General features: G+C 41.7%; 2 protein-coding genes and 1 long non-coding RNA gene across 3 annotated transcripts in view; all 3 read left to right on the top strand.

The window, feature by feature from the left end:
* The window catches only part of LOC308308067 (histamine N-methyltransferase-like), a gene marked incomplete at both ends in the record, with an annotated part of 5,186 nt that extends 1,413 nt beyond the window's left edge, over nt 1-3,773 (top strand). The window contains 6 exons of the mRNA XM_080753437.1: nt 272-324; nt 1,093-1,200; nt 2,002-2,132; nt 2,738-2,831; nt 3,156-3,370; nt 3,627-3,773. Of these exons, the coding sequence (XP_080609563.1) occupies nt 272-324; nt 1,093-1,200; nt 2,002-2,132; nt 2,738-2,831; nt 3,156-3,370; nt 3,627-3,773 (748 nt within the window). The remainder of the gene's footprint in view (nt 1-271; nt 325-1,092; nt 1,201-2,001; nt 2,133-2,737; nt 2,832-3,155; nt 3,371-3,626) is intronic.
* Nucleotides 3,774-14,943: 11,170 nt separating this feature from the next.
* On the top strand, nt 14,944-19,365 carry LOC308308066 (histamine N-methyltransferase-like; the record flags this gene model as incomplete). The annotated part of the gene is made up of 7 exons (XM_080753436.1): nt 14,944-15,080; nt 15,831-15,883; nt 16,658-16,765; nt 17,562-17,692; nt 18,326-18,419; nt 18,745-18,962; nt 19,219-19,365. 7 exons carry the CDS (start codon nt 14,944-14,946, stop codon nt 19,363-19,365), a joined length of 888 nt encoding a protein of 295 aa, XP_080609562.1.
* Nucleotides 19,366-50,582: 31,217 nt separating this feature from the next.
* On the top strand, nt 50,583-53,263 carry LOC308308027. Its single transcript, XR_013963257.1, has 4 exons — nt 50,583-50,640; nt 51,740-51,844; nt 52,271-52,777; nt 53,200-53,263. It is a non-coding gene; the product is annotated as an uncharacterized lncRNA (long non-coding RNA).
* The last annotated feature ends 18,826 nt before the right edge of the window (nt 53,264-72,089 follow it).

Here is a 72,089-nt window from a genome sequence, read left to right as displayed (position 1 = left end):
CGGATCGGAACGAAAGGTAATAGAACACCATTCCCGGCCGAGCCGCACATTTTGATGTATATATTGCGCGAGTGGCGTAAATGGTGCGGCACTAGTTACGCGCCGAAGTCAGGCTACATACACACAGACAGACAGACAGACACACACACACACACACACACACAGACCCACACAGCCACGTATAGGGAGCCTGTGTTTCACACAGCTCCAAAAATGGCTTCCATCAGTGGATGGTTGCTAGGAAGGTAATCATGTCGTGTTTCTCCTTCAGCATTGGAGAAGGAAAGACCCATCTTAAGGTCATTGGAGTTGGAAGTGGTGCAGGTACAGTAACATATATCTGGACACAAGCATGGTTCTCAAAGTGGCAGAGGCATCAATTGGGAATGGCAAGGTATGGCAGCTGCCAATACCTTAAAAAATGGACTTCTTAAAATAAATTCATGCCGGTTGCTAAGGTATGGCAACATGACTGGTGTCTTGGTACACAGTCATGTTGCCATACCTTAACTTTTGCTGAACTGATGCCACTGCAAAGTGGGGTCCTAGGATGGATCCTCAGTGTTTTAGTCATAGTCTTAGTTGTATTTTAGTCATCTGAAAGAGTTTTAGTTGACCAAATATCATATGCTTTTAGTGTGTGTTTGTTAATGATTTTAAATATGAAACGAGGTTTGGGAAACACTGCCCTAGGCTGTAGCTACAGAGAGCACGCATTCCTTCATCACAACTCACGTTGCTCCTCCATTGGTTGTTTTCACCATAATTTAAAAGAGTGTTTCCGTACTCTTCCAGTTAGCATCGCAATATTATTCCCATTGCTCATTCTTGGTCAACCGACAAGTCAGAGGCTATTAGTTAATTACAACTACCGGAATAGCTAAAACTAGAATTGGAAAAGTGCAAGGCTTACACAAAAGATAACTAACTCAAACTGTATTTTCTGTTTACAAAACTAACTAAAAACATTATGAAAATGTCTTTGACAATATCTATATATTTTCACACTAACACTTAGCAGATTTACACGCTCTGCATGTCATGGTGTGATCAATCAATCAATCAATCAATCAAATCTTCTGGTTCCTGCAGGTGAGATGGATTTGCAGATGTTGTCTCAGCTCCATCTGAAGTACCCTGCCATGACAGTGGATAACCAGGTGGTGGAGCCAAACAACCAGCAGATACAGAAATACAGAGGTACCACCATGCAGGATGCTTATCCCACCACAGAATGACAGGTGACATCACCTGCTTTAACCCAAACAACAGAGAGACCACCCTATTTCTGTCTATTGTGATAGGGATGGGGATGGATAATTTGTATCCATTTTGATCTTCTTATCTACCAAACTATTGGTCCTTTTATTTTACTAGATTGTCAGGTCGCTATATGCAGCCCTCAAATCCAGCCCTATATTGAGTTTGGTGCAGATCGGAGAAACGGTGTGTCTATGGCACCCAGGGGCTAAGTACATTTTCAGATGGGTGGAACATTTTCAGCCAATCAGGAGAGACGAGAGAGAGTACCCAATTATCAGCTTAAAGTGTTACAGTTACATTACACCAAAATTGTGTCTGCTCATTTCTTTGTGTTTACTTATTTTACTTGTTTACCAAAGAGATAGAGAGGCGATGAAGATTCCTGTTACTAAATAAACACTGTTAGCAATCAGTACTATCAGCATATAGTGTTATTTAAGAATTATATATATTTAAAAAAAAAAAAGGTGCAACTTTTAAGCGATATGCATATAGCCTACAAGCATTTGAAAATTGCTGAAACAAAATTGAAAAGTCAAAAGCTTTATTAAAAAGACATGTTTGAACCAGTGATTTGAATTCAGCAGCATATCTCTCTTCTCTCGAGACATGACGTCACGTTAGAATCGATAAGCGACCAACCGCATTGATTTCCGATTCTCAACAACTTTGGAATGATCAATTCTCAATCCCCATCCCCATTACCTAGCTGTCTTCTTTGTGTCTATCGTGGTATAGATACAGTGTCCCAGAAACTAGACTTGGATTACATCAAGTTCAGCTGGAATAAGATGACAGCCTGTGAATTCCAGGAACACTGGAAAGCCAACCACATGAGCGAGCAGGCCGACTTCATTCACATGATTCAGGTTGATGCTGCATCTGTATTGATCATTATGAAGCTCTTGTTTTTATTTATTTAGTTAGTTAGTTTGTTCCTTCCTTTTTCTCCTCAAATTAGTCATTAGGGCAATTATTCCCTGCCCACACACATTTCTGTCACTGCTGCTGTATCCTACTGACACTTGCCAGTGAGGAGCCCCCAGGAGAGGATACAAATAGCCTCCGTCCTACTCCACCCACCCTACACTTCCTGCTTAAAGGTCCAGCTCCCAGCCCGTAGGAGTACGCGCAGTAGTCGTGTCAGAACACAAAAGGTTGATTCCAACCCCCAGGTGGTGGGCAGCTACTTTATCAATGCACTACCGGAGTGCCCATTTATGAAGCTCTAACAACACTGGGGTGATTTTAACATCTACTCTGGCTTTTGTCTGCAGTCTGTGCACCCCAGACAGATTACAAACTTACTTGATTTAATATTTACAGTAGCCTACATATTTCATTCAATTCAACATACACATACAAAAACAATGTCATGCTATGTTTTTTTCTTGCAAATGAAAAACAAAAACAGTACTCAAGTAAATGTACTTAGCTAATGTCCGCCATTGATTATCTGTGGTGGGATCAACAGATGCTGTATTACGTCAAGGATCCTGGAGCTACCATCAGCTTCTTCAGAGGTTTGCTCAGCAACAGAGGGAAACTTCTAATCATCCATGTTTCTGGTAAGTGGGTTGAACCTGGAACCTCAGAAGTGAGGCTTCTGAAACAGCAATATGTAAGGTGCAAAGTGTCAATTATTAATTGGATTATTAGTCGGATCACTGCGACTGTAATACCACTCCTGTGATTAACCAAATAATCGATAAGCACTTACTTTATTTGTTTACATTGTGTATACTTATACTTCAACTAATACATCAACCAATTAAATGTTATTTTATACTTAATTGTGTGCAACATATCAAACCTGTTAACCGAAAATACCCAATTTACAAGCTCACAACGTGATGTGTTACATTGATGAATGAGGCCCGCTGTGTTTTCAGGAGAGAGTGGGTGGGGAAAGCTGTGGAAGACCTACGGACCCCAACTGAACATCTCAGAGATGAGTCAGAGTGTGACCATGGTTGACATCAAAGGCTTACTGGATTCCCAGGCTGTGAGCTACCAGAGCTGCGAACTGCCATGTCACATGGACATCACTGAGTGTTTCACCGAGGGTGACGAACAAGGAGAGCTGCTCCTGGACTTTCTAACTGAGGTATATTCAGATGATACATTTACAGATTGTTGTTTTGATAATATTATTGTTTAGAGGCTAGGCTCAATGTGTACCTGGGTTCATAGTTTGTCTGGTATCCTAGTTTCCAATGTAAAGATTGTAATTTAGATAGCATATCAGTTTTAGAGACACTGTCTCTCTGCATTCTATGTAGGTGATTCGTTTACCTACATACAGTAGAGGTAATTCGCTCTGGATAATATCGACTGCTAAATGCCTAATTTGTAAATTGTAGGTGCTGCACTTCAGCCAGATGGCCTCGGCGGAGTTGAAAGCTGGTGTGTTGGAGCTGCTGCGACACCCAGACTGCAGCTCAGAGACCAGTGGCAGGATCATGTTTAAATACAACATAGCAGCACTGGTTGTTGACCCCTTGCATTAAAGTCATACTGCTCTGGTACCTCTGGTAGCTCTGTCATTACATTACAGTTTTTGTCTATACAAAAGTACAGCTCAAAAAGGAACGCTGCAGGGTCCTGGCGCCCAAGTATATTTTGGACCACAAAAACAAGTTGTCAGAAACTGTATGTATTAAAGGGATATTACACTTTCAAAAAACTTTTTGTCATTGTATGGTCTAATCAGGCTTGTATGAACACCCTGAACAGTTTTTAATTTTCTTCATTCAGTATTTAGATATTTGATGTAAAAGTTATCTGGCCCTCCAGGCCCAGGGCCTCTCCCCACACACACACTATTGTAACTTCAAACTCCATTTTAACCATGATAGATTCATTAAAAATACCCATTATTTTTTCTGGTGACTCAAACTACCCTCCTAATACGTGAGCAGGCCGTGTTTTTTCCATAACGTTTTTCATGTATTTTTAATAATTCTTTGTGAAAATGAAAAAAATTAAATACAATAAAAATATAGAAAAAAGACATGAAAAACGTTATGGAAAAAACACGGCCTGCTCACGTCCTAGGAGGGTATTATGAGTCACCAGAAAAAATAATGGGTATTTTTAATGAATCTATCATGGTTAAAATGGAGTTTGAAGTTACAATGAGTGTGTGTGGGGAGAGGCATGGGCGTGTCGGGCCTGGTAACTTTTACATCAAATATCTAAATACTGAATCAAGCTAATTGAAAACTGTTCAGGGTGTTCATACAAGCCTGATTAGACCATACAATGACAAAAAGTGTTTTTGAAAGTGGAATATCCCTTTAAGGCCTGTCCATACTGTCTCCGACCACCGAACTTTTCGTCGGAAACGTCTGGTTCAACTACAAAATTACGTCACTCGAAACTTCTGAAAAGCCCTGAATTAGAGTTGGGAAAGCTGCACGTCGGAAAGTCGGAACTCTCTGATGAACAGTTCGGTGGTCAGAGACCATATGGTCCTTTACCCTTAATTAAAAAAACATACATTCATTTCTGGTACCTTTCAGGTGCCTAGTGCCTTCTTTTCCTTTTTTGAGAACTAGTAAAAAACATACAGTACTGATGCTCATATTGTTCAACCAGTAACCTATGAGCTGTAGGTAACAATGACAGGAAAAACAATACATATAGGCCATCATAGTTAATGTATGACACATGTAAACACACAATTAACTTACAGGTAAAAAGTCATTATTTAATTTGGCCGTGCTGTCAAAACGACAAAGAGTACTCCGCGGAGGACCTCCGCCATTGTTCTTCCTTAAAATGGAAGCGAAAAGAATGCAGTTGCTTGTGATGCTTGTGACTCGCATGTGGGACCCTGCCCTAATTCCCGCTCTGAAATGTAAAAGTGTCCTTTTAAAAAAAGAGCAGATTTACAAGCTACCGACACGTTGCAGCCCGTATAGATCTGTTCTTTTTGGTAAGCGACACCCTTTCGCTTTAGGACAAAGTTGAGGTCTCCGCTCGCTGCCTAGCAGACCAGTAAAAGGCTGGAATTTCTGCTGGTCTGGTCTCAAAAACCAGTTGAGACTACTGGAATCCTAACCTGGGTCCATTGAATCTACTTGAATCGTCCATTTCTCTTGGAATAGATCGTCTCTGTCAGGTGTAAACATGTCCAAAACTGTTAATGTTAAAGGACTAAGATTCAGAAAAGGTCTCTGTAAATAATTGTTTACTCATGTATGTTGTTTATGTTGTGATTCTTTGTGTTTTTCTTTGAATATGACTATTTTCATTTTAATAGACAGTAAAAGTGTTACATGAGCCAAGTTTGATATGACTTTGCTTTCGATCTGCGAAGGTTCAAAAAGGTGAGAGAAAATATCCTAAAAGTGACCAGAAGGTGTCGACAGTTTCCATGCAAGTTTTAATAAAGGTTGTTGTGTACAGGATCTGAACCCCCATTGCTCAACGTCTATGAACTGAAGACAACCAGTTCATCAACAAACTACTGGTGGACGGTAACAAATACATTTTTTACAATATGTTTATTTTCGTTTTTTCCCTTTTTTTATACATACAAAGCAATCGGTAACAAATCCATTTACTTGAGTCTGCTGTTCTTATGGATGCCTTAATACATGAGATTTACCCTCTCTATAACTACAAATAAAAAAACAAAAACCACATTAAATATTACATTTATTTTACAAATAGTTCATATGTTGAAGGGGGACAATGCCCGTCCCAAGTTCATGTAATTTGTCTATGTGTGGTTCAGCCCTAACAATACTTTAAATACAGCGCTATGCATACATAGCCTACGATACATTCCATAGGGCTGGAACCACACATGGACAAATGACATAGTCAACTTGTGATTGGCGTTGTCCCCTTTGAGTAAAAGATGGAACTATTTCTAAAATAAAATACTTAAGGTGTTTTTTGTTTTAGTTCTAGAGTGCAGTTGTAATGTATTAAGGCATATGGCTTATTATGCCTTTTAAGTAAATGTATTGAGCATCTGTAGCCTACTTGAGTATGGGTCCCTAGCTAAGCTAAATTATTTACCCCCATTGATTCCGGAATCAGTGAGGGTCAATTTACAATAATAATTATTGTGTCTTAGGAATGTGATAAATAGAGAAAAAATATTATTGTACAGCATGGCACAGCATGTTTTAAGATGGGGATCTGCAGGCAAATGCATGTTCATTTGGGGGTCCTTGACATGAAACCGTTTGAGAACCAGGATCTAGTCTAGTCTGTTCTGGATTCTGGTTGCCTGGCTCCAGCCCATAGACCCGCCCACTCTGAGCGGACTGGTTCTGAAATCAGGCTAGGATTCTGGGGAACAGAGCAGAGACAAGAGTGGTTATGTAACTGCTCTTTGCACTAATCTTCAATCATGTATGCCCCCCCACACACACGTTTATTATTATATTTACGGATTTTAAGTTGGGACACGTTGCACTTAAGAAAATGCTGTTTGCTGACTAATCTGGAAGGTCACCAGCACTTTCGCCTATAACATATTCGCCTACACGCATTTGGTCCTTTCGCCTGGCATTTTCGCCTTGGAGGAGAGTCTTTTCACCTACCTGTCTGAGCCATTTCGCCTACCCTCAATTCTGCTGTCAGACTGTCCATGTTTGCAAATTATGTCTTTGTCATTTAAATATTATAGTGACTGTGACAGTGGTGTCAAGTGAATCTAACAGTTTATTTGATATTTATTATTTACATCACATTTTATTCCTAAAAAATGGCAAAATAGTTTTTTATGCCTGTTGACAGGCAAGGTTGATTCTATAGGCTATTTAGGTGTAGCATATATCTTATATTGACCTATATAGGCTAATAGCGGGTCATTCTCTCCACTCCGACATGTCTCCTTTCCGACATGTCTCCATTCCGACACTAACCCTATCTCTACCCCTAACCCTAAACCTTAGGCCCATGGGAGTGTCGCCACTCCGACAATAAGAAGTCCATTTCGGAGTGGCGACATGTCGGAATGGAGAGAGCCTCCCGCTAATAGCCTACATATATATTTTGTATAGCCTAATGTTAAAACAATATAGGCCTACAATACTGTTCATTTTACAATACTGTTCAATACTGCACCAAAGAATGTATAGTATCGGGACATGGATTAATTAATTATTTGGGCGCACCTGATTCCAATAGCTCTGTATTTATGTGATTACTATGGAGTGCATAGGATAGCCGTGTGTAGGTTTGACATGTAACACCACTGTCAGTCACTATAATATTTAAATGACAAAGAGATAATATGAAAACATGGACAGTCTGACAGCAGAATTGAGGGTAGGCGAAATGGCTCAGACAGGTAGGTGAAAAGACTCTCCTCCAAGGCGAAAATGCCAGGCGAAAGGACCAAATGCGTGTAGGCGAATATGTTATAGGCGAATATGCCTGACACCATCTGGAAAATGTCCACTTACAGGATTTTGAATTTCCGATCCTGACTCACCGCAACTATACAGAGCTGGGTGGGGTGATTACACACATGGAAGATATTACAACTGCCAACACTGCAAAACTATTTGAATAATGTGAACAACACCAAGCATGCAAACATCTCACACTAAAGTCTTCAGTAACTGGGTTCTCAATCATCATGCTTTTATTTTATTTTTTATGCATTTTGGAATTTTCACATGAAACCATGAATGAAGTGCCCTAATGGGGGGATGGAAACAATGACATTTATAACATTATAAAATAGAAACAAATGAAAATGCCAACTTAATAACCTTGAAAGACAGTTTGCATAGAGCTGGTTGCAGTAAACCTCACCTTACACAACCTTCTAATCAAACACTGGAGGACCTAAAAAAAAGTCAGTTGATCCACAACCTGTTAGTGTTAAAACATAGGTGTGTGTGTGTGTGTGTGTGTGTGTGTGTGTGTGTGTGTGTGTGTGTGTGTGTGTGTGTGTGTGTGTGTGTGTGTTGGCAGGAGTTGTACTGTCCTCCAGGTGTTTAATTAGAACTTCATGTAAGGTGACGGTAGCATCCTGTTCACCCCACCCAGCTCTGTTGTTATACAAACTGTCTTCCTTCATCTCTGAAAGGACTTAATGAGCAGTGAGGACAGAACAACTATAGTCTTGAGCCATTCACCATCTTTAGGTGGTGTGTGTGTGTGTGTGTGTGTGTGTGTGTGTGTGTGTGTGTGTGTGTGTGTGCGTGTGCATGTGTGTGTGTGTGTGTGTGTGTGTGCGTGCGTGCGTGCGTGCATGGGCACATTCAGGGCTGCATGCGTGCATCAGTGCGATGCTCAAATGCTCTAAAATCGAACTGTACTACATAAGCTATACTAAACATAATGTCTCCAAGATTGTATCATGTAGGGTGGACTCAGGTAATGTGGGCCATCAGGTAATGTGAGCCAGCCATAGTTTCAGGCTCCTAGCAACTGTGCCTTTAAATCTTTGCAGCCAATGGCTGCACATGTTCTTGCCACAGCTGTGCTTGACACCAACAAGTGATTTGATTGGTCCATAGTCGTTTTGATGGGAGGAGCTAAGCCACACAACAAGACCTGCTGGAAGAATTTGCAAGGTGGGTGCAGAGACACAAAGTTTTAACTTGAGATTGCTAAGGATACTACATCAATGAAAACAAATGCACATTTATAAAAACTGGTGCAAAATGTGTGTTAAGATGTCCTTTACCAGGCATGATGTTGATATTTTGCTTAATGAAATCATTTTTCATAAATAATGACGTTTTTGTAAGTGGCTCACATTACCATAGTCAATTGTGGTGAAAGCTTAGCTGGGCCAGCTTAGGTGGGCCACCTTCATTAGCATTATGTTTTGTGTTAGCTTAGGTGGGCCACCTTCAGAAATGAGCCCTGGGGGTCCCTGGAGGTGGTCCCCGGGCGGCAGTGCTCGGAGGCCCGCCAGGGACCTCCGGTGGTGGTCCCTGGTGGTGCCTGGTGGTGCCTGGTGGTCCCTGGCCGTCCCCAGGCCCTGTTTTGGGGGCCTGGAGCCGGCCCTGGGGGTCCCTGGGGGTCCCCGGAGGTGGTCCCCGGGCGGCAGTGCTCGGAGGCCGGGCAGGGACCTCCGGGGACCCCCGCTGGTGGTCCCTGGTGGTCCCTGGCCGGCCAGAGTGGTGCAAAGGCCCGCTTTTGGGGGCCTGGCGCCGGCCCTGGGGGTCCCTGGGGGTCCCCGGAGCTCCCCAGGCCCGGTTTTTGGGGCCTGGCGCCGGCCCTGGGGGTCCGCGGGGGTCCGCGATGGCACCATCGTGTGCGGGGCGGCGAGCCGGTTCCAACGGTACCATTATTGAAATTAAATTCAATGAATGAAATTAAATTGACCTCCAAATCTTGTTTGACTGTTTTGCTTTGATTTGCTTTGGCTCATTATAGCAGATGAGTGGCTCACATTACCTTATTAGGGTTAGGGTAAGATGGGCCAATGACAAAAATATGATTTAATATAAAAATACACTAGATATGCAAAATATAAGCATTGTTTCTGGTTAAGGCCGTCTACATATATATTATATATATTTTTTATCGATGTGCATTTGTTTTTTATTCACTTGTCAAACTTATAACTGACAAATTAGATATGTTTGGACAATGCAATTCTCCTCTGCAGGCTAGTTTTGAGACATTGCTCTTCCCACCAAAACAACCAAAGACCACTCAAATTTTGATTGTTTTGTGTCAAGTACAGTTGTGGCAAGAAACATGTGCAGTCATTGGCTGTTAAATTTTAAAGAGCTAGGAATTAATGGGGGTCAACCCTAAAGTGGCCCATTTTAGCTGATCAGGTGGCTCAAAAAACCTGAAAAGTGTTAATCTTGAAAATGTGTGACATTTTAAGCTTAAACATTTAAAAAAAAATAACCATCTAATTTTCCTACATACATTTAACACAAATATATTAAGGACAGTCTATATTAACTATAAAAAATACATTCAGCGTTCTGCACTGCTTTTTCTTAGTTTCCCAGGCGATTTACCAAAAAGCGGCCCACATTACCTGAGTCCACCCTATTGAATGCAGAGTAACAACATGAAAACATGGTTTTGAAGGCCTGCATCCATTATTTATCAAACATATTAGGACTGCTGGTTCTACAATCTTAAAACAAAGTCAAGGACAACACAGCTCTATGCTGACATTTACAGAATATGGACACTGTGTGAGGTGGAAAACCTTTCATGTCCAGAACTTTTCAGGAAATGGAAACCAGATGCTGTGTTCTAATCTATCTATAAATGCGAGAAGTCTCTGCGTGTGTGTGTGTGTGTTTGTAATCCGCGTATCTCGAGAACCGTTCGTCCCACCGGCTTCAGATTCGGCACGCGCGTTCCCCGCCGCGGCACGGAGTGCAGTGCCGGGTCTCGACCCGACCCGACGCGCGGTTTTCCCAAACCGGCGCGAAACGTTCGGAATCTCCTTATGCGGGGTTGATTGTTGACATCAGGCTGTTTCTGAGGAAATCGGCGAAAGCTCTGACTCATTGTGACATCACTTCATAAAAGGCTCTGACATCACGTACGCCACATGAGTCAACAAAAAATCTCTGTGAGTGTGTATGTATGTAGGTAATCCACGTATCTCGAGAACCGTTCGTCCCACGGGCACGCGCGTTCTCCATATGGGCATAAAATGAATGCCCCCATATGAGAACCGTTCGTCCCACGGGCACGCGCGTTCCGTCCCACGGGCACGCGCGTTCTCCATATATGGGCATAAAATGAATGCCCCCATATATGGGCATAAAATGGATAAAGGGACACAGACAGACAGATTCAGAGATCTCCGAGAACCGTTCGTCCCACGGGCACGCGCGTTCCGTCCCACGGGCACGCGCGTTCTCCATATATGGGCATAAAATGAATGCCCCCATATATGGCCACGGCACGGAGTGCAGTGCCGGGTCTCGACCCGACCCGACGCGCGGTTTTCCCAAACCGGCGCGAAACGTTCGGAATCTCCTTATGCGGGGTTGATTGTTGACATCAGGCTGTTTCTGAGGAAATCGGCGAAAGCTCTGACTCATTGTGACATCACTTCATAAAAGGCTCTGACATCACGTACGCCACATGAGTCAACAAAAAATCTCTGTGAGTGTGTATGTATGTAGGTAATCCACGTATCTCGAGAACCGTTCGTCCCACGGGCACGCGCGTTCTCCATATGGGCATAAAATGAATGCCCCCATATGAGAACCGTTCGTCCCACGGGCACGCGCGTTCCGTCCCACGGGCACGCGCGTTCTCCATATATGGGCATAAAATGAATGCCCCCATATATGGGCATAAAATGGATAAAGGGACACAGACAGACAGATTCAGAGATCTCCGAGAACCGTTCGTCCCACGGGCACGCGCGTTCCGTCCCACGGGCACGCGCGTTCTCCATATATGGGCATAAAATGAATGCCCCCATATATGGGCATAAAATGGATAAAGGGACACAGACAGACAGATTCAGAGATCTCCATATATGGGCGTGAAATGGACGCAAATAGACAGATATCTCCATATATGGGCATATATGGGCAGACGTACGCCACATGAGTCAACAAAAAATCTCTGTGAGTGTGTATGTATGTAGGTAATCCGCGTATCTCGAGAACCGTTCGTCCCACGGGCACGCGCGTTCTCCATATATGGGCATAAAATGAATGCCCCCATATGAGAACCGTTCGTCCCACGGGCACGCGCGTTCCGTCCCACGGGCACGTGCGTTCTCCATATATGGGCATAAAATGAATGCCCCCATATATGGCCACGGCACGGAGTGCAGTGCCGGGTCTCGACCCGACCCGACGCGCGGTTTTCCCAAACCGGCGCGAAACGTTCGGAATCTCCTTATGCGGGGTTGATTGTTGACATCAGGCTGTTTCTGAGGAAATCGGCGAAAGCTCTGACTCATTGTGACATCACTTCATAAAAGGCTCTGACATCACGTACGCCACATGAGTCAACAAAAAATCTCTGTGAGTGTGTATGTATGTAGGTAATCCACGTATCTCGAGAACCGTTCGTCCCACGGGCACGCGCGTTCTCCATATGGGCATAAAATGAATGCCCCCATATGAGAACCGTTCGTCCCACGGGCACGCGCGTTCCGTCCCACGGGCACGCGCGTTCTCCATATATGGGCATAAAATGAATGCCCCCATATATGGGCATAAAATGGATAAAGGGACACAGACAGACAGATTCAGAGATCTCCGAGAACCGTTCGTCCCACGGGCACGCGCGTTCCGTCCCACGGGCACGCGCGTTCTCCATATATGGGCATAAAATGAATGCCCCCATATATGGGCATAAAATGGATAAAGGGACACAGACAGACAGATTCAGAGATCTCCATATATGGGCGTGAAATGGACGCAAATAGACAGATATCTCCATATATGGGCATATATGGGCAGACGTACGCCACATGAGTCAACAAAAAATCTCTGTGAGTGTGTATGTATGTAGGTAATCCGCGTATCTCGAGAACCGTTCGTCCCACGGGCACGCGCGTTCTCCATATATGGGCATAAAATGAATGCCCCCATATGAGAACCGTTCGTCCCACGGGCACGCGCGTTCTCCATATATGGGCATAAAATGAATGCCCCCATATATGGGCATAAAATGGATAAAGGGACACAGACAGACAGATTCAGAGATCTCATACGGCATAAAGGGACACAGACAGACACACAGACAGACGGATACTTGAGACCCTGACGAAGACCTAGAAGGTCGAAACGCGTTGGTCCTTTCTGTTGCCTTGCTCAAATAAACTATATATTTTTTCACTAACGACGGAGTGCCTTGGAAATTCCTTCTCTGTAAGTCTGCAGTCTATACCTTGGAACTTAGCAGTACTTCTTTGAAACCTTTTTTGTTCATATATTCCTACCTGTATCACCAAAGAGCACCTGTCTCTGAGAGCCTATACTGATCCCTGCAGCGCTTCTTTTTTCTCTTTTTAGACGGATACAGAGATCTCCATAAATGGGCATAAAATGGACGCAAATGGCATATATGGGCATAAAATTTACGCAGAATCACAAAGATCTCCATATACGGGCATAAAGGGACACAGACAGACAGATTCAGAGATCTCCATATATGGGCGTGAAATGGACGCAAATAGACAGATATCTCCATATATGGGCATAAAATGGACCCAGAACTATATCTGCAGTGATCTCCATATATGGACATAAAATGGACGCTGACAGACAGACAGATAACAGATATCTCCATATATGGGCATAAATGGACACAGGCAAACAGATGGTCAAAACGGGTCCTATGACAACAGGTATAATGGGGTTTGCATTAAAGGGCGGGGCATTCATTCCCTATTTACGTTGTTCCGAGTTGGCCAGGTCGCCGACTAGACGCTGGGCCGCCCGAAGGGCGGCCCAGCTTCTAGTCTATCTAAAGACTAATGGATCCAATGTATTATTTAGTCACAGGCTCGTATTAATGCATTGGTTCAATATGTATAAAAATCACACCCGTGTGAAGTGGAGCTGTGTGTGTGTGTGTGTGTGTGTGTGTGTGTGTGTGTACCGATTTGTGTGACATTTGAAGAAAATATGTAGGAAAAGGAGCAAAAAGTGTGTTTTGGAGAAAATTCAAGATGGCGGAAAATCTATCATGGCGCAAATGGTCGTGGCCTATATGGGGAGATGCGTCATGACCCAAGGAATCCAGGGAAAAAATATTTTTAATTTTCCGACCTACGGTTCAAGAGTTACAGGCCAAAACGTAAAGTGGGGTGTTATGGCGCCACCATTCGGCCAAATGACACAATTATTTTTTATTTAATCCTTGAAACCATTATGAACCTCCTCTCCAAGTCTTGAAACTCTAGCCCCTATGGTTTGCGAGAGACAAATAATTGAATGTGAGTTTTTGCGATTGCCATTATAAGTCAATGGGGAAAATTAATTCACTAATAAATTAATATCAATTAAACTATTGAACCTTTCTCTTAGCAAGTTACTAGCCCACTATTCCCGAGTAAGCCGGTCGATTTGACATATGGCGCGAGTGTGTGGTGGCAAAACTGTGGGACTAGTAGCGTGCCGAAGTCAGGCTACATACAGACACACACACACACAGACAGACAGACCCACAAAGCTACGTATAGGGAGCCTGTGTTTCACACAGCTCCAAAAACACAGACACACTAAATCACTTTCACCTAAAAACAAAACTTAAACCAGTTTTCAAAAGAATCAGATCTACAAGCTCACAATGTGTCACACGAGGCATTACTTTCAACATATCAAATAATGTGTGCTAACTGCTTATCTGTCTGTCTGTCCTTGGTGTGGGTGGAGCTACAGTAGCTGTATAGCAGTATTTAAGTACTTCTCTACTGTACCTGGACCATTCCACTTGCTGTGACCACAACTCAACGCTCTACTCTGCAAAACGTAAGTCAAACTATCACTTCATATTAGGGAAGCACGCCACACCTTAGAAATGCAGATCTGTGCTATAGTTACAGTAGAAGGAATCAAAACATGTACATAGTCGAGTAAAGTAAAAAAGTGTGTGTGTGTGTGTGTGTGTGTGTGTGTGTGTGTGTGTGTGTGTGTGTGTGTGTGTGTGTGTGTGTGTGTGTGTGTGTGTGTGTGTGTGTGTGTGTGTGATTAATTCTTCCACCAATGTCTATTAGTGTGTCTTGTAGCTGCCATGGCAATGGCGTCTCCATTGAGGAGTCTGGTTGAAGATGAGAGTAGGTACCGGAAGTGCTTCCAGACGTTCCTGGACTGTTCCTCTGAGCATCAGTGTTTACAGGATCTCATCCACAAGATTCTGCCCTCTATTTTAACAAGGTAAACTGTGTCCTATATGGACACACAGCCTGCTGTTTTAACAACGTCAACTTTGTTCTATACAGACACCGTCACCGACACACATGAATAGGAGGTATTTTATTCATTGATTTGTTACATGAAGATGCCCCAGTTTGTCTTATGTGAGCATTGTTGCCCGATACAGTATGTTACTAATACAACCACTGTCAACGAACACATACATTATTTTCAAATGGTATTAAACTTTGCATTGTGTATATATCCTGCACAAGTAGACGATGCACAGTGCTTCTTTTTTATCAGCTGTTAAAATGTATTTTCAATACCAATAATATCGTGGCTTTGTTCACTCCACACTTCCATATTATAGGATGGTTGCAGTGGTGGAAAGTAACTAAGTACATGTACTCAAGTACTGGTTTGAGTTATAAATTGTTTTACTTTGATGGAGTACTTGCAATTTGCTATAATTTTGCTTCTACTCACATCTCAAAGGCCAATGTTTTACTTCTACTCCACTATAATTGAAAATGTTGGTTACTTTAATAGATTTTGATTATTACAAAACCACTTCAGACCTAGAAGACCATAGATCTGATATTTTTTAATACATTTTATACATTTGAAAACACTTGTGAAATGTTACCTTCTGCATAATTAACCTTTACTTTTGCTACTTTATGTATTGACACTTTGACCTTACTTAAAAAATGTCTTCCATCAGTGGATGGTTGCTATGAAGGTAATCATGTTGTGTTTCTCCTTCAGCATTGGAGAAGGAAAGGCCCATCTTAAGGTCATTGGAGTTGGAAGTGGTGCAGGTACAGTAACATATATCTGGACACAAGCATGGTTCTCAAAGTGGCAGAGGCGTCAATTGGGCATGGCAAGGTATGGCAGCTGCCAATACCTTAAAAATTTACTTCTTAAAATAAATTCATAATGCCTGTTGCTAAGGTATGGCAACATGACTGGTGTATTGGTGTCAAGACACCAGTCATGTTGCCATACCTTAACTTTTGCTGAACTGATGCCACTGCAAAGTGGGGTCCTAGGATGGATCCTCAGTGTTTTTAGTCATAGTCTTAGTTGTATTTTAGTCATCTGAAAGAGTTTTAGTTGACCAAATATCATATGCTTTTAGTGTGTGTTTGTTAATGATTTTAAATGTAGTACGAAACGAGTTTTGGGAAACACTGCCCTAGGCTGTAGCTACAGAGAGCACGCATTCCTTCATCACAACTCACGTTGCTCCTCCATTGGTTGTTTTCACCATAATTTAAAAGAGTGTTTCCGTACTCTTCTAGTTAGCATCGCAAGATTATTCCCATTGCTCATTCTTGGTCAACCGACAAGTCAGAGGCTATTAGTTAATTACAACTACCGGAATAGCTAAAACTAGAATTGGAAAAGTGCAAGGCTTACACAAAAGATAACTAACTCAAACTGTATTTTCTGTTTACAAAACTAACTAAAATCATTATGAAAATGTCTTTGACAATATCTATATATTTTCACACTAACACTTACACGCTCTGCATGTCATGGTGTGATCAATCACTCAATCAATCAATCAAATCTTTTGGTTCCTGCAGGTGAGATGGATTTGCAGATGTTGTCTCAGCTCCATCTGAAGTACCCTGCCATGACAGTGGATAACCAGGTGGTGGAGCCAAACAACCAGCAGATACAGAAATACAGAGGTACCACCATGCAGGATGCTTATCCCACCACAGAATGACAGGTGACATCACCTGCTTTAACCCAAACAACAGAGAGACCACCCTATTTTTGTCTATTGTGATAGGGATGGGGATGGATAATTTGTATCCATTTTGATCTTCTTATCTACCAAACTATTGGTCCTTTTATTTTACTAGATTGTCAGGTCGCTATATGCAGCCCTCAAATCCAGCCCTATATTGAGTTTGGTGCAGATCGGAGAAACGGTGTGTCTATGCCACCCAGGGGCTAAGTACATTTTCAGATGGGTGGAACATTTTCAGCCAATCAGGAGAGACGAGAGAGAGTACCCAATTATCAGCTTAAAGTGTTACAGTTACATTACACCAAAATTGTGTCTGCTCATTTCTTTGTGTTCACTTATTTTACTTGTTTACCAAAGAGATAGAGAGGCGATGAAGATTCCTGTTACTAAATAAACACTGTTAGCAATCAGTACTATCAGCATATAGTGTTATTTAAGAAGTATATATATTTAAAAAAAGGTGCAACTTTTAAGCGATATGCATATAGCCTACAAGCATTTGAAAATTGCTGAAACAAAATTGAAAAGTCAAAAGCTTTATTAAAAAGACATGTTTGAACCAGCGATTTGAATTCAGCGGCATATCTCTCATCTCTCGAGACATGACGTCACGTTAGAATCGATAAGCGACCAACTGCATTGATTTCCGATTCTCAACAACTTTGGAATGATCAATTCTCAATCCCCATCTCCATTACCTAGCTGTCTTCTTTGTGTCTATTGTGGTATAGATACAGTGTCCCAGAAACTAGACTTGGATTACATCAAGTTCAGCTGGAATAAGATGAAAGCCTGTGAATTCCAGGAACACTGGAAAGCCAACCACATGAGCGAGCAGGCCGACTTCATTCACATGATTCAGGTTGATGCTGCATCTGTATTGATCATTATGAAGCTCTTGTTTTTATTTATTTAGTTAGTTAGTTTGTTCCTTCCTTTTTCTCCTCAAATTAGTCATTAGGGCAATTATTCCCTGCCCACACACATTTCTGTCACTGCTGCTGTATCCTACTGACACTTGCCAGTGAGGAGCCCCCAGGAGAGGATACATAATATATAATATATATGTATTATACATATAGCCTCCGTCATACTCCACCCACCCTACACTTCCTGCTGAAAGGTCCAGCTCCCAGCCCGTAGGATTACGCGCAGTAGTCGTGTCAGAACACAAAAGGTTGATTCCAACCCCCAGGTGGTGGGCAGCTACTTTATCAATGCACTACCGGAGTGCCCATTTATGAAGCTCTAACAACACTGGGGTGATTTTAACATCTACTCTGGCTTTTGTGTGCAGTCTGTGCACCCCAGACAGATTACAAACTTACTTGATTTAATATTTACAGTAGCCTACATATTTCATATTCAATTCATCATACACATACAAAAACAATGTCATGCCATGTTTTTTCTTGCAAATGAAAAACAAAAACAGTACTCAAGTAAATTTACTTAGCTAATGTCCGCCATTGATTATCTGTGGTGGGATCAACAGATGCTGTATTACGTCAAGGATCCTGGAGCTACCATCAGCTTCTTCAGAGGTTTGCTCAGCAACAGAGGGAAACTTCTAATCATCCATGTTTCTGGTAAGTGGGTTGAACCTGGAACCTCGGGAAGTGAGGCTTCTGAAACAGCAATATGTAAGGTGCAAAGTGTCAATTATTAATTGGATTATTAGTCGGATCACTGCGACTGTAATACCACTCCTGTGATTAACCAAATAATCGATAAGCACTTACTTTATTTGTTTACATTGTGTATACTTATACTTCAACTAATACATCAACCAATTAAATGTTATTTTATACTTAATTGTATGCAACATATCAAACCTGTTGACCGAAAATACCCAATTTACAAGCTCACAACGTGATGTGTTACATTGATGAATGAGGCCCGCTGTGTTTTCAGGAGAGAGTGGGTGCATGCGAAAGCTGTGGAAGACCTACGGACCCCAACTGAACATCTCAGAGATGAGTCAGAGTGTGACCATGGTTGACATCAAAGGCTTACTGGATTCCCAGGCTGTGAGCTACCAGAGCTGCGAACTGCCATGTCACATGGACATCACTGAGTGTTTCACCGAGGGTGACGAACAAGGAGAGCTGCTCCTGGACTTTCTAACTGAGGTATATTCAGATGATACATTTACAGATTGTTGTGTTGGTAATATTATTGTTTAGAGGCTAGGCTCAATGTGTACATGGGTTAATCTTTTGTCTGGTATACTAGTTTCCAATGTAAAGATTGTAATTTAGATAGCATATCAGTTTTAGAGACACTGTCTCTCTGCATTCTATGTAGGTGATTTGTTTACCTACATACAGTAGAGGTAATTCACTCTGGATAATATCGACTGCTAAATGCCTAATTTGTAAATTGTAGGTGCTGCACTTCAGCCAGATGGCCTCGGCGGAGTTCAAAGCTGGTGTGTTGGAGCTGCTGCGACACTCAGACTGCAGCTCAGAGACCAGTGGCAGGATCATGTTTAAATACAACATAGCAGCACTGGTTGTTGACCCCTTGCATTAAAGTCATACTGCTCTGGTACCTCTGGTAGCTCTGTCATTACATTACAGTTTTTGTCTATACAAAAGTACAGCTCAAAAAGGAACGCTGCAGGGTCCTGGCGCCCAAGTATATTTTGGACCACAAAAACAAGTTGTCAGAAACTGTATGTATTAAGGCTTGTCCATACTGTCTCCGACCACCGAACTTTTCGTCGGAAACGTCTGGTTCAACTACAAAATTACGTCACTCGAAACCTCTGAAAAGCCCTGAATTAGAGTTGGGAAAGCTGCACGTCGGAAAGTCGGAACTCTCTGATCAACAGTTCGGTGGTCAGAGACCATATGGTCCTTTACCCTTAATTAAAAAAACATACATTAATTTCTGGTACCTTTCAGGTGCCTAGTGCCTTCTTTTCCTTTTTTGAGAACTAGTAAAAAACATACAGTACTGATGCTCATATTGTTCAACCAGTAACCTATGAGCTGCAGGTAACAATGACAGGAAAAACAATACATATAGGCCATCATAGTTAATGTATGACACATGTAAACACACAATTAACTTACAGGTAAAAAGTCATTATTTAATTTGGCCGTGTTGATATTGTCACTCCTCTGCTTGCCTATATTTGCCATGCCATTGTCATCCTAGATTAGAATAATCATATACTGTATTTGTGATATAACAACAGCCTTGTACCAGTGAACTGTACTGCTGTACCTTTTCCTATGCAAACATCTAATAAAGTCTTCAATCAATCAGATTGTTCAACAACTTGAATTTTAATCCCTTTCATTTCATATGAATGTTCAAAATCGTAGTTATACAAATAGGTATAATTTTTTTAAGAGTTAAGATTCGAGTTAAGATTCACCCAGTATTTTGGTTTTACTTTTGGAATTATACCTTGTAGAATGCATTAAAATATGGTACTGGAGAAAACAACACTACTAAAATTCACTGCTAAAGGGAGAATTCTTCCTCTGCATCAGTTGAGCTCTAGAAAGCTGAGTTAACAGTTAAAATAATGTTCATTATTTGGCAACGGTATTTCTGCTCCGCTCTAAACTGAGCATGCACGTGATAGTGTTTATTATAACAGGTTAATTACATCTGTTCTGTGGGTGATATCATTTTACAAATGATGTGGAAACTAAATTGTACTGTTCAATACAGTTTTTCTACCCTGTATGAATCTTCATGTGTGTCTTCAATATACTTGTTTGACTAAAGCCTTTGCCACAAAATGTACACATAAAGGGTTTTTCCCCTGTATGAGTCCTCATGTGTTTAGTCAGACATGAAGATGTTTTAAACCCTTTACCACAAACTGTACAGGTAAAGGGCTTTTCCCCTGTATGAATTCTCATATGTAGTTTTAAATCACCACTTTGACCACAGCTTTTGCCACAAATTGTACAAGAAAAAGGTTTTTCCCCTGTATGAGTCCTCATGTGAAGCTTCACATGATAATTGCGACTGAATCTTTGGTCACAAAGTGTACAACTAAAAGGTTTTTCCCCTGTATGAGTCATTTTGTGAGTCTTCAGTTGACTCTTTTGACTACATCCTTTGCCACACACTGTACAGGTAAAGGGTTTTTCCCCTGTATGAGTCCTCATGTGTTGTTTAAGATCATCCATTTGACCACAGCTTTTGCCGCAAACTGTACAACTGTAGGGCATTTCACCTGTATGAATCCTTAGGTGCCTATTCAGATTTCCCTTCAGCTTAAATAATTTGTCACAAACTGGACAAGTAAAGCTTGTCTTCCCTGCGTGACTCTTTGTGGAGTGAGTTTGCTTTGATGATTGCAGGTCCTGGGACAGCATACTGTTCAAAGACAATCTTTGTCCTTCCGTATTTTGTATCTGGTGTGATTTCCATGCGTTTAAAGCTGACTGATGTTCCCTGGTCTGCTCCCACTCATCACTGTCTTCAGTGTCAGATTCAGAACAGTGTGAAGAGAGGAGCTGGTCATCAGTAGATGGTTGTGATGGTACCCAGTACTCAACATAAGCTTGTGTTTTCAGGTGTTCAGTTGAGGTGCTGGCTAGAGGCTCTGGCTCTCTGTTTTCATGACCATCATCATATTTCACTGCTAGTAATGTCAACATTGACCCTTCAGCCTCCTCTGGTCTTTCAAGTAGATCCTCCTGTTCCTCTTTAATCTGTGGAGACTCTGGTTCCTCCTGGATCAGACTGCAGCTTCTCTCCTCTTCAGGGGAATCATCCACTTTACACACAGGGAGATGCAGGAAGTCTAGGAATAAATATAAAAGAAGACAAATGTTATGCTGTTTTACAAACATTGGGCCTCATTCACCAACCATTTTAAGAAGACATTCTTGAGCGGCAGTTTTCAAGAAGATTCTGACATTGACCAAATGTTTTGAACAAAATGTAAGCATCTGTTAAGTACTTTTGCTTCCATTTTTGCCAATTCTTCAAAAATTTTATCCTACAATTTTGTAACCCATTTTTTCACCCTGTGCCAATTGCCTAAGCTGAAATCCTGGGCTCCCCTCTCTACTCACCAACCTGGGGAGAGCCCCGAACAAAGCCGGCCACTTATTATCACCTGACAGGGGGAGCTTCCCCAGTTGGACATAACACGTTATTCCAACCAGTTCCTTTACCCTCCATCAGGCACCCCTATTTATCTGTTCTGTTAGGGAAGGCAGCCTGCTCCTATTTACCAGTGTGCAAGAAGACCTTTTTTCACATAATGTATTATTTGTCATTATTTTTCTTTAAAACAGTGGTTCTCAAAGTGGGGTCTGGGGACCCCCAGGGGTCATTGAGGGATTCATTTCCCAGCAAAACAAGGAACAGTTTATAGTAACCACTTTAACCCTGCTTTATACTTTCAGCTATTTTAAAATAGCAAATCTACAAGCTCACAACACATAGCTACAGGTGTGATCTGTGTATTGCTTTATGATCGCATAGAGATTGTTTTAATTTCAATTAATGTAATTGTGCAGCCTTAGCTAAAAAGTCATGAGAGTCATGTTGTGTTTGACTATTAATAATAATTAAGCAAGACACAAAACAGAACAGAAAAAGGAAGAAAAGACAAAGAGCATGAAACTTACTGAGATCCAGGCGGTCTTCAGGTTCCTGTTTAATAGAAACTGTCCAGGTGTCCAGGTGGTCTTCATTTTCTAGTTTAAGGTAATCTTCATTTTCTAGTTTAAGGTCTTCTTCATTTTCTAGTTTAAGGTGGTCTTCATTTTCTAGTTTAAGGTGGACTTCATGTTCTTGTTTAAAGTAGTCTTCAGGTTCTTGTTTAAAGTGGTCTTCAGGTTCCTGTTTAATAGAAACTCTCCTGGCTGGAGAACTAATCTTCACCTGCAGGCTGGACTCCACAGTCTGGTCTGGAATGAAAGGGTAGAATAAGGACAGGGTATTTTATTTGACACGAATAAGGACTTTAATAAATAACTAGAAATACTGTTCCTACAAAACAGTGTGGGCTCGCATGGAACACCATGTATGGGCATTGGGCATACAGATCTACCCAACAGGCACTCCAACATGGAACACCATGTATGGGCATAAAGATCTGCCCAACAGCCACTCCAACATTACTTCTGAGACTCCTACATTCAATCCCTCAGATTCCTCTCTCTCCAGACTCATTTCCCTTTGGAAATGCTTTGGGTGCTTAAAGTTAAATATTTCAAAAACTACAAAAGATTTCATGTGGGTGTTGTCAGGGGTGTCGCACCAAATTCCCCCCATGAATGTTCTTCATAGGGGGAGGGGGTTTAACCCATTTGGACTGGGAACGCATAATGTTGCGCTTTAACTATTGAAAAGTAGCAGATATACAAGCTCACAGCGCGGCACCGAGTGCTTGTAGATCTGCTATTTTTGAGGGGGAAAAAAGTGAAAGTCTTTAATTTCTTTTGAAAACCCTATGTTTCTATGTCAGTGGTGCTCAAAATTGGTGTGAAGGACCCCCAAAATTATATGTATTTGACCACGGACACCCATCTCAAAATATTTAGCTCCAGGGACCCCCCAGAAGCAAAATTTTGAGTTACAAATGTTTGCTTAAAAAATACATATATTCAAAGATTTGCATACATTTTGACGACTTTTCAAAAATAGCAGATCTACAAGCTCGCAGCGCGGCACCTCATACTGATTGATTGATTGAAGAGCATGATTGACAGACAGAACATGACATTTAAATATCTGAGTGGTTGTTTAGGCTAAAACCTGTATAAAACCGTATTATGGACCAATATTTATATTAAACATAATATATTTTGAAAAGCATAGTGGGTCCCCTTTAAAGAAGAATCACCCCCTTGCCCAAGGGTTTTTTTTTCTGCTAGGAGATTTGTCCTGAGGTGAAAAGAAGAGGCCAGCTCACTCCTCATGCACTGAAGGAAGCATGACCTCAGTTCGGGGCTCTCCCCAGGTTGGCAGAGGGAGAGCAGACCCCAGGATTACAGCTTAGGCAATTCTCTCATTTGCAAATCCCGCCCCATTCTGCCCTGTTACTATGGTGGTACAAATGACCCTGGGCAGATTGTTTTTATAGTGGCAGTGAATGGGGGGAGAGGGTATTTTCATTGCCTCATTATTGCAATTTAAAGTACCAAAGGAAAAACATCTAGGTGATATTAATAAAAAGGGAAGACAAAGGTACAGTAGTTACATTGCAAAACAGGGGGTTTCCCCCGAAAATATATGTTTTAATTTGTTTAATCCCAGTGGGACAGAATCACCATTGCAGATTCTTTTATAGTGGAAGTGGATGGGGGAAAAAATATTTTTCATAGCCTCATTACAGCTATATAAAGTACCAAAAAAAACACATCTACGTGATATTAATAAAAAGGGAAGACAAAAGTACAGTAGTTACATAGCAAAACAGTAGTTTTCCCCCGAAGATATATGTTTTAATTAGTTTAATCCTCTGGATCAGGCAGAGGAGATAAATAGAAAGAGAAAGCGCAGTGCATCTTGGGTAGGAAGATGACAGACAGATTATAGTTCTACTCACATAATAGGCTGGCTTTCGTAATTCTGCCCATTTAAAATATATGTACCCAATCGTAACTCTTAGTTACATTGATAAGGTCCATGTGAACTAGTCTGTTGAAGCTTATTCATTATAATGAGCGAAATCGCTATCACCTCGCAGGGCCGTACTGCACGCTCGCCGTGTCGCGCAGTGCCCACGGTGATGAAAGCCTAAAGCAACATTCTCCACTGCACAAACTCCACCCCCGATAGCAAAAAGTGAATGATTTTTTCTGGTTGGCCAGTCAGGGAGTCTCAGGGACCAATCAGAAGGCTGACAAACGATGGATTTGGCACTGGGTGAAATCGTGGGATAAAAAGAAATAGGAAGCAAGTCAGTGTGTGATTTATAATCACTTACTGTCAGTCTGCTCCTCAGCTGGTGTCACACATTGTAGGACATCTGGACACACCTTCTTCTTCCTCTTCCTCTTACTTTGACTTTCCGGCCGACTAGATGCCTGTCGGCCGACTCGGCCTACGATCATCTTGTATAATCTGTGCAAAAGACTGCTATTTAGAATGTGTTTTAAAAAAGTCACACGTGCACACATACACACACAGTGTGCAGCACTTATTTTACCACAGCGAGTTACAACCTTGGTGATTGGTTAAGAGGCATTCTGGGAGTACCACAACTGCCAATAACAGTTTGGCAGATACTTCAAATCAGCCACCTGCAAGCTTGCAGATTGTCGCTACTATGATCATTTGGAAGTACATTGTGATTATGGAAGCTATATAGCAGATCTACAAGCTAGCAAAGCAATGTTTTTTTCACCCCTGAGGAATAGGGACGATAGCTAGAGTTCATTTTCAAAAATAGAACGCACCTTTGGCAGAAATTCAAATCAGCGCAGATGGCTCGGTCAGCAGCAGCAAATATGTACTTGTCACCGTATTCTGCTTTCAGCTCTTTCTGAAGCGCTGCCAGGGCAGAGCTTGGAGTGTGTCCAGTTTGAAAGAGTCTGGTCAGACTCTGGATGGCTTTGGGTCCGACGTCTCGATGCCTCAGAGCATCTGCCTCGTATACGTTGTGGTTGTGGGTGTTCGTCAGAATGATCTCTGCTGGATACTGTGGCAAATGGGAGTCCTTAATGCTGAGGAAAAACAGCACAAACACACGTTAGTCTTGAATTTGTGGACTAGTTTCATTCAAAAGAAAACACTAATTGTGAGGGCTGTTCAACCGGGAACGATTACTGTAACAATAGCAACATATATTTTGCTTTAACCTATTAAGACCTGAGGCCGATTCTACGAATGTCTTCTAAATCCTAAGCGTTTTCTGAAATACGTATGTAGCTATGTCAGTGGTGCTCGAACCTTTTCATGTCAAGGACCCCCAAAATTATATGTATTTGGCCGACTCCCATCTCAAACCTTTTTGTTCCAGGGACCCCCAGAAGCAAAGATTTGGAGTTATTAGTGTTCAGTTTAAAAACATTCATGTAAGTTGTGAGCTTACATGAATCAGCTATTTTCACAACTTTTTAAACATTTGTTTTCTAATTTTGTGGAATTTCTTAGATTTTTCATTTATTTACCTGTCTAAAGTCCACCAGCAGCTCCTTGGTCTTGCTGGTGTTTAGCCTACTTAAGACAATGTGGGGCGGCATAGCTCAGGGGTAGAGAAACCGTTATTAGAGCACGAAGGGTTCCCGAAGGGTTCCCAGTTCGAATCCGGGCTCCCCCTGAGTTAATGTCGAAGGGTCCTTGGGCAAGACTCTGAACCCCACATTGCTCCCGGTGAGCAGGTGGGTGCCTTGCATGGTTTCCTCCGCCACCGGTGTATGAATGTGTGCGTGAATGGGTGAATGTAATGCACAATCTCTGTAAAGCGCTTTGGATAAAAGCGCTATATAAATGCACCATTTACCATTTACAATCAAAATAGGGCCCTAAGACTAAATCAGAATTTGCTGTCAAAATGAACACTGGTATAGTTGTCTGACTGAAAGGCCCTTTATTTAAAACAAAAACTCACCTCCTTATACCACCAGTGTGACACTTTAGTAACACACTAAGTTTTGCTGGACAGCCGGTGTTTTTGCACGTCTTTCTGCTGCTTGCGGTGTTCGACCTTAGATCTACATGGTGCTGACATTTGTAATCCATCTGAAAGACATGGGGTTTTCAAATACCCAGCTGTCAAGGCCAAAAGATTTATAAAATTATGTCTCAAAATAAGAATATATTGTGGTGTGGTTTCTATTCTTTTTCATTGCTTATTGTGTATAGACGATTTCTCAGAGCGGCAATTATAACTGCGGCATCGATTCGCACAGCGACACCGCAGATAAACGGCAGTGCTCTGGAAAAAGGTCTATAGGTAGGCAAAGCTGCGTTACCCTATAGAGAACCCTATGGCCTGCTGGCACTCTGGAGCTCTTGACCCTCCACGTCACAGGGGTGCAGCGCGTCTTCAGGACCCACTCGCTAAGTTCTTCTGCCGTGTTCAACGGGAGCCGCAAGGTAGCACAAACCGCACTGTGGTCAAATTCTGTAGGCTTCTCCTCAATGGAGCACACATGGTAATCATAGCCAGGTGGCAGCCAGGTCTATGAAATAGAAATAGAAGAGAAATCAGATCTCAATCAAATCAAGCAAAAGAGTACAAAAATGTTTTCCCTTACCACAGTCTTTTGATTTCAACCCCAGTCTTACAGTCTTAACAAACGACTTTACCACTTTTCAACCCATCTTCATATAATTGGTCCTCACTAATCTTCATGATAAAATAGTATATATTTTTTCCTATTCTTTCTGTGTCTCATAGGAGGGCTGTGGGCAGTTCAGAAATCTGTCTACCAGTGACATCATCAATGGGGAATCTAAGCTAATAGAAACTGTAGGCTTTCTATTACTGTAAAGTTACAATGTTTTAATGGAAGCAATTGTTCTTGAGATACATACATATATATATATATATATATATATATATACAGTATATTTTTTGTAATCTTCCAAACGAGGATGTCACAGGCAGACAATTTTCTGAACTCCCCAGAGCCCTCCTATGAGACACAGACCGAGTAGAATTATTTTTTGCTATTTTATCGTGAACATTAGTGAGGACCAATTATATGAAGATACTGTAGGTTGAAAAGTGGTGAAGTCGTCCTTTAAAAATAATTCAGATTTTCGTTACCTGTAAGGCAGGATTCTGAGAAACATCTACACCACCACATGGTTTTGACCAACACCCTGAAGAGGAGCTGTAAAGAGACAAGACTCGTTTAATCATTTGTAGTGAAGCAACTTCATCAGGCTAGACGGACACTACTAAATAACTCCATTTGATCAAATGGTATGTCTTTACAGGAGGTATAGACAGCAAAATGATATTCAACATACCAGTAAGACTCCCTAATCGGGAGATAAGCGACCGTTGGTCGCTTATCTCCACAAATAGGCCAAAAGTTTGTTTTACCAATTATCAAGACATACGGGCAGTTGACAGTTTGCCATGGTTACTCATTGAAGTTGAATCTCCATATATGGAGATAACCTACGCATCACACTAAGTCTGACCTCACCAGCCCATATTTAGGCATGAGCAACTTATGTCTCCATATATGGAGATATGATGACATCACACAGTCCTCAGCCGATGATGTGGCGTGATGTCATACAATACACAAACGAGCCCTACAGTATAAAGGGGCAATTCTTGCCAGGAAAGAAGCATTTCTTCGACTCAGACCTTATCGCCAGGGTTGGCTTATAGCAGCTGTCGGTCCATATATGGATTCTGTTAGTGTGGATCTCCTAACAGGGCATCATCTGGGATACAATCCCTTTTATGCCCATATATGGAGATCCCTAACAGAATCCCTTTCATGCCCATATATGGAGATCCCTAACAGAATCCCTTTTATGCCCATATATGGAGATCCCTAACAGCATACCTTTTATGCCCATATATGGAGATCACTAACAGAATCCCTTTTATGCCCATATATGGAGATCCCTAACAGAATCCCTTTTATGCCCATATATGGAGATCCCTAACAGAATCCCTTTTATGCCCATATATGGAGATCCCTAACAGAATCCCTTTTATGCCCATATATGGAGATCCCTAACAGAATCCCTTTTATGCCCATATATGGAGATCCCTAACAGAATCCCTTGTATGCCCATATATGGAGATCCCTAACAGAATCCCTTTTATGCCCATATATAGAGATCCCTAACAGAATCCCTTTTATGCCCATATATTATGGAGAAATCCCTGCTCTGAGTATCTGACATCAGTGTGATGTCACCTGTTTATGCCCATATATGGAGATCCCTGCTCTGCATATCTGGTTGCTATGGTAAACAGTTGGTTGCTAGGGTAAAAAAACATGGTTGCTATGGTAAACAGTTGGTTGCTAGGGTAAACAGTTGGTTGCTAGGGTAAAACCATGGTTGCTAAGGTGGTTGCTAACGTACACTAACAGACCAGCAACAACAGACTGTTGCCACAGCAACGTACACAAAGGTTTGTGTACACATGTGGTGTGATGTCATACTGATGCGGAAATATGAGCAGGGCAAAGGTGTGACATGACATGTGACGTGTGACGGACAGACGGACGGCCAGTGGAGGTTTTCATAGTAAACTGCTCCCTGACGGTCGCAATTAACCAGGTTGTTGACAGATGCAGGTGTAGTAAAGTGACTGAAAAAGAACCTTGGGCAAGGGGGTGATTCCCCTTTAAATGCTTCTCAACCCCTTTAAATGCTTTTCAATTATATATTTTATATAAATATTGGTCCATAATACGGTTTTATACAGGTTAGACCAAAAAACAAGAAAAAAATTTAAAATGTGAAATTCATGGTGATTCCCCTTTAAGCTAATGTTTGACGTTTGGCTTTAGTGTCCATTACCATGTGGGTGACACGGGTTTGAATCCCAGGCTTTACACATGGTTCGACACAGTTCAATTATTTCGCAAAATGTAAACATGGAATATATAAAGCCCGGTCATACTCATACGACACTATACTTTACATTTACTAAACATAAGCCGGAGAATATCGCCTTCACTTTCACTTACTAACAGATAGAGGAAGTGACATCACATGAATACTGAACTCTTCATGGGCACAGAATGACAGTCATGAACCCGTGAAATGTCTTTCAAATGACGGCCCCAAAACCAGATAGGGATAGGGAATATAATCGATATGGGCAATATATATCAGTATTTTAGTATCACAATACTTTTGGAGCTAAGAAAATCTGTTCCCGTGCAAAGAAACCAGTCCTGACACTCTGCTGCTGTTAAATGAATGAAAATGGAAAGTTTTAATGAAATCTAAATGGTTTTGACTAAATTTGTCCTTTGAGTTATCAATATAATGTGATGTAGATGCATATTATTAGGTGGTACTGTACATGGCAAGTTGTATTTTCAGCTATACCAAAAAAAAAAAAAGGAAATTCTGTTGAATATATATCACAATATGCATCGCATCACCCATACAAATCGTATCGTGAGGTTCTTGCCCAATACCCATCCCTACCCCCAGACGGACTCTGGGTGTAGGTTGAGAGATCAGAGTGGACCCGATATAATAGTGGCACCATCTGGTATTACATTTACCAACAGACTGTTACGCTTCTTACCTCCTCTTTGTCTCAGTTAATTTTGGTGTACTGTTGTCTATTTTGGAGACTTCGGTGTGGTCCAGTCCTTGTGTACTGTTTTGAAAGAGACATTTTAATAATAATATAGAGACATAATAATAATAATAATAATAAATAAATAAATAAATACTTTAGTGTTGTTCTGTGGCATAGTAAGAGAAAAGACAAATCCCTATCATAGTAGCAATTATCATTAAGAAATAACAATAAAATACAAAAGATATGTTTAGAAATGTTGGCAACAGTCTTTCTGGACTGTGACAATGATTTCACTGGTATTTTGCTGACTAGTGCTCTGAAGGCAACAGACTCAACCGTTGTCCTCAACAACGTACCTGGCAATCGATGGTGTAGCTCCATCAGGGCCACTGCCGGTGCTATCAGAGTCCCAGGGATCTTTGGCGACTAGTTTTATGGCCCCATGTAGTTTTATTAGGTGCCTCAGGAGATGAGCATTGCTGTTAGTCGATGTGACCAATGTGTTCTGTCCTAGACACAGTTTACATTTGAACATAATATTTTTAGCGTCCACAATCTCCACAAATTCAAAATAATGGTTAAATTTCCAATCTGCAAAGCTACGTAGTCTGTTGTCCGTTTTGAAGAGTTCAGTGTGGTCCGGGACTTGCATACTGTTTTCAGTGTGGTCCGGGCCTTGCATACTGTTTTCAGTGTGGTTCGGTCCTTGCATACTGGTGTCCAGGTGGTCTTCATGTTCTTGTTTAAAATAGTCTTCAGGTTCTTGTTGTAAGTAGTCTTCATGTTCTTGTTTAAAGTAGTCTTCAGGTTCTTGTTTAAAGTGGTCTTCAGGTTCCTGTTTAATAGAAACTCTCCTGGCTGGAGAACTAATCTTCACCTGCAGGCTGGACTCCACAGTCTGGTCTGGAATGAAAGGGTAGTATAAGGACAGGGTATTTTATTTGACACGAATAAGGAACTTTAATAAATAACTAGAAATACTGTTCCTACAAAACAGTGTGGGCTTGCATGGAACACCATGTATGGGCATACAGATATACCCAACGGGCACTCCAACATGGAGCACCATATACGGATACTAGTAAGACACCTGAGGGTGGAATGCGACCTCAGGGTGACATGCGACCTCGCGCCAATTCTTGACTATCTGGCCAACCACAGCGTTTCTCTGACGATTCTAGTTGTTGTCATTCTGGGGGGAGTTTGTTCATGTTTTTGTGAGGGTATCAACCCTAGGAGACACAGGGAGAACATGCAAATTCCACACAGAAAGGCCCTATCGCCAACCCCACCTAGGGTGTGAGCGATAGGGCCTAAACATGGAGATGTGGAGAACACTATATATGGAGATAGTCCAGTCCATCATGTCATATGGGACTACCGTCATAGACAGTAGCCATTGTTAGGCCGGAGTCAATGGCTGTCTGTACAGGAAGTGATGTCACATAACATACTTTTTATGCCCATATATGAGTCATTCTGTACCACATCTCCATGTTTAGGCCAAACAGGTTCGCTCCATTTCTCCATGTATAGGTCCAAATGCCCAACGTCGAGCTTGACAAGGAGGATACCGCACATTGTACCTCATCCACCCTTTCTTCTCTCTACTTTTGGTATCTTTATCCTCCTCCTCCTTTTTTTCTTTTTTATTCTTCTCTTTTTTTCACAGCCGCCCCCATATTTACTTTAGAAAATATATATTAAATTCTAAGAACGTTTCGAGTACCAGTTTGATACAAGAGCGAATAAGCACTACACTTCTGGAATCCTGTGCGTCGACTTAAAGTCGGATCCAGGCCTAATAACTTTATCTAGCCGCCCCGTTGCCACCTCCTTGTTACATTTTCTTTTCTGAGACACAAGTTTACGGAAGGAAGGAAGGAAGGTCACTCAAGCGACACGGTTTTTCAGAGTATATGCGACCTTCGGTCGCAATAAAGATCTGCCCAACGGCCACTCCAACATTACTTCTGAGACTCCTAAATTCAATCCCTCAGATTCCTCTCTCTCCAGACTCATTTCCCTTTGGAAATGCATTGGGCGCTTAAAGTTAAATATTTCAAAAACTACAAAAGATTTCATGTGGGTGTTGTCAGGGGAACCAAATTTCCCCCATGAATGTTCTTCATAGGAGGAGGGGGTTTAACCCTTGGACTGGGAACGCATAATTTTGCGCTTTAACTATTGAAAAATAGCACATATACAAGCTCACAGCGCGGCACCAAGTGCTTGTAGATCTGCTATTTTTGAAAAATAAAAATAAATAAAAAACGTGAAAGTCTTTGAATTTTTTGAAAAACCTGTTTCTATGTCAGTGGTGGTCAAACCTTTTCATGTGAAGGACCCCCAAAATGATATATATTTGACCACGGACACCCATCTCAAAATATTTAGTTCCAGGGACCCCCCAGAAGCAAAATGTTTAGTTACAAATGTTTGCTTAAAGAAATACATATATTCAAAGATTTACACACATTTTCACGACTTTTCAAAAATAGCAGATCTACAAGCTCGCAGCGCGGCACCTCGTACTGATTGATTCATTGAAGAGCATGATTGACAGACAGAACATGACATTTAAATATCTGAGTGGTTGTTTAGGCTAAAACCTGTATAAAACCGTATTATGGACCAATATATATATTAAACATATATATTTTGAAAAGCATAGTGGGGCCCCTTTAAAGAAGAATCACCCCCTTGCCCAAGGGTTTTTTTTTTGCCACTCTGCTAGGAGATTTGTCCTGAGGTGAAAAGAAGATAGTCGGAGGCCTTAGGGAGATAGAATGGTAATTTCGTGCTAATCAGTCTAAAAGCGCCAAATTCTGCACAGATGTAGCCCAGGGCAGTCTATAATGATGTAGCTAGGGCGCCCGAGTCGGCGACCTTCCGGGTCGCCACATCGGCCAAATCAGGTTGGGCTCCCATCGACTTTCTAAACAGGAGGAAATTACCCAGAAAAACATTTTTTTTTCTGGGTATTTAATAGGATGCTCAATCCATTGCAAGCATTTGTTTTGCACAAAATAACATTCCTTGGGCTACAAATGGCCCCAGAAAACGGTGGTTTAGTGATGAAAAGTGATGACTCATCAACTTGTGATGACTCATCACAGTTTTGGGGGCGTTTTCTGGGGCCATTTGTAGCCCAAGGAATGTTTTTTGTGCAAGACAAATTCTTGCAATGGATTCAGCATCATGACAAACCCCTAGTTAGACCCCTCACATCCTACTTGAATACCCAGAAAAAAGCCGATGGGAGCCCAAATTGATTTGGCCGTTGTGGCGACCCCGAAGGTCGCCGCTGTGGCGACCCCGAAGGTCGCCGCTGTGGCGACCCCGAAGGTCGAAGGTCGCCGCTGTGGCGACCCCAAAGGTCGCCGACTCGGGCGCCCTAGCTAAATCATTAGAGCAAGCCCTGGGCTACATCTGTGCAAACATTGGCGCTTTTAGACTGATTAGCACGAAAAAGGCCTGCTTACTCCTCATGCGCTGGAGGAAGCATGACCTCAGTTCGGGGCTCTCCCCAGGTTGGCAGAGGGAGAGCAGAGCCCAGGATTACAGCTTAGGCAATTGGCACTGGGTGAAATCGTGGGATAAAAAGAAATAGGAAGCAAGTTAGTGTGTGATTTATAATCACTTACTGTCAGTCTGCTCCTCAGCTGGTGTCACACATTGTAGGACGTCTGGACACGCCTTCTTCTTCCTCTTCCTCTTACTTTGACTTTCCGGCCGACTAGATGCCTGTCGGACGACTTTGCCTACGATCATCTTGTATAATCTGTGCAAAAGACTGCTATTTAGAATGTGTTTTAAAACAGACACACGCACGTGCACACATACACACACAGTGTGCAACACTTGTTTTACCACAGCGAGTTACAACCTTGGTGATTGGCTAAGTGGCATTCTGAGAGTACCATAACTGCCAATAACAGTTTGGCAGCTACTTCAAATCGGCCACCTGCAAGCTTGCAGATTGTCGCTACTATGATCATTTGGAAGTACATTGTGATTATGGAAGCTATATAGCAGATTTACAAGCTAGCAAAGCAATGTTTTTTTTTCACCCCTGAGGAATAGGGACACTAGCTAGAGTTAATTTTCAAACATAGAACGCACCTTTGGCAGAAATTCAAATCAGCGCAGATGGATCGGTCAGCAGCAGCAAATATGTACTTGTCACCGTATTCTGCTTTCAGCCCTTTCTGAAGCGCTGCCAGGGCAGAGCTTGGAGTGTGTCCAGTTTGAAAGAGTCTGGTCAGACTCTGGATGGCCTTGGGTCCGACGTCTCGATGCCTCAGAGCATCTGCCTCGTATAGGTTGTGGTTGTGGGTGTTCGTCAGAATGATCTCTGCTGGATACTGTGGCAAATGCGAGTCCTTAATGCTGAGGAAAAACAGCACAAACACACATGTTAGCCTTGAATTTGTGGACTAGTTTCATTCAAAAGAAAACACTAATTGTGAGGGCTGTTCACACTGGGAACGATTACTGTAACAATCTATCTAGGTCGTCCTCAGACGAGCCCTCCATCGTTGTTTCCAGTCATCTCGGTTCTCCATACATCTGGCCAGCTCATTGGTGTTCTGTGTCCCTACGTCTTCCTTGAGTACGTCCACGTATGTTTTTGTGGGACGTCCTCGCGACCGGTGCCCATGTGTTGGCTCCCACAGTACCAATTTGCTGGCTGGAAGCTCCTGGTGTCTTTGGCAGTGTCCTGCTAGTCTCATTCTTCTGGTGGCAATTTTCTCGCTTACCTTTGGTATTCCCTCATACAGGCTCCTGTTGGTAACATGTGCACTCCTGTTGATGTTGAGTACTGCACGCAACATTCTAGTGTAGCACCCGTCTAGAGACTTCTGCAGGGTTGGCTTCAGGGTCCAGCATTCACTGCCATAGAGGAGAACAGACTCCACCGTTGCAAAGAAGAAGCTAAGTTTGATTTGGCGGGGGAGGTTAGAGTTCCATACACTGTTCATGCCGTTCAGGGCCCTCCACGCGAGTGCCTTCCTTACTTTAAGGTCTTTCTCAGTTGAGTCGACCCATGCGCCCAGGTACTTGAAGTCCTTGACTTCCTTCAACACAGCTCCTTCTGTTGTTGTCAGAGGTGAGTGATCAGGTAGGTTATAGGTGATAACCTCAGTTTTCTTAGCATTTAGCCTGAGACCAACTTTGGCACACTCTATCTCCACCCTGTTCAGGAGTTCTTGTGCTTGTTCCATGCTGTCGGAGAGCAGGCTGATGTCGTCCGCATAGTCCAGGTCTGTCAGAACTACTGCGGGATGCCGCCTTGACCTCCTTGGTGTTAGCGTGAAGCCAAGCTCTTGTTCTCGTCCCCCTATGGCTTTCCTGAGCGCATAATCTAGAACTATGATGAAGAGGTAGGGGGCTAGGGTGTCTCCTTGCATTACACCAGCTCGGATGTCAAACACCTCACTGCTGCCATCCGGGGTCACCACTTTGGCCCTTGTTTTTGCGTACATGGTCTCGATAGCCCGGAGAATGTTGGGAGGGACATTGTAGGCCTCAAGGATCTTCACCATCTTGCTTCTGTGGATAGAATCAAAAGCTTTTTTGAAGTCAATGAAGCACAGTACAGCTGCTAGGTTGTCCTTTTTCACCTCCTCTATTAATCTCCTTAATGCCAGGATCTGTGCTACGGTTGTTCTCTCCTCTCGAAAACCATTTTGGTTCTCTCTCAGGTGAGGGTCGATGGCATGCCGTATCCTGTTCAGTATCATTCGGTTGAAGACCTTAGCAGTGATACATGTCAGGCTGATGCCTCTGTAGTTGTCTGGCTTTGAGAGGTCTCCAGCTTTAGGCACCGGGATGATGTTAGACAGAGACCATATTTCAGGTTGCTTGTTGTGCTGTAGAGCATTGTTGCAAAAGTCTAGGATGAGGTTGTCTAGGTCGCAGTTCTTCAAGACCTCTGGGGGTATGCCATCAGGCCCAGCACTTTTTCCCTCTCTCAGGGTGGATTTTGCCCTGGCGAGCTCGCTGGTTGTGAAGGGTCCATCGTCGATGTTCAGGCCCTGGAGGACTGTCGGTATATTTTCCTCCTCTCCCTCTTCCACTGATGTTCCCAGGAGCCTCTGGAAGTGGTCGAACCATGTTGCCACCCTCTCCTCTGGGCTGTGTCCCTCCACCTGGCCCTCCTTGGCCCTCTTCCGCCCTGTCATCTCATTTATTACCTTCCAGGCCTCCCCGTATTGCCTTTCACCTTGCGCTGCCTGCACTCTTCGCACACTTTCCATCACTTCCTCCCCTTTGATGGTGTCGTAGGTGCTGAAGAGAGACTGTTTGGCTTCGTTCAGTGTCTCGCGACCCTCCTCTGTTGGTTCACGCTCAAAGTTGAGTCGTGCTTCCTCCATCCTGCCTCGTGCTGCTACAACCTTCGGGTGTCTGGACCGTGGTGGTGCTCTTACTCTGTTCAGCACTGGCACGCACAGTCTGGTCGCCTCCTCATTCGCTGTGATGAATCTCCCATATTCACGGCTGGGCTCTTCTCCCCTATCCAGCTGCCGAAAGCGCTTCAAACAATAGCAACATATATTTTGCTTTAACCAATTAAGACCTGAGGCCGATTCTACGAATGTCTTCTAAATACTAAGCGTTTTCTAAAATACGTATGTCGTTATGTCAGTGGTGCTCGAACCTTTTCACGTCAAGGACCCCCAAAATGATATGCATTTGGCCAACTCCCATCTCAAACCTTTTTGTTCCAGGGACCCCCAGAAGCAAAGATCGGAGTTATTAGTGTTCAGTTTAAAAACATTCATGTAAGTTGTGAGCTTACATGAATCAGCTATTTTCACAACTTTTTCACGGCTAGCCTGTGCAGCGTGTGTTTGGTGACGCAGAACAGTAGTGACAGTAATAACACTAAAACAAAATGGTGTGTTATTCAAAAGACTATGTGCTCTAATTTGATTATCTTTAAGGGATAATTAAAAAAAAAGAAACTTTTGGTAATTTTATCGTCTAATCAGGCTTTTATGAACATCCTGGACAGTTTTTCATTCAGTTTTTAGACATTTGATGTAAATATTATCTGGTCCTCCCTGTTCAGGGCCTCTCCCCATTCACACCCATTGTGACTTCAAACTCCATTTTAACCATGATAGATTCATAAAAAAACACCCATTATTTTTTGTGGTGACTCATAATACCCTCCTAATACGTGAGCTGGCTGTGTTTTTTCAATAACCTTTTTCATTTATTTGTAATAATTTATTATTGTATTTTCCCAAAGAATTATTACAAATAAATGAAAAAGGTTATCGAAGAGACATTAGGAGGGTAATATGAGTCACCAGAAAAAAAGAATTGTGTTTTTAATGAATCTATACATGTTAAAATGGAGTTTAAAGTTACAATGGGTGACCTAGAGACTAGATAACATTTACATCAAATATCTAAATACTGAATGAAGCAAATTAAAATCTGTCCAGGGTGTTCATAAAAGCCCGATTAGACCTGTCTAAAGTCCACCAGCATCTCCTTGGTCTTGCTGGGGTTTAGCCTACCTAAGACAATCAAAATAGGGCCCTAAGACTAAATCAGAATTTGCTGTCAAAATGAACACTGTTGTAGTTGTCTGACTGAAAGGCCCTTTATTTCAAACAAAAACTCACCTCTTTATACCACCAGTGTGACACTTTAGTAACACACTAAGTTTTGCTGGACAGCCGGTGTTTTTGCATGTCTTTCTGCTGCTTGCGGTGTTCGACCTTAGATCTACATGGTGCTGACATTTGTAATCCATCTGAAAGACATGGGGTTTTCAAATACCCAGCTGTCAAGGCCAAAAGATTTATAAAATTATATCTCAAAATAACAATATATTGTGGTGTGGTTTCTATTCTTTTTCATAGCTTATCATGTATAGAGGATTTCTCAGAGCGGCAATTATAACTGCGTTGTTAAGCGGCATCGCTTGGCACAGCGATACCGCAGATAAACGTCAGCGCTCTGGAAAATGGTCTATAGGTAGGCAAGGCTGCGTTACCCTATAGAGAATCTTATGGCCTCCTCCCACTCTGGAGCTCTTGACCCTCCACGTCACAGGGGTGCAGCGCGTCTTCAGGACCCACTCGCTAAGTTCTTCTGCTGTGTTCAACGGGAGCCGCAAGGTAGCACAAACCGCACTGTGGTCAAATTCTGTAGGCTTCTCCTCAATGGAGCACACATGGTAATCATAGCCAGGTGGCAGCCAGGTCTATGAAATAGAAATGGAAGAGAAATAGGATCTCAAGCAAAAGAGTACAAAAATGTTTTCCCTTACCACAGTCTTTTGATTTCAACCCCAGTCTTACAGTCTTAACGGACGACTTACCACTTTTCAACCCATCTTCATATAATTGGTCCTCACTAATGTTCATGATAAAATAGTATATATATTTTTTCCTATTCTGTCTGTGTCTCATAGGAGGGCTGTGGGCAGTTCAGAAATCTGTCTACCAGTGACATCATCGATGGGGAATCCAAGCTGATAGAAACTGTAGGCTTTCTATTACTGTAAAGTTACAATGTTTTAATGGAAGCCATTGTTCTCGCGATACATATATATATATATTTGTAATCTTCCAAACGATGATGTCACGGGCAGACAATTTTCTGAACTCCCCCAGAGCCCTCCTAGGAGACACAGACCGAGTAGAATTATTTTTTGCTATTTTATCGTGAACATTAGTGAAGACCAATTATAATATGAAGATACTGTAGGTTGAAAAGTGGTGAAGTCGTCCTTTAAAAATAACGATTTTCGTTACCTGTAAGGCAGGATGCTGAGAAACATCTACACCACCACATGGTTTTGACCAACGCCATGAAGAGGAGCTGTAAAGAGACAAGACTTGTTTAATCATTTGTAGTGAAGCAACTTCATCATGGTAGACACTACTAAACTGTCTTCACAGGAGATATAGACAGCAAAATTGAAATTCTGTTGAATATATATTGTCACAATATGTATCGCATTGCATCACCCATACAAATCGTATCGTGAGGTTCTTGCCCAATACCCATCCACAATCTAAGGACCTTTATCTAATATGCCTATGAAATGCACACACACAAATAATAATAATAATAAATATAGCTGCAAGCAGCGATAAAGTGGCCAAGCCAGAAAAAGCAGGAAATTAAAAAAGCTAAAAAGCAGCTCTGGAAAGCAAGGGAGAAGTGGGAAAAGAAATAAAAGAAAAACTAGAAGCAGTGCTCTTCCAAACACTATAATACGCAATTTAAATAGTCCGCATGAGGTGAGACTTGAACCGGTGATCATCGGCGTTAAAGACATAAAACACTGACTGGAACCTGTAAAATAACCTCTCTAAATTAAAATATCTTGTGTGTGTGTGTGCGTGTGCGTGTGTGTGTGTGTGTGTGTAATAGTTTCCAAAGTGCCAATTTTAGGGGCGCCAGGTAGATTCTGTCTACCAGAGAAATATTCAGCAGTGGTCACACCGTCTCCTTAGCGTGACCATGTGTGTAGCTATGAGTGTCTGTAGCCTGGCCTGCAATACCGCTGGGTGACTGTTGAGCAGCCTTGAAATGTACTGTTCATGCACGCATACACACAACCTTGAAATGCATGGACACCACCGCTCCATTCACACTGGTGTGATTTTTATTTTACACTTCTCCATAATTAGATATTTACGAAATGTAAACGCAAAAGTCAAGTCAAATCAAAGTACCCAAGTTATGTTTGTAACCAATACGTTTCAAAGCAACCACAAACAAACAAGTCAATTGAGTTCAACCCACAGTTCAATGAATGAACACTTTTAGCCACAGGCATGTCAAGTTCCCACAGATTTTAGTTAACTCCTCAAGGTCTTAACTCTCAATATCTTTATTTTCAAACTTTCTCATTTGTCTTCTTTGTTGAAGAGTTGGTCATCAGGTTGTAAACCTTCAAAACAGAAGGTTAACAACCTTGCCATTTTCAACAACGTAAGCATCTCTTTTAAATCACTCAAGTCTTAAAAACAATGTTTTCAAATAATTCAAGTAGTAAATGTCTTCAAATAAAGTTTTTAAACGTTAAGTATTGTGAAGTCTGAACCCAAACCAGCACACAGAAACAGTTCTCAAGGTGAAAACGCAATAAGCGTTGTTTTATTCAAGGGGGCGTAGAGGGCGTTCCCCTAAAACATGAAATAAAGTTTTTCCAAAAACCGGGGCTTTTAACTCAAAATATGCTTATTTCAGGACTTAACAAACAGGGGTTATGTTCGAAACACGTGTTTCACAGTATGCCGTTGCTTCCATAAACACATGCCATTTCTCTTCATTTTTTTCACCACTGGTTAGATGTAAACAGGTGCTCACTGCTGACATAACTTGATGAGGTTCCCCTCCAGTGATACTGTTCATATTGATACTGATATTAAATGTAAACATAGGTTAATGAGGCTTCTTGCCTAACTGGTCCACATGCAACCATCAGTCCATCACAGAGAGGAAAAAGTCTTTGGGATATTGAACATTTTGTGCAAAGCATATTTGCCTGTGCATACCTGCTGTATTCTTATGTTTGTTTTGTATAACTGCTGACTACAGTAGGCCTACATGTCCCTGTCTGTCTAAAATATGCCACAACTAAAGCTCCTTTAACAAAAACATACCTCAGGTTTTTTTCACAATCATCAAACTCAAGGAAATCACCATGAAAAGAAGACATCTTACTAACGAATATCTCTCTATATCATCATATTTATAGGGCTTCAACAACCAAAACATAAAATATCTTCTTTCCTCTGGTTTGGCGTTAAACCTGCCAGTCTCCAGAGCTAATGGTAACGTTCCTGGTGAATTATGTAATAATAATAATAAATATAGCTACACGCAGCGATAAAGTGGCCAAGGCAGAAAAAGCAGGAAAGCAAAAAAGCATCAAGGGAAAGCAAAGAAGAAATCAAAGAAAAACTAGAAGCAGTGTTCTTCCGAACAGGTCTCCGGCAGGTCAGGTGTTTTTTTTTTGTTGCCTAGTGGTGACTCTATAATAGGCCAAAGTGAAAAGGGTACCAAGTGTTCTTGGGCCTTTCACGGCAATCGGACGCTGCATGCGGGATTTGAGGCATTTTGTTCCAAAAATGTGTTTTGCAAAAATTGACCCGCTGGTGGCGCTATAACAGGCCAATGTGAGAAGGGTGGCATCTGTTCCTTGGCCTAGTGGGAATGTGTGTGCAAAATCTCACACACATAGCAGGCTGCGTTTGAGACATTTTGTTCAAAAAGGAGCAATCCTGCAAACCTTGGAATTCAATGTTAGCCAATTAGATAGAACTAGCCCTTACCCGTTCAAAGATATGAGCTCCAAAATGATGTGCAGTGTGTGGGTTATGGGATGTGCACTGTGCACACAGTATATGAGGGATGGAAAGTAACTTTAACTGGTGCTTGCATGATGTAGGAGCATCAATGTAAGAAACCCGTTTCGTTTAATGGCTACAGAGATACTGTTCCCCCCCCCCCCCCAGCCCGCCCGCCTGCACACACACCCGCCTGCCTGCACACACACACACACACACACACACACACACACACAGAGCTGGTTAAACATTTTGCCTCAAGCTAGATGCAGAATAGATGTGCCTCATGCTAGATGCAGAATAGATAGTAGATACACCATAAAAATGCTAATATACAGCATACGATTTGTGAAAGTGACAAACGGGCTTCACAGTTATGTCAGGTGTGTTCATATGCTGATGGTGATGCGATTTCAGATCAATTGCTCCAGCCACCGAGGAGAAACGCTGGGACAGACAGACAGACATTCGCAAAATTATAGTATAGATATGATATCGGACAAATCCGTCATGATTACATCACTGTAGAGATACTGAGTACTGATTTGTGTGATTTTCGGATAAAATCTGAAGGAGTAATATCGAAGAATGTGTTTTACATACTGTAAATCTGCCTTCTGGTGGCGCTATAAATGGCAGATGTGAAAAATGCAGGGCACAGGTTTTTCCTTGGCCTCTGGGAAGTGTGCATACAAAGTTTTACACTAATTGGTGGTTATAGGTAAAAGCACAAATTGGCCTCTACACAACATGTATGCAAAAGACTGTAGGCCTATATGCAACAGACATAAAGTACTGTGATACTATTCACCTGGACAGTTTATGGTGCTGTACATAGTAAGCCTTGCCGAGCCATGAGGCCCATATGACTCGGCAGAGCCATGAGGCTCATAGGGCAGGAACCCATCTCCTGTTTCTGTAGCGTGAGGCAGCTTGATGTACAAGTACACCCCCTTGACATAACGCTAGCATGTCGCAGGGACTTACCCCCAATCCAACCCTTGATGCTGAGTGCCAAGCAGGGAGGCACTGGGTCCCAGAGTCTTTGGTATAACCCGACTGGGGTTTGAACCCCGATCTCCCAGTCTCAGGGCAGACACTCAAACCACTAGGCCACTGAGCTGGTACATGATATCATTGTAATCCTTGGGCATGACAAATTAGAGTAGCTGTAGACATCACATAGTTTGTATTATAATGCTTGGTTCAGGAGTTATGATGCAAAATACCTTTAGTAATGGCGGATATAAAAATATGCATCAAGGAGGGGCATTTTTGGGAAGGCTCCTTATGTAGCCTCCACAGTTAGTACCAGCCATGAACCAGCGACAACAGCCCTGCTAATCTTGGCACGACTGGTTGCGCGTTGGACTGGCGAGTGGGAGTCCCGGGTTCAATCCCCGCTTCCGCGCATCACTACAATCTGGCGTTGTCGGCAGGATGAGGAGCGTGATATCCTCGCGTGAGGGACAGGTCCACGTTGTGTGCGGCGGTCCGCGGCGTGAAGTGTGAAGCGCGAAGGTGCGCTCCAAAGATCAGGGGGGTGATTGTAGCCTTCACAGTTAGTACCAGCCATGAACCAGCGACAACAGCCCTGCTAATCGGGCTCAGCCCTATTAGCACGACTAGTTGCGCGTTGGACTGGCGAGTGGGAGTCCCGGGTTCAATCCCCGCTTCCGTGCATCACTTTTTGCTCCTTTTCCTACATATTTTCGTCAAATGTCACAAAAATGGTTACACATGATCTATGAACCCAGGCAATGAACATAGTCAAGGGATATTTCGATAGTCCATACCGGTCGTTCGTAACGGGCTGCCTAATTTAGCGGCAAAAAATAGACATAAATCACGAACAAAAATTCGAGTCAACACTGAATTTTAACCACAGGTCGCGGGTGGCATACTCAACAGATCCCCGAAAGCATTTCCACTTCAACCCATAGGAGGCGTCACAAACGCGCCAAACGTAACCGTTTCGTGCCAGAACGCGTTTTTCAGGGGGACCGACCCTCTCAAAACGAAACACAGACAACTTGGCGTATTGTCTCACCGTCCAAACCGCTACACAAGGTTGCACATTTAGCGAGCTGCAGGCACACTTGTAAAAATTGACTCTGTCAATTCTAGTTAAGTGTGCCTGTCATGCAATGGCAGAAACACTTATTGTACTCGCTCAGGAAAACTTCGGCACGTAACTAGTGCCGCACCATTTACGCCACCCCCGCAATATATACATCAAAACGTGCGGCTCGGCCGGGAATGGTGGGCTATTACTTTTCTTTCCGATCCGCGTTACCATGGTGACGTAATTGGCAAAAAACGAAAATTACGTTGCTATGGTAACGGATTGACTTATAATGGGAAAATGCAAAAAGTCACATTCAAGTATTTTTCTCTCGCAAACCGTAAGGGCTACATTTTCAAAACTTGGAGAGGAGATTCATAATAATTTTAAGAATGAATAGAAAAATAATTACATCACTCGGCCTCATGGTGGCGCTATAACGGCCCACTTTACGTTTTTCCCCGTAACTCTTGAACAGTAGATCAGAAAATTAAATTTATTTTTTCCCTGGATTCCTTGGGTCAAGACGCATCTCCCCATATAGGCCACACCCATTTGCGCCAGGCTAGATTTTCCACCATCTTGAATTTTCTCCAAAACACACTTTTTGCTCCTTTTCCTACATATTTTCTTCAAATGTCACAAAAATCGGTACACATGATCTATGAACGCATGCAATGTGTTCTATATCTATGAATCTGTGAAATCTTGCAAGCACATTCCCACTAGGTCAAGGAACAGATGCCACCCTTCTTACATTGGCCTGTTATAGCGCCACGAGCGGGTCAACTTTTACATAACACATTTTTGGAACAAAATGCCTCAAATCATGCATGCAGCGTCTGATTGCGTCAGTAACGTCAAAGAGAGCACTGCTTGCGATCGTGACATTTTGTACTTTTATAGCCATTGTTTTCTGGCTTGAAGCGAGCCCACAATTGTTTCGAAGGAACAATATTTTCTAGTTTTGGTGTACTGTTGTCTGTTTTGGAGACTTCGGTGTGGTCCGGTCCTTGTGTACTGTTTTGAAAGAGACATTTTAATAATAATATAGAGACATAATAATAATAATAATAATAATAAATAAATACTTTAGTGTTGTTCTGTGGCATAGTAAGAGAAAAGACAACTCCCTATCATAGTAGCAATTATCATTGAAATATCATTATGAAATTGTTATGAATAACAATAAAATACAAAAGATATGTTTAGAGATTTTGGCAACAGTCTTTCTGGACTGTGACAATGCTTTCACTGGTATTTTGCTGACTAGTGCTCTGAAGGCAACAGACTCAAGCGTTGTGATTGGAAAGATGTCCTCAACAAGTACCTGGCAATCGATGGTGTAGCTCCATCAGGGCCACTGCCGGTGCTATCAGAGACCCAGGGATCTTTGGCGACTAGTTTTATGGCTCCATGTAGTTTTATTAGGTGCCTCAGGAGATGAGCATTGCTGCTAGTCGATGTGACCAATGTGTTCTGTCCTAGACACAGTTTACATTTGACAAAATATATTAAACATGGGGGGCTTAGTCTATTCAGAAGTCTTGAGTAGCAGCCATCTGAAGGTGACTTTCAGACCAATTTTTAGGAATTTGCACCCGCGGAAGGGCATTCCACATGTTGGTGCTATAGCCTTTTTTAGTGTTAAATCTAGGTTGAACATGATTAGTGGAGCTGCCTCTGGTGCTGTGATCGTGGACATCCTTGACCTTTAGGAAGTAGTTTGTCAGGTACATGGGTATTCCCAGAAAGCGTGGTGACGCGAGGTTAGTTAAACCTAACCACTTTATGTATCTCATTCTCATATAACATTGAAAGATTATTAGGCTACTAATAATCAATCCCTATAGTCGACATGTATGTGTTTTTTACTCACACTTGCTTTGATTATGTCAATAAGGTATCTTTGAACTGACATAGAATTGGATTTAAATGAGACAGACAGACAGACAGACAGACAGACAGACAGACAGTCGAGACAGACACAGACTAGGATACAAGCAGGCACGCACGCACAGAGAAGGAGAGAGAGAGAGAGAGAGAGAGAGAGAGAGAGAGAGAGAGGCAGGATGAGGAGCGTGATATCCTCGCGTGAGGGACAGGTCCACGTTGTGTGCGGCGGTCCGCGGCGTGAAGTGTGAAGCGCGAAGGTGCGCTCCAAAGATCAGGGGGGTGATTGTAGCCTTCACAGTTAGTACCAGCCATGAACCAGCGACAACAGCCCTGCTAATCGGGCTCAGCCCTATTAGCACGACTAGTTGCGCGTTGGACTGGCGAGTGGGAGTCCCGGGTTCAATCCCCGCTTCCGTGCATCACTTTTTGCTCCTTTTCCTACATATTTTCGTCAAATGTCACAAAAATGGTTACACATGATCTATGAACCCAGGCAATGAACATAGTCAAGGGATATTTCGATAGTCCATACCGGTCGTTCGTAACGGGCTGCCTAATTTAGCGGCAAAAAATAGACATAAATCACGAACAAAAATTCGAGTCAACACTGAATTTTAACCACAGGTCGCGGGTGGCATACTCAACAGATCCCCGAAAGCATTTCCACTTCAACCCATAGGAGGCGTCACAAACGCGCCAAACGTAACCGTTTCGTGCCAGAACGCGTTTTTCAGGGGGACCGACCCTCTCAAAACGAAACACAGACAACTTGGCGTATTGTCTCACCGTCCAAACCGCTACACAAGGTTGCACATTTAGCGAGCTGCAGGCACACTTGTAAAAATTGACTCTGTCAATTCTAGTTAAGTGTGCCTGTCATGCAATGGCAGAAACACTTATTGTACTCGCTCAGGAAAACTTCGGCACGTAACTAGTGCCGCACCATTTACGCCACCCCCGCAATATATACATCAAAACGTGCGGCTCGGCCGGGAATGGTGGGCTATTACTTTTCTTTCCGATCCGCGTTACCATGGTGACGTAATTGGCAAAAAACGAAAATTACGTTGCTATGGTAACGGATTGACTTATAATGGGAAAATGCAAAAAGTCACATTCAAGTATTTTTCTCTCGCAAACCGTAAGGGCTACATTTTCAAAACTTGGAGAGGAGATTCATAATAATTTTAAGAATGAATAGAAAAATAATTACATCACTCGGCCTCATGGTGGCGCTATAACGGCCCACTTTACGTTTTTCCCCGTAACTCTTGAACAGTAGATCAGAAAATTAAATTTATTTTTTCCCTGGATTCCTTGGGTCAAGACGCATCTCCCCATATAGGCCACACCCATTTGCGCCAGGCTAGATTTTCCACCATCTTGAATTTTCTCCAAAACACACTTTTTGCTCCTTTTCCTACATATTTTCTTCAAATGTCACAAAAATCGGTACACATGATCTATGAACGCATGCAATGTGTTCTATATCTATGAATCTGTGAAATCTTGCAAGCACATTCCCACTAGGTCAAGGAACAGATGCCACCCTTCTTACATTGGCCTGTTATAGCGCCACGAGCGGGTCAACTTTTACATAACACATTTTTGGAACAAAATGCCTCAAATCATGCATGCAGCGTCTGATTGCGTCAGTAACGTCAAAGAGAGCACTGCTTGCGATCGTGACATTTTGTACTTTTATAGCCATTGTTTTCTGGCTTGAAGCGAGCCCACAATTGTTTCGAAGGAACAATATTTTCTAGTTTTGGTGTACTGTTGTCTGTTTTGGAGACTTCGGTGTGGTCCGGTCCTTGTGTACTGTTTTGAAAGAGACATTTTAATAATAATATAGAGACATAATAATAATAATAATAATAATAAATAAATACTTTAGTGTTGTTCTGTGGCATAGTAAGAGAAAAGACAACTCCCTATCATAGTAGCAATTATCATTGAAATATCATTATGAAATTGTTATGAATAACAATAAAATACAAAAGATATGTTTAGAGATTTTGGCAACAGTCTTTCTGGACTGTGACAATGCTTTCACTGGTATTTTGCTGACTAGTGCTCTGAAGGCAACAGACTCAAGCGTTGTGATTGGAAAGATGTCCTCAACAAGTACCTGGCAATCGATGGTGTAGCTCCATCAGGGCCACTGCCGGTGCTATCAGAGACCCAGGGATCTTTGGCGACTAGTTTTATGGCTCCATGTAGTTTTATTAGGTGCCTCAGGAGATGAGCATTGCTGCTAGTCGATGTGACCAATGTGTTCTGTCCTAGACACAGTTTACATTTGACCATAATATTTTTAGCGTCCACAATCTCCACAAATTCAAAATAATGGTTAAATTTCCAATCTGCAAAGCTACGTAGTCTGTTGTCCGTTTTGAAGAGTTCAGTGTGGTCCGGGACTTGCATACTGTTTTCAGTGTGGTCCGGTCCTTGCGTACTGTTTTGAAAGAGACACATTGTATCATGCTTAGTGACATTGCTTCAGGTGTAAGACTAGGGCTGTCATGATTAAGACATTTTATATGCCGATTAATGCACATGGCAGATATGACACATAACCTAAATATACAAAGAAATGTCCATCAAACTATACTTGTTTGTTATGTGTAATGGCCACCAATCCCCCCATACCCGGAATATGGTTCTGCAGCCATGGTTTTGGGGACTTCAGCGTTGTCCATTTATTATCTCCTTTTTGCTTTGAAAGAGACAAATTGTAAGTAAACATAAAATACATGATGGGAGAAACCATTTTCAGCTGCCTTCAATTGAAAGTAGGGATGCCATTAAGGAATGAATCGATTAAAATATATTAAACATGGGGGGCTTAGTCTATTCAGAAGTCTTGAGTAGCAGCCATCTGAAGGTGACTTTCAGACCAATTTTTAGGAATTTGCACCCGCGGAAGGGCATTCCACATGTTGGTGCTATAGCCTTTTTTAGTGTTAAATCTAGGTTGAACATGATTAGTGGAGCTGCCTCTGGTGCTGTGATCGTGGACATCCTTGACCTTTAGGAAGTAGTTTGTCAGGTACATGGGTATTCCCAGAAAGCGTGGTGACGCGAGGTTAGTTAAACCTAACCACTTTATGTATCTCATTCTCATATAACATTGAAAGATTATTAGGCTACTAATAATCAATCCCTATAGTCGACATGTATGTGTTTTTTACTCACACTTGCTTTGATTATGTCAATAAGGTATCTTTGAACTGACATAGAATTGGATTTAAATGAGACAGACAGACAGACAGACAGACAGACAGACAGACAGTCGAGACAGACACAGACTAGGATACAAGCAGGCACGCACGCACAGAGAAGGAGAGAGAGAGAGAGAGAGAGAGAGAGAGAGAGAGAGAGAGAGAGAGAGAGAGAGAGAGAGAGAGAGAGAGAGAGACACACACACACAGACAGACAGACAGACAGACAGACAGAGCACAGTAGGTATTACATTCGCTGCTAAGCTAAAGTAAACATGGACTGATTTTAAGGAGCGTGAACAGAATGAAAAAAGAGAATCAATCAAATCAAAGAATGAAAACACCACATACCATGTTCCATTTCTGCTACAACCCTGTGCTGTTTTAGTTTTAAATATTTTAGATGAACAATGTCAGATGACTCGCCTATGTTCGGCTAGCAACAATAACCTAGCAACAATATAACTTCCGGTGGCCAGTCTCTTCAGAATAAGAGAATGGCTTAAATTATGTTTCAGTGTAAAAATAAAAGTTTAACATTAAATAACTTTCAAAAATCTAAAATGGATAAATGCTGTTCTCTAAGTGCATAGCAGTTACAAATTGGGCGCTGTGCTCTCTTTTTTCTTTTTTTTCTCTCATTTTTTTTCTTTACATATCTACTGCATGGTACTGTGTTCTATTCGTCTGTCATTCAATGTTATATGAGATACTTTAATGGTTTCCTGTGGAAATAAGCTTAGTCTTTTCATGGATCTCCTTTTAGTAGACCTTGTACCAGTGAACTGTACCGTCATGAAACTGTACCTTTTCCTATGCAAACTTCTAATAAAGTCTTCAATCAATCAACATACACAAGCGCTCAGGGAGACCTCTGCCCCACCACACTCTCTGCTAAATGGGAGACACACAGTGCAAGGTGTGGTTGAACAGTGGTTGAACAAGGTCATTGGCGACATCTGGTGGTTGGTGTGTAGTAGTAGTTTGGGCCGGAACTAAAGCCTGGTGACGCAAGGTTAAGTCGGACAAGTGTTGTGAACGGAACAAATGTGAGCAACAAGCAAATGTTCCCCCTTGTGATTCCAGACAGCAGTGTTTTTAACATCGCTCTACTTTAAAACCTTTCAACTATTTAGATATTAGAAACAACTATCAACTATATATAGGTACATTATTAGAATTTAGAAACTTAAATGTAGATACTTGGTGTACGAAGTAAGCAACAGTTCTGGACTTGACCATAATATTTCTTATTATATTTGACCAAAACAAAACAGAGGACAGAAACACGCCGTTAAGGAGACATAGGAGCAGCAGACATTATTGGTTTTAGCGTTTGAGACAATAAGGTAAGACTGAAGCTATTGTTAAAGGTGTTGTAACCTGTAAGTTATTTTTGTTGTTGTTAGAATAACAGTAAATAAATAAGCTCTATATATCTTCAAACAATCCCATAGTAGCTCGACGCTCTGACAGGCGGCCTGGCGGCCAGTGGCGGGTGACTCAAAGACTAGACCAGGATTTTCTCAGCCCTTACGAGGGCTCAATTTAAGTCAAAATAAACTAAACTACTTCGCTACTCACCTAACCAAATGTAGTTTTGCGTTGTTGAAAGTCTATTCTCCGCTGTGGGAAACCTCTCAGCACCCCACCCACTCTGTAAAATACATTTTTGTCATGAAATAGAACGCAACCAACTCGAGCCACCGCAGACACAGCCCGACACGAAGTATAAACAGGCGGTCGAGTTGACGCTCTGGAACAGAGCTAATAATCCCATAGTAACTCAGTGGCGTTTGTTCAGTATGACAGTTAGTTCCATCTGTCCAGCTCTTTAGTAAATAGAACATACATCCTATGAGGAGAGAACTCCTACAGGATATACAGAATAAACATGTGAAAAAAATTAGAGTGTGAAAAGACAAAATTAGAATGAGAACACTTTAAATTGAAGCCAGCTGAAAAATGGTTTCTCCCATCATGTACTATTTTCTGTTTACTTACAATTTGTCTCTTTCAAAGCAGTACGCTCTTCTTGCAAGGCCCGGATGACAAAAAGGAGATAATGGACAACGCTGAAGTCCCCAAAACCATGGCTGCAGAACCATATTCCGGGTATGAGGGGATTACCCATAACAAACAAATATAGTTTGATGGAAAATAAAATATTTGTCCATGAACGGAATAGTAATGTGAAGAAACCTTCACAAAATATTGGCTGCACACAACAGTGTCTGGGCACTGGCTAGGGAAGACAGATTTAAACAATAAACAGTGATCAAACCGCTGACACAGTTATTTACTCGCTAAGCAGATGGCGATCTGATAGCAGGCACAATCTAGTGTGACAATCTCTTCGCTGCTTTAGACCTTAGACGTCACCAAAACATTGCATTGATAAGATATATCTTATTAATTAGTCTATGTCAGGGGTCTCCAATGTGTGGCCCGGGGGCCAAATGCTGCTCGATGACAATTTCTGTACCGCCCGCGGCTTCATTCCTAGGTTGTACTATAAACGGCCCGCCAGTACCATCAAACAAGAATATTTGATAGTATAATTTGTCAGGACTCCTTGTTCCCTGTTGTCTCATTCTTAAGGGGTCAATGAAAGGCTATTTTGTTGTATTTCTTACTTTGCACTTCTGGTTACATTTGGTAATGTGAGTTATTTGTTTTGTTCAGAGCAAACACGTGACAAAAGACCATTGATTGTAAATATTGATGATGATAGTTAAATATTATGTTTGTGACTTTGTTATGGTCCGACCGAAAGTACATTTTGTCAGGAGCTATAGTCGACCCTTGTGTGTTTTAATATTTTCTAATGTGATCTGGACACCCCTGGTCTATGTTAATGGAGACTCAGGCCCTCATTTATCAATGTGCGACTACCCTCTTTCAGCACTGTGTTCCTCTCCTATACACCTGGCCAGTTAGATGTCAGTTCAGTTCTGAATCTGAGACTCTGTCTAGGTCTTGTTCTATTTAGTGTATTCATAAAGAAATAAGACATTTGCTTTAGCGAGGCCATTGACTCTTGTTTTGCTCCATGGCTGTTGGCAACAAGAAGTATGTGTTATTACGTGATGCCTACAGAAGGCCTAAACCATTTCCAACAACTGGTCTACAAATATGGAACCTAAGATGCACTATTAAACACTTACTGAAATCAAAATATAATTACACTATTTATTTTTTTATTTTTATATAGAGTTGTAAATGTGCAGGTCTTATACCATCTGCCAGGGGGTGCTGCAGTACTACTTCCTATGGCTAAAACAGATGACAAAACACAGAATTTAACTGAGACAGTGTGGTAAGAAGCTCTTTATTATGTTGAGTTCAGTCTATATAGGCCTGTCACAATTATTGCATACTCGTCTAATCACAGTTATTTGACATAATAATCGCAATTATTCTGTCATAATCGTTTCCACGTTGAAAGAATGTTCATATATTTTCAAACATTTAAAAAGAAATTGTGGAAATAGCATATCTACAAGCTCACAACGTGTTGCAATGAGACGCGATGGGAGCTTGTAGATCGTCTATTTCCACTATCAATGTTCTTTTTAAGTATAAAGTTGTCAAATATGTCAGACATTTCTTTGTATATTTAGGTTATGTGTCATATCTGCCATGTGCATTAATCGGCATATAAAATGTCATAATCATGACAGCCCTAGTCTTACACCTGAAGCTATGTCACTAAGCATGATACAATGTGTCTCTTTCAAAACAGTACGCAAGGACCGGACCACACTGAAAACATTATGGAAGGCCCGGACCACACTGAAAACAGTATGGAAGACCCGGACCACACTGAAAACAGTACGCAAGGCCCGAACCACACTGAAAACAGTACGCAAGGACCGGACCACACTGAAAACAGTACGCAAGGCCCGGACCACACTGAAAACAGTATGCAAGGACCGAACCACACTGAAAACAGTACGCAAGGACCGAACCACACTGAACTCTTCAAAACGGACAACAGACTACGTAACTTTGCAGATTGGAAATTTAAACATTATTTTGAATTTGTGGAGATTTTGGATGCTAAAAATATTATGGTTAAATGTAAACTGTGTGGAGGACAGACCACATTGGTCACATCGACTAGCACCAATGCCCGTCTCATGAGGCACCTAATAAAACAACATGGGGCCATAAAACTAGTCGCCAAAGATCCCTGGGTCTCTGATAGCACCGGCAGTGGCCCTGATGGAGCTACACCATCGATTGCCAGGTACTTGTTGAGGACATCTTTCCAATCACAACGGTTGAGTCTGTTGCCTTCAGAGCACTAGTCAGCAAAATACCAGTGAAAGCATTGTCACAGTCCAGAAAGACTGTTGCCAAAATGTCTAAACATATCTTTTATATTTTATTGTTCCTCTACATTTCATAATGATAATTGCTACTATGATAGGGATTTGTCTTTTCTCTTACTATGCCACAGAACAACACTAAAATATTTCATATTTATTATTATTATTATTATTAAAGTAAATTAACTAGTTACTTTTATAATTAAGTAACAAAGTAGCGAGTTAACTACTTCTGATAGCTGTAACTGTCTATAACTATAGTTACTTTTTAAAAGAACTTGCCCAACACTGGTTATACCTAAAGCTGTGTCACTGATACAAAATGTCTCTTTCAAAACAGTACACAAGGACCAGACCACACCGAAGTCTCCAAAACAGACAACAGTACACCAAAATTAACTGAGACAATGAGGAGGTAAGAAGCGTGGCGCGTAACAATCTGTTGGTAAATGTAATATCAGATGGTGCCACTATTATATCTGGTCCACTCTGATCCAATTTCTCGAGTATGTCTGGGTTTAGGGATGGGTATTGGCAAGAACCTCACGATATGATACGTATCACGATACTTGGGTCACGAATCACAATACAATTGTATCACGATATATTGCGATGCGATACATATTGTGATATATATTCAACAGAATTCATTTTTTCTTTTTTTAGACCTGAAAATACAACTTGCCATGTACCACCTTGTTACAACCCCTGTCTAGGGTAGGAGTAGAACATTATGAGGAGGACAACAGCTTTTCAAAAAGATGAATTTAAATTTAATTTTATTTTATTTTTTTAGCAGAGACTGAATCTCAAATTTTGTCTTTTATAAGTGAAAGTGAGCTTCAGGGTGCTGGTTTACAATAATCGAAAACGTACTAAGACTAAAGAAATACCCCTTACATAAACCCCTAACCAAAAGAAAGAAAACAAAAATACAATTTACTGACCTTACTCGCCTAACTAATGAAAAACAGGAACAAAAGTGGGAACCAAACAAACATACCAAAACACCCCTACATGAATAAACAGGGTTTACAAATGAATCAAAACTAACTAGGGGTAGCGCAGTTCAGGCCAAAGGTGGTACTGCAGCTGAAATGCATGGTGTAAATGTAAAGTATAGTGTCGTATGAGTATGACCTGGCTTTATATGTTCCATGTTTACATTTTGCGAAATAATTGAACTGTGTTGAACCATGTGTAAAGCCTGGGATTCAAACCCGTGTCACCCGCAATGGCAAGGGACATTAAAGCCAAACGTCAACCATTAGCTTAAAGGGGTATCACCTCCTTTCTTTTAGACACTCTGCCACACCTGCATCTGTAAACAACCTGGTTAATATGTTGGATATAATTTTGCTGTCTGAGTCTACAGGTATACCTCCTGTGAAGACAGACCATTTGATCAAATGGAGTTATTTAGTAGTGTGTCTACCATCAGATGAAGTTGCTTCACTACAAATGATTAAACAAGTCTTGTCTCTTTACAGCTCCTCTAAAGGGCGTTGGTCAAAACCATGTGGTGGTGTAGATGTTTCTCAGCATCCTGCCTTACAGGTAACGAAAATCTGAATTATTTTATGTATGACTTCACCACTTTTCAACCTACAGTATCTTCATATAATTGGTCTTCATAATTGGATAAAATAGCAAAAAAATATTCTACTCGGTCTGTATCTCATAGGAGGGCTCTGGGGAGTTCAGAAAATTGTCTGCCAGTGACATCAATGTTTGGAAGATTAAAAAAAAAATAGATGGTATATAAGATGGGTTGAAAAGTGGTGAAGTCGTCCGTTAAGACTGTAAGACTGGGGTTGAAATCAAAAGACTGTGTTAAGGGAAAACATTTTTGTACTCTTTCGCTTGAGATCCGATTTCTCTTCCATTTCTATTTCATAGACCTGGCTGCCACCTGGCTATGATTACCATGTGTGCTCCATTGAGGAGAAGCCTACAGAATTTGACCACAGTGCGCTTTATGCTACCGTGCGGCTCCCGTTGAACACGGCAGAAGAACTTAACGAGTGGGTCCTGAAGACACGCTGCACCCCTGTGACGTGGAGGGTCAAGAGCTCCAGAGTGGCAGCAGGCCATAGGGTTCTCTATAGGGTAACGCAGCCTTGCCTACCTATAGACCTTTTTCCAGAGCGCTGCCGTGCATCTGCGGTATCGCTGTGCCAAGCGATGCCGCTTAACAACGCAGTTATAATTGCCGCTCTGAGAAATCGTCTATACACGATAAGCAATGAAAAAGAATAGAAACCACACCACAATATATTCTTATTTTGAGATATCAGTTTATAAATCTTTTGGCCTTGACAGCTGGGTATTTGAAAAAAAAAACATGTTTTTCAGATGGATTACAAATGTCAGCACCATGTAAATCTAAGGTCGACCACCGCAAGCAGCAGAAAGACGTGCAAAAACACCGGCTGTCCAGCAAAACTTAGTGTGTTACTAAAGTGTGACACTGGTGGTATAAGGAGGTGAGTTTTTGTTTTAAATAAAGGGCCTTTCAGTCAGACAACTATAACAGTGTTTATTTTGACAGCAAATTCTGATTTAGTCTTATGACTTAACTCAATTAGCGCCGATCCCGAGAATACTCGTGAAAAATACTCGAGTAGCACATGCTGCCGATCCCGAGTATACTCGTGAAAAGTACTCTATTACTGTAACGGCGGTACTCTATTACCTGTTGGTGCGCGGAAGGTCCTGACACGATCGCCCTCGCCGATTCATCATCATCACGGATCCACGAGCACAAAATAGTAATCCCATAACATTGAGGCAGACGGGGAATCTCATCTTTAATGTCCATTATCTCGAAACAACACTTTCAAAGGGAGGATGGCAGTAGATTCTCGCTTATATAACACATGTTGAAAAGCACCGATCCGCCATTACACAACAGTATGTTGATGACGAGCGATTCCGGTGAAGGACGTGATGACGTCAAACCGGAAGTGTTTACGCTATGGACTTCTGGCCTTCAAAATAAGACAACGGTCGTGGATGCAGCCTGCGGGAGGCACGCTGGACATTTTAATCCGTTAATTTCTGGAGCACTAAATGAGTTAAGATCTGGAGGTGTGGCTAATGCTGTTTGGCCACTCAAAACAGACAAATGGCATTGGTCACGCCTCCAGGTCTTATTTAAGTCTTAAAGGGTTATTTCACTTTAAAAAAAAAAAACATTTGGTCATTTTATCGTCTAATCAGGCTTTTATGAACACCCTGGACATATTTTAAGTTGCTTCATTCAGTATTTAGATATTTGATGTAAATGTTATCAGGCCCTACCTCTCCAGGACACCCATTGTAACTTTGAACTCCATTTTAACCAGTACTCCTGAAAAACACCATTATTTTTTTCTGGTGACTCATAATACCCTCCTAATGTTTTTTCAATAACTTTTTTATTTATTTTTAATAATTCTTTGTGAAAATAGAAACAATTAAACACAATAATAAATTATTAAAAATAAATGAAAAAGGGGCACGGTGACGCAGTGGTTAGCGCTTCGCCTCACAGCTAGAAGGTCCTGGGTTCGATTCCCGCCGGGGGACGCTGTGGGTGCTGGGGGCGTGTTTCTCCCTCCGCGTCATCAGCGCCCACACCCTAGGTGGGGTCGACGATAGGGCCTTTCTGTGTGGAGTTTGCATGTTCTCCCCGTGTCTCCTAGGGTTGATACCCTCACAAAAACATGCAGTAATCCTGGTCTCAATAATGCCTCCCCCTGGCCAGCCGGGGCGCTTGATGGAGGGGAAAGGAACTGGTTGGAATAACGTGTTCCTTCCACGCGCTACGTCCATCCCAGGGAAAATCCCCCCTGTCAGGTGAAAAGAAACAACTTGGACTACTCATGCATTGCAGGAAGCATGAGGTGAGTCCGTTGTCTCCCCAGGCGCGGCAGAGGGAGAGCAGAGCCCAGGATTACATAGGCAATTGGCACTGGGTGAAAAAATGGGTTGCAAAATCGTGGGATAAAAATGAAAAAAAAAAAAAAATGAAAAAGGTTATCGAAAAAGTTACGTATTAGGAAGTATTATGAGTCACCAGAAAAAAATAATGGGTGTTTTTGATGAATCTATCATGGTTAAAATTGAGTTTGAAGTTACAATGGGTGTGTCAGAGCCCACACATGTAGGCAGAGAGAGAGAGAGAGAGAGATCTCGCATGCTGTAGGTCACTTTTTCTCAAGCACTGGGTCGGGAGTCGGGACCCATTTGGGGTTCGTGGACACTTTTTTTTATGCGTTCCTTCATTTTTGGTTTCCTACATTTTGTTTTTATTTTATTTTTATTTTATTTTTTCAAAAGAAAAATCAAAAAACATTCCCCAAAAAGCTAAGATTTTCATGAATAAACAAATTAAAAATCTAAGAAATTCCATAAATTAGAAAACAAATGTTTAAAAAGTTGTGAAAATAGCTGATCTACAAGCTCACAACTTACATGAATGTTTTTAAACTGAACACTAATAACTCAGATCTTTGCTTCTGGGGGTCCCTGGAACAAAAAGGTTTGAGATGGGGGTCGGCCAAATACATTGACCTTGACATGAAAAGGTTCGAGCACCACTGACATAGCTACATACGTATTTCAGAAAATGCTTAGTATTTAGAAGACATTCGTAGAATCGGCCTCAGGTCTTAATTGGTTAATGCAAAATATATTTTGCTATTGTTACAGTAATCGTTCCCAGTGTGAACAGCCCTCACAATTAGTGTTTTCTTTTTAATGAAACTAGTTCACAAATTCAAGGCTAACATGTGTGTTGGTGCTGTTTTTCCTCAGCATTAAGGACTCTCATTTGCCACAGTATCCAGCAGAGATCATTCTGGCGAACACCCACAACCACAACCTATACGAGGCAGATGCTCTGAAGCATCGAGACGTCGGACCCAAGGCCATCCAGAGTCTGACCAGACTCCTTCAAACTGGACACACTCCAAGCTCTGCCCTGGCAGCGTTTCAGAAAGAGCTGAAAGCAGAATACGGTGACAAGTACATATTTGCTGCTGCTGACCGAGCCATCTGCCCTGATTTGAATTTCTGCCAAAGGTGTGCTTTAAGTTTGAAAATGAACTCTAGCTATCGTCCCTATTCCTCAGTGGTGAAAAAAAAACATCGCTTTGCTAGCTTGTAGATCTGCTATATAGCTTCCATAATCACAGTGTACTTCCAAATGATCATAGTAGCAACAATCTGCAAGCTTGCATGTGGCCGATTTGAAGTAGCTGCCAAACTGCTCATAACAGACTGACTAGCTAATATAAGATAGAATCCAGTTATGTGCAAATGTTCTTCAATGAAACTTAACTCATCAGCAGACCAGTTACACATACTCTATCATGGTACAGTACAGCCTGGTCTGTATTATTTTAATTATACTGCTGTTTAACTGTAGCTTGTTAGTACATCTGGTGGTGTGGATAACAGATTAGATAAACCAGGTGAATTTGGAGCATTATTGGCAGATATCGTACTCTCAGAAATGCCTCTTAGCCAGTCACCAAGGTTGTAACTGGCTGTGGTAAAACAAGTGCTGCACACTCTGTGTATGTGTGCCATTGTGACTGTTTTAAAACACATTCTAAATAGCAGTCTTTTGCACAGATTATCCAAGATGATGGTAGGCCGAGTCGGCCGACAGGCATCTAGTCGGCCGGAAAGTCAAAGTAAGAGGAAGAAGAAGAAGGTGTGTCCAGACGTTCTACAATGTGTGACACCAGCTGAGGAGCAGACTGACAGTAAGTGATTATAATATATTATATAATATAATATATTATATACTGCACATACAGTATGAAACAGAGCTGATACCTTTAAATGCATTTTGAGAAAAAATAATGCTGTTATTTGTTCCAAAAGCTATACCCTGTATATTTATAAAATGTCACAATGCGACATAGTTATAGCTCTGTTTACACAATGCTGTACCCCCTCCGTATGTATATATGTTCCCCATTTTCAACTGTTTTTATTGTCTCCACCAGCCGAAGGCTGAGGGAGAGTATGTTTTCCCCTCCGTCCGTCCGTCCGTCCGTCCGTCCGTCCGTGCGTCCGTCCGTGCGTGCGTCCTCGCAGTTTGTGAACAGCTAATCTCAGTCACCGTTGGCCCGATCGCTGCCAAACTGAGCACACACACTCCCTGGATGCCAATCTAGAACCTCTGCCCCACATTTTTCAAATCAGCCTCATGGTGGCGCTATAACAGGCCGATTTGTGTGGCCTGGTTGTTACCAGCTAATCTCCGGCGCCGTTGGCCCGATCGCTGCCAAACTGAGCATACACACTCCCTGGATGCTAATTCAGAACCTCTGCCCCACATTTTTTAAATCAGCCTCATGGTGGCGCTATAACAGGCCGATTTGTGTGGCCTGGTGGAGACCTGTGCTCGGAAGAGCACTGCTTCTAGTTTTATTTGTGACACTTGCTTTGGCAATGTAAACGTACGTTTTCTCATGCCAATAAAGCTCCTTTGAATTGAATTGAATTGATTATAAATCACACACTGACTTGCTTCCTATTTTTTCTTTTTTTTTATCCCACGATTTTTGTAACCCATTTTTTTCAGCCAGTGCCAATTGCCTAAGCTGTAATCCTGGGCTCTGCTCTCCCTCTGCCAACCTGGGGAGGCCCCCGAACTGAGCTCATGCTTCCTTCAGTGCATGAGGAGTGAGCAGGCCACTTCTTTTCACCTGACAGGGGGGAGCTTCCCCAGTTGGAAGTAGTGCGTGGAAGAAACACGTTATTCCAACCAGTTCTATTCCCCTCCATCTATTCCGAGGCATTATAGAGACCAGGATTACTGCATATTTTGTGAGGTTATCTACCCTAGAAGACACGGGGAGAACATGCAAACATACATAAAGGCCCTTTTGCGAAACCCCACCTAGGTTGTGGGCGCTGATGACGCGGAGGAGCTTCCTCAATTCTTAACACACAGTCTCTCTGTCAGCTTGTGTTTAGTACACAACGGCAAGATGAAATCCACTGAGGTAGAAGGAAGAGGCACTCCAAAATAAAAGAAGGAAGACACTATCTACCATTTTCTTTATTCTCTTTTCTAATACAAGGAAATGGTAACTAGTTGTCATGCAACTTTATTTTGGAGTGCTGCTTCCTTCTACCTCTGTGGATTTCATATTGTTTGAGATTATCTTGAACTGGCGGGGTCGCCAGTTAAAATATAATTAATTTGTGGGGTCACGGCCTGAAAATGTTGAGAACAATGGGTTAGCAAAGCTTCACCTAAGACTGGGGTGATCTCTGGAGGGTGAACATGTTTACTAATGTTCTCGCTCATCCACAGTCCAGCAGTTCATCTCATTTCCATATGATTGACAATGTGAAGCTCCACAATGGACTTCGGTACATGAATGAAGCACGTTTTTTTTATTTTTCCTCTAAATGTAAACTAAAAGGATGATACGTTTTAGCATGTTCAGTTCACTGTCTAGAAGTGTTTATACTTTACATGACTGCTGACAATGTTTTGGTTTTTCCCAAGAAGGTTTCCACTCATTTTAGTATGGAATGAAAATCAGGTTGTAGAGACTTACAGAGACTTTCTTGAGATTATACTTGAGATATTTGTGGAACAGTTCCCCCACTAATATAACCCTAACCCGAATAGGGTTAGGGTCCATCACCATTAACTTTTTATGTCAAACGACGTGTATTTTTCTTTTTGTCTCCCTCATCTTCAGACTCGGTGCGAGGTCAAAGTTCACAGCAGAAGCAGCCCGCTCCATGTGCGAGCCAAGGAGACCCCCAGACCAATCAAGAGGAATGGGAAGCTGCTGACTTTCTAGCGGGTCAGAATAATAACTAAGTTATTAATACTAATAACTTAGTAGAGCTGCCAATATTCCTCAGAAATGAAATTCGAATATTGGTCTTAAAAATTGTCGATACTAAAAAGTATTTATCAAGTTATAAAAATTATAAAGTTATAATTATTATTGGTTGTGGTACTAATAATTTAACCCTGGGATTCTTAAATCCTAAGGAGAAAATGCAGTTGTTAAAGTTTAAACAAAAACTTAAGAACCAACCAGTCTGCTTGATATAACAGCAGCCAGTTTACAGTGCAGAGACATAATTGCCTTAATTTGATGCATTAAGTGGCCATCAACTACTAAATGGCATCAGCTAAGCTGGACACACACACAAAATTCGAATATTAATTTGGTAGCCTTATAACTTAGTAGGGCATTCATTTTTTAGTATTAGAATTATTCAACCTCAAAGTATTTGAATAGTCGAATATTCGACAGGAAATATACAGGGGCCTATACATTTTTTCATCCAATAAAAATGAGCAATTAACTCTAGCCTGGCTTGGCCAGACTATATACTAATGCAGCTAACTAATTGCAGTATTGTTTTAACATGGATGGATTGTTTAGCTGTGCTAGGCTAAGGTAACTCAGCGGTATTGCAGCTACTCATACATATGGACATACACATGGACAAACAGACATACATATACTCTGTCAAATGTTGGAGTGGTAGGCACTGCTAAATAAAATCTCTAAAAACGATAATGGATTGTTTTAGCCCTAATTCACACTTATACACAGTTCAGGATGTGTCTGTTGGAGGTTTTAAATAACGAATGCTTTTGTCTCCTTCATCTGCAGACTTAATGCAAGGCCAAAGTTCATGGCAGAAGCAGTCCACATGTGCGAGCCAAGGAGTCCCCCAGACCAATCAAGAGGACGTGGAAGTTGAAAGTTCTGCTGACTTTCTGTGTCTATCTGCGCCAAGTGACCATGGAGAGGGTGAGAATAATAACTTTGTAACACCTAGCCCTTATTAACCAATTAAATATACTTAACTCACTTACTGCTATTAAAAACATCGACTTTCGGGGTTGACTGCCACGTTGTCCTTACCTTTTGACGTGTGTGCACATCGTAGATGATCTGTGCACAGATCATGCACCAGGCGTGTGTACACTTCGCTGTGCTCTGGTCCCGCCCCTGACCGGATACGGAAACCTGATCAAACCGGAAACCAGAAATCAGACCGGAAAGCACTTAACATTAACCACTTAAATCCTATATACTTCACATATGATGTGATTAAAGTGAACATTTTAACTCAAATCCTTGCTTCTGTGGGGGTCCGCACAACAAAATGTTTTGAGATGGGTGTCGGCGGCCATTGCCGGGCCAAAGATTCATTGATCAGATTACTGTGTGGGCATTCAGAACACAGAAGAGATTAGTCGCTCCAAGGGAGCAGGTTGGTGCCTTGCATGGTTTCCACCCTCACGGGTGTATGACTGTGTGTGTGAATGGGTGAATGTAATGCACATTGTAAAGCGCTTTGGATAAAAGCGCTATATAAATGCACCATTTACCATTTAGTCTACAGTATCGGCATTTGTTTGTCCAAAGTTATTATTATATATAGGCCTATATATTTTTTTTTTGTTTTCTTATTTTTTTTGAAAAAAGTTGGAAGTCGGTCTGAGTATTTTGTAGCATGTAACCCTTTACACCACTGATTCTCAAACAGTGGGTTGGGACCCATGTTTATAATTTAAAATGAACAAACTAAATAAATAATCCCTTAACACGCTTGGTGCCAGGATTAAAATCGACTAATGTCTTCAATTCATTCACTGATAATGCACGGATCATGTACCACACGTGTGCATGCCATTCACAAAAAAATCTGCTTGGAAATCGGTTCATGCATTCATGAGATAGAGGCTATACATCCACACGGCGTAGTGTCATCAGTGCGTCATAGCTGGGGGCGGAGTCAAGCGTGGGGGATAAAATAACTTGCTCCCATAAGTTAGCATTTTTCAAATCATTTTTTTTAACAGTATAGCGATTTTTTTAATTAATTGCAATGTCTCACATTGATTCCTTGGTTGCCAATGGACAAGAAACAAAGGAAATTAAACGGCATCGGAATTAATTATTATCTATATACTATTAAGGACTGGTCGGATCATCCAAGACCTGATATATCTGTCTGGTAAGAGACACTATTACATTTTTCTATATGATCAATTAAACTTATCATGTGAAAAAACGAAAAGCATTAATTCATCAATGATGTTTATAGAAGACATTAATTGAATTCCAGTACGCTACAGCCATTAACAGCTTGTTATCATGCAAGGATTTACACACTAACACAACACAAGCGAAAAATCCTAGCCTATCCTATAATTTCAAACCTGCAGAGAATACTCTTAAAACATGGCAATGAATACGGAGCTAAAGTAGTGTCGTAGTGTAAATCCAGCATGATGTTAAATAACACAGCATTAATTTTGCCAAACGATAATGGCGTCGTTCCTGCCATATACTAAAAATTCAGGTCTCTAAACTACTTGAATTCACTACGACGTATTCTATAAATATCATTGATGACTTAATGACTGTTGGTTTTTAATATTATGGTAAGTTTAATTGATCATATCTTGTAATCTACCTGGCGATTAAATACATAATGTGCATAATGTAAACAGTTTTTTGTAACATGGAGGGGAGAGGGGGAGAGAGAGGTCTCTGATTTTAGTGGTGCTTTGCTTGTGCAACTTTGACGCATGCATTAAAGATGGGGGATAGTCTGAGTCTGATATACTGTATATTATACGTATAAACCCACAGCTCTAGGCTAGGGGAGACATAAGCAAAACCTCTAGTCTACAAAGTCACATCGCGTCGTGTTGTGAGCTTGTCGAGTTTGGACACCCATAGATTGGCAAAGAGATTTGGTGTACACTGAAAAAGCGGGCAAATTACATAGCAAACTTGGGTCCCGTTTTAGTCCAGAGGGGATGTTTTGAAGTTTGCTCAGTGTAGCCAACTGAGGTAGCCTGCAAGCCCTGCATGCAGCTACTGCTAGGCTAGCCGTTCATATTCGTCTCATATATCTAAATATGATTAAAACGATAGTATATTCTGTACGCTGCACTAACTCTATGGGGGAGACCTGTTTGTTTTCCCCCATAACCGGATGTGACATTTATGGGCGTTTATTTCTAGCTCTGTGTGTATGTATAGTGTTTTCTTCAAATGTAAACAAACATGTCTGCCATGTTAGACTGAAAGATAGACTTGTTCTGGGAGTCAAACATGCAGTTCGCGATCGTGATCGGGGAAGTGTTTGTGTTGTAAAGTTGAACAATGTGTTTACTTTGAACAGACACAGTGGACCTGGTGAAGAGCATGATCAGAGACATTGACAGCATGACAAAGGACCCCAACTACAGTCTGGCCATTGCTGCGATGGCCAAGCAGTTCCATCAGATCAAATCAAACCCGTCAAGGATGCTGTCCGTCTATGGTAAGGACCTCCAGAAGAAGTCCACTTCCAGAAGGACGGCGTCGGTCCGACGAGCAACGAGACGACTGAACTCTTCAGCAAGCTCCCGTGCCGATGCTAAACGTGGGACCAAGAGGCGTCTGCCGTCCGCTCGCCCGCAGACACACGGCAGCCCCGTCGACAGGCAGCAAATGATTGAGTATCACAAATTAGCCTTTTCTGTAGAAAATAATGAATCGGTCAAAAGACAGAGAATGATTGAGTACCACAAATTAGCCTTTTCCCTGCAAAGAAATGGCTCAAATTCTGTGTAGCAGAAGAATTAATTGTGTTATCTACTCTCTCACACTATTTTTTTGGGGGGGAAGGTGAGGTTACTTTGTCGACAAAATATTCAGGGAGGAGGTTGTAATCTGTAAAAACGAAGTAAAAATAAATAAATACACATATATATGTGTATTCTTATATATTTATGAAATATTATATTATTAAGTTATATTTGCATTCACAGTCATGTGAACGAGGACTCTTTTTAGTCAACTTCAGCTCTGATGGGCCATCAGTCCTCTTTCTGTCCACACTAGACTGTCTACGCCAAGCCGAAAGGGCTAAAATACAATGGCATAGAGTGAAGTCAATCTGGAGTGCTTGATGTTCACAAAGCACAGGGTAAGAACGACAACGCAGGCTTGAAGTGAATCGTACTCGGCCTACACCCCCCCAAGATGCAGACGGGTGTTGTGAACAAAAACAAAATAACTCTGACCCCTTTGAAGTGAACCGAACGTATGCAAATAAATCATGAATCGCAGTTAGAATGTCAACAAACAGTAGTGCTTTCTCACTGTTCTCAAAGGGAGATGGAATGGAAGATATATATTTAGTAAAAAATAAGGGGTCACATGATAAGACATGATCAAAATAAATACAGAATATGGAAATACATTTTAAAATGGATAACTTTTTAATCCCTAATCTAAACAGAAATTAAAAAGACTCCTGTTACACTTTGCCTTATGGCTTTTTTTTAGCCCTCTAGTATTGCCGGGATGCTCGAAATAACGATGGTCGAAAAAAATCTATCTCTGCTGTTGGGTGGAGACCAGCTATATTATGTCCAATGGCCGATTCATAGTTCACTTTTAGAGCCGAATTTATTACGGTTCGGGGAGTAACAAAATCTCGGTGGCACCGAACAGGCGAATTAATGACAACAATTGTTGCAATTGTCCTTTTGTTTTCTTAGTGATTTATATCATTTTTGTCATTTGAAATATTTACTTTTTTTTTTTAAGGCCAGTTTGAGGCCCTTTTGATAAAAATGATCAGTGTTTCATTGCTAAAACAGCGCATTTATATGTAATTATTTTATTCACGTTTGATAAATCCTTGACGTGTATGACATTGTTCACAGACTACACTTTTGACCAGAATGATGCAAAAAGCATAGCTAACTGTCTGTTTCCCCCTTTTAGTACGTTGTATTCCCAGTTGAGCACATGCTCACAATAGTTATTGGGGTAATGATCAGACAATTCTTCGAGTACAGCATGTACCAACAGATCTTGTTTGCATCCAATGTGAATTTAGGAGGATCACCACTCTCTTTTTCGGACAGGATCAGCATGCCTGGCAATCTTTGGGTAGCGGTAGCTGTTTGAGTGCTAATTTCTTTGTCATACTTTGCTTTAGTGCTAGCCAGTAGCAGCATTGCATAGACCTTCATGTTCTCGCAGCATTTGACAAATAAAGTTTCACATTATCTATTTTGTTTCAAATATTGTGTGTGTGTGTGTGTGTGTGTGTGTGTGTGTGTGTGTGTGTGTGTGTGTGTGTGTGTGTGTGTGTGTGTGTGTGTGTGTGTGTGTGTGTGTGTGTGTGTGTGTGTGTGTGTGTGTGTGTGTGTGTGTGTGTGTGTGTGTGTGTGTGTGTGTGTGTGTGTGTGCGACCATGTTTGCGTGCGTGTGTTTTGAGTTCTTGTTGCTAGGGATGGAGTCAAAATGTCTGTGTTTGTGTTACCTTGGCATCACCCACACACGCACGTGCGCACACACACACACACACACACACACACACACACACACACACACACACACACACACAGAGAGAGAGTCCAGAGTACAAGCAGCAGAAAGTCAAATCTCAGGTAAGAGACTTCACTAGAACTGAACATTTAGTCTCAAGACAGACAGACACTACTTGTAGCTTATTTCTAGAGCTTGTATTGTTTCTGTCGGGTGGAAAACTTGTATGTCCAAAACTGTTACTTTTCAGGAAAGTGGAAAAAATACCTGTGTTCAATGTAGTTATTATTTAGTCACAAGCTCTTGTTAATACTTTTCATTGATTAAATATGAATAAAACCTACAATCAGACTTAAATAATACTTTGGTACTATAATATAATACTTAAGTGGTTAATGCATGCTTTGCAAAAATCATCGAAAAAATGTAACTACTTAAGTTTTCAATTCTAGTGGAGTAACAAGTACAATATTTGCCCCTGGGATGTAGTGTAGAAGTTATGTAATGGAAATACAGTACTTGAATACTTAGATACTGTTCACCATTGCATGCAACCAGTGGTGGACAATAACTAAGTAGATTTAGTTGAGTATCGTATAGGCCCAAGTAATTTTTTGAGTATCTGTACTGTACATATTTTAAGTTTTATTTGTATTTTTGGATACTTTCACTCCACTACATTTGCACACACCACTCCACTCACCGTCTCCACTACATGAAGACAAATGGGCCTATTTTACTTTTTATTCCACTACATATCTAGGAAGGGGGGGGGGAAATGCATGCACTATGCTTTGACGTGTTTTGAATGAGTTTTGTAGAGTTGCCATTGTCACTATTATTCTTTGTTTATTGATTGTTTTTTTGTTTTTTTAAATCAAGAACTCCAGTAACAATCTTTGACCAGGATTATCTACTTTAACTCAAATACTGGGGTTGAGTATTCATCTGCAGCAGGGGTAGGCAACCTTAGGCACGGGTGCCAGGCCAGCATTGGCACTGGGGAGGGTGATCACCGGCACACTGGCAGAAGTGTGAGAGAGGATTATTATTTTAAAAACAAATCTTTTTTTAAACATGGTCAGTTAAATGAAGTTTGATAGCTCATTTAAAGCAAATTACATCTTTCACAAAATTCTACATTCATTAAAACTCTGAACCTTGACTGCAGGGGAGGGCGTCGGTGAGATAGATTATTGCTCTGGGTCTAATGATCGTTATAACAATGTCCTGCCAATCAAAATATGTCAAAATATTTGTCATTAAAAATGTTTTATGTGGTCAATTAAATGAAGTTATTAAATGAAGTTAGCAAATTTATAGCAAATTACATCTTGCACAACATTCTACACTCATTCAAACTAGTAATGTCCTGCCAATCAAAATATGTCCAAATATTCGTCATTAAAATGTAATGACATGGCACACTGACACTCTAGAAAACAAAAAATTGGCACTCAAAAAGGTTGCTGACCCCTGATCTGCAGGTACCTGAAGTCAGTTCCTGCTGTCATGGGCTCCCTGTCTCATGTTTGCATTTATCGAAGTTGTGCTATGTGTTTCTCACAGTCTTCTGGGATCTTATTGTTATATTTTAATTTAATATAGTCAACAAGATAAACATTTATAGTTAGGTGCTCTAAGTGATATCTGTTGGGTTAAACACAAAGTTGTATAATTGCTATAGAGTGTTCAGGGGTGTCGCACCAAATTCTGGGCCCTGGGTACAAGGATTCACTGCGGTCGCCCCATGAATGTTCTTCATAGGGGGAGGGGGTTTAACCCATTTAGACTGGGATGCATTATTACACATTATTTTGTGCTCTAACTATTGAAAAAATATGCTATTTTTGAAATATTCGTGAAAATCTGTGCAAGTCAATCCTAAGGTTTTTTGAAAAACCTGTTTCCAATATGCAAAATTTGAGTTACAAATGTTCGCTTAAAAAATACATATATTCAAAGATTTGCACACATTTTCACGACTTTTCAAAAACAGCAGATCTACAAGCTCGCAGCACGGCACTCGGTGCCGCGCTGTGAGCTTGTATATCTAATATTTTTCAATAGCTAAAGTTTAAAATAATCAAGGCCCCCTCCACCTTAGGTCCTAGTAACTCAGTCCCCCCCCCTTGTGATGCCCCCTCTCCCTGCCTCTCCAACTCTACAATAAACAGCAAATACATCTTCAGGTTTACAGTTTACAGTTTAGGCATTTAGCAGACGCTTTTAATCCAAAGCGATTTACAATAAGCAGATAACATCACAATAATAAACAAGATAATATGTCAGTACATCATCAACAATATAACAAATGCAAATGTATATCTATCTAGAAAAAACACAATATAATCACAGTTCTAAAAACCTAAAAACAAAAACAAATGCTAACTAGCTTCATGTATGGTCATTGATTTTTTCTGTAGTGCTAAGGGTTTAGGTGGGTTGGCGATTTCATCCAGACAGAGAAACTCACAAAAATGATACCTGTAGGAGTTCTGCTCATTTCTTATCCTTTATGAGTTCGCTCCCCAGGGGTGGACTGAGCATCGGGGGCTATACAAGTGGGCCTGTGGGCCAGTGGAGGGGGCCAACTCTTCAGTAGCACTGGAGCAGAGCAGTGTAAGGAGAGTGGCGACACGCTTTGATCTCGCCGCAGACCGGAAGTGGCTTCGCATGGAGCCTGTTCTCATTCTTAGCAAGCCTCTGCTGCTCTTCAGCCTCGTCCGCCCCCATTATATTCAAGGCATTTTCACTCGCTGGTAAGTAGACTAAATCACGTCCCCCTTTTAACTCATTCACGGGCCTCTCCAAGGTAGACAACATTATTAAAAGGGAGAAAAAGACGTAATTTAGTCTACTTACCAGTGAGTGAAAATGCCTCGGTTATAATAGGGGCGGAAGGGGCTGAAGAGCAGCAAAGGGTCGCTAAGAATGAGAACAGGCTCCAGTAAGCTAGGATAAGCTAGCGACTTCCATAGCTTTCCACGCTTACAATGGGAGTCGATGGAAGTGTCGTAACTCTCTCTTTCTAGGGGTCTGCACTGGAGCAGAGAGACATCACATGATTGGCCCTCTGGCTTGTCTATCATCTGAATACTGGCCAATCACAGGCTACTGTGGCCCAGGAGTCCCACCCAAAAATATAACAGCTCATACAAGCCCACAACGCTTCGCTGCCTCGACGCGTTGTGGGCTTGTAGATCTTCTATGTTCGGTTCGCGCCGGTTGTGGTGGGCCGGTCTGGGCCAAGATGCCATGGCTGAATTTATGTCCCAGTCCGGCCCTGTCGCTCATCCCTAATCTTACATTAGAATTGGCTCATGGGTGAACATCACAAACTTCACACGTTTGATTGGCCAAGCTTCGCAGGATGTAGTGCTCTGTGCAGGGCTACTACATTTTCAGGCCTGGAAATCTACTGTAGCCTGAAATCGGTATCTTGACCTGAACATGCATTTTCTATTTATGAAATAGCTGCAGAGAGAGACATTGATTACTATGATAATAAAGAGCTATTTAACACTTATGTTCATAAGAAAAAGAAAGAAAAAAAATCTAAACTTCCAGCACCCTTAAAGAGTATGATGTATGTTGTGTTTTCAGAGACAGAATGAAGGATTTAACTCTTTCAGCCCTGAGCAGAGGCTGTGGAAGGCTTGTCTCCTCCCACAGACACACGGGACGCCATGACACACGTCTAGACGTCTGCTACACACCACAGGTACATGAGACACGTCTAGATCTGCTATTTAAAAAAAAAACTTGAACATTTTGAATATGATACCTGAGTCATGTCCAACACCTGCTTTCACAGAACGGGCAGCTAAAGACCATTTTTGGAGTTTAAAATCCAAATAATACTCTACAGAAAAGCACAGTTCCAAAAGCCACCATGCAGTATTTTCACAGATAAGCTTCAAAAACATTTCAAGTACTTTAACTTTAAGTACTGTACGTATATTACCAATGCCAATAGGGTAAGTGATTTCATTTAATTCAAATACTAACAAAATGGGTCTATGTTCTATTTGTACTATAGTGTTTGGTCCATATTTGGACTTCAGCCTTATCTCCTGTGAGGAGAAAAAAGCAGTTTCAAAAACTGTGGGGTGACAAGTTTTCCTTCAATCAGTATAGAGTTGGGCCTTCCTCCAATCATGGTCGAGTGGGGGCAGGCCTTACGTGCACCAAGGCCTGCCCCCACTTGATCATGATTGGAGGAAGGCCCCCGCCTGTCACCTAATTGAAAACTGAAACTGAAACCTAAGTGAAATCACTTACCCTACCTTTAACTACTTTCATTCAAGTATGCACTCTACATATAAGAGTGGCCCGATCCAACGACTTTACCTTGCACACTCTCGAACCAATAGGATTACTACATCTGGAGGTCACATGGTTCCCTGCTGCGGTTGTCCAATAGCGGTCGCCTGCTGGGTGGGCTAGACCCAGCCCCCCCGAAGACGTACAGCACACGCAAAGGACCCCTGATCCTCTACTCACAGGTGTGTGTGTGTGTGTGTGTGTGTGTGTGTGTGTGTGTGTGTGTGTGTGTGTGTGTTTGTGTGTGTGTGTGAGAATAGTTTTTCTTTGAAAGGTATTGGAGAGAAAGTCATGAGTATCCAAAAACACAAATAATCAACACTCCACCACTGTAACAGAATGTATTCCTTGGCTTCCAGGACCTGGTCTCCTTGGCAACCACCTACCAATCAAAGACCAGAAAAAGAAGGAGGCGGGGCTTGCAGCAGGCCAGACAGGAAGTGGATCAGCAGCTGAGCACCATAGGGGAGCTGACGGCTGCCATCTTGTCCTACGGCAACAAGCAGGTAGAAGCATAAGTGGCAGCCAAATTCCAATATCTTAATTTCTGCTCACTCCGCACTCCTGTCCAATAGTCTGTATGCCAGGAAGAAATTGGGTCTCTTCCTTACTTCCTAAGTTCCTTCACAGGTGTTACCAATGATTGTTATGAGGGTTCTGTTCCGTTCAGTGTAGCACAGTGTTTTTTAAATAAATCAAAGATCCCTATAAAAAGAGAGTGTACAAATTGAACCAAATGGAACCTTACCATCCATTAGGTTTTGTATGTTGTGCATGGGTGTTGTGCGGTGTGGGAGAATGCATGTCCATCCATTCTACATCCATCTTCAACCGATCCCCACCTCCAAGTTTAATCATAATACCTGATGATTATGCTGTAGAGATTATAGAATCCCAAAAATGCAAAAAAAAAGAAAAGAAAAAAGAATGAATTAAAAAAGTTGTAACAATTGTTACAGTAGTGAAGTAGTGAAAATAGAGCTCACAACTAGCTTGTAGATCTTCCATATCACTATAGCTTGGGGTTTCTCTAGGGCAAAAAAGTTTGGCAACCACTGATTTAGAGTTGGAATTGGTCCTCTGTCTATTAATATCCATCTATCCATCCATCCATCCATCCATCTCTCTCTCTCTCTCTCTCTCTCTCTCTCTCTCTCTCTCTCTCTCTCTCTCTCTCCTACAGTTCACAGCAGATGTCTCTCGTCCCATTTCCATCCTCCTGCCCCTCACCACCCCCGGATGCCCACCCACACCTCTACAAGCCCCACCTCCTTGCCCCAAACCGCCCAGCACCCCACCTTCCTACCCCAGACCACCCAGCACCCCTCCTTCCTACCCCAGACCACCCAGCACCCCACCACCCTGTCCTGCACCGCCCAGAACTTCACCCCTCCAGTCCAGGCTCCTTGGACAGAAAAACAGTGGAGGTATAGTGATTGATGGATAGATAGATAGATGAGAACCTTTGTTTTGATAATTACTTGTTTAACCCATTATGAAATGATATATGTTTTTGGCCACGGGCCCCCATACATACATACATACATACATACATACAGATATATCACTGTGT

The sequence above is a fragment of the Nannobrachium achirus genome (genome assembly GCF_963921795.1).
Source record: "Nannobrachium achirus genome assembly, chromosome: 22".
Lineage (NCBI taxonomy): Eukaryota > Metazoa > Chordata > Actinopteri > Myctophiformes > Myctophidae > Nannobrachium > Nannobrachium achirus.
Note: the sequence above shows the minus strand (reverse complement) of the source record. Positions and strands in the feature narration are given on the sequence as shown.